Source organism: Erpetoichthys calabaricus, chromosome 3 (genome assembly GCF_900747795.2).
Source record: "Erpetoichthys calabaricus chromosome 3, fErpCal1.3, whole genome shotgun sequence".
Taxonomy (NCBI): Eukaryota; Metazoa; Chordata; class Cladistia; order Polypteriformes; family Polypteridae; genus Erpetoichthys; species Erpetoichthys calabaricus.
Genome location: NC_041396.2, coordinates 255,172,248 through 255,244,336, shown reverse-complemented (window position 1 = coordinate 255,244,336; position 72,089 = coordinate 255,172,248). Strand labels below are relative to the sequence as shown.

Here is a 72,089-nt window from a genome sequence, read left to right as displayed (position 1 = left end):
CTATAGGGATGAGGTCCAAAAACTGACTGCATGGTGCACTGAGAACAACCTTGTCCTGAACTCTGCCAAAACAAAGGAACGTACAATAGAGTTCCAGAGGCAGAATACAAACCACAACCCAATATACGTTAAGGGAGATTGTGTGGAAAGAGTTCCTGCCTTCAAGTTTCTGGGTATACACATTGCAGAAGATCTCTCCTGGTCCATAAACACTACCGTGGCAGCCAAAAAGGCACAGCATAGACTACTTCATGTGGATCCTCAGAAAAAAAACTACCTGAAGGAGAAGCTGTTGGTGTTCGTTTGCTGATGATCCATTGAGAATATGCTTTCATACTACATTTCTTTGTGGTATGCCAGAAGCTCATTGCTAGACAAGAGAGTCCTTCAGAGGACCATAAACTTTGCCCACAAAATTATTAGCTGTACACTACCCTCTTTGGAGGAACTCTTCAGCTACCGCTTCCTCAACAGAGCAGTCACCTTCCCACCATGGATATCACCTGTTGGAGTTGGTGCCCTCTAGTATGCAGTTCAGGTCCATCCAATCGCAGAGAAACAGATTTAAGAACAGCCATACGAGAACTGAATATTACTAAACACTTACAATGAGTGATATATAACAATATCATAACAGTCACTCTTGCACTACAAGTACATGTTTACTTTCTTTCAAAGTTATATTTATCTATTTCTATTATTGCATTCAATTCACATGTGCATTATACATGAGTGCAATATTTAGTTATTCTGTTGTGTGGTATTATATTGTATTGTATTATAATTTAATTATGTCCATTATATGTGAACACACCTTTAGGATTGCTGAAATTTCATTGTACTAATTGCAATGACAATAAAAAGGAATCTGGACTGGAAAGCAGCTGTTTTATGTCCACCATGTTGGAATATGGCTGTCTTTTGTGAAGGATGACCAATCAAAGAATGAGACGTTGTAATGATCAAGATCCAATCAGGGAAAGGTCACATAGTAAGCACAAACAAATCAGAGTCTGCTTTTCCGAAAATGTATATTCTCGCCTGTCCAACACTGATATGCCAAGCTGCCATTTCCAGAATATACACTGCTGCAGAGCATTTTAAAAAGTCTCCATTTTCTGGGGTAGTATGGACGAATGGTCAACATGGAGACTAATGTGTACATTTTAAACAAAAACGTAGTGGTGTGGACATAGCAAAAATAAGTAGTTAATGGTGGAGAATCTTAACAAGCGAGACAACTAACAACAGGCATAAAAATGCTGCTTGAGAAACAAGTGCTTCAATAGTCCGATAGGCTTCTCAATAGGAGATCAGGTTCAAACCAAAACCTGCAGCCATTGTGGCCCTCCAGGACTGAATCTGCAGACCCCAGCTCTAGTCTGTAGCTCGGGGTACTCAATTATGGTCCTGGAGGTCCGCTGACTATCATTCTCACCAGTTTCATGATTTGATGCCAGGCCTAACAAATAATGAAACTTGCAGTTTAATTGTACGGCTTGTTTGCGATTTCATTCTTCCAAGACAAAAATTAAATATTTTTTGTTTTCTGATAACTTTATCCATATGCTTTGTGGTCTTTCCCTTCTCTGTCATTTATTTGAAAACATTTTATTAACACAGACACTTCATGAAGCATACACACAGGTTTAAATAGAAGCACGTTAGCCATAGAGCCGTTGGCTCCTTTTTCATTTGGAACTCATTATTAAAGGATGGCTGGTTAAGAAAACAGGCAACAGTTAAAACCAAAATGCAGCAGTTTAAAACTAAAAAGCGCAATTTAGGATTCTGAATTGTTACTAAAACTAATCCCAAAAAAGTGATTGCATTATTAGTAAATAAACAGGTTCTAATTAAAGTGAAAACCTGTAGCCACAGTGGACCTCCATTACCGTAACTGAGTACCCCTGCTGTAGGCAGTGCAGGTTTTTATGTGCATATGTGGTTATGTATTTGCATTTATATACTGTATTGTTATGTGCACATTCTAATGTGGCTTTTTTTCTTAGACCTTATTTCTTTTTAATATATTCTGTATTTCTATTTCTTTAAATGGTATCACAAATACCCACAACCCAAGAATTTCATCGTAGAGTGGGAGAATGTAACTATTTTCTGTGTCTAGGACTCTAAAGAACTTGTCTTATTTTTAACTGCGTCCAAACTGAAAATTATTTTATTACATTGAAATTATCCCCACAGACAATTTCAACAATTGACAATGAACAAAAAACATGGTCTGCACATACAACTGACTGTTTATATGAGATAGACACATCGGGTGCACTCGTGTGGTGTCCAGACTGTAATCTTTTTGATGTTGTGGAAAAGCACAGGATAAGTCATTTCTACAGAAGAAATTACACATAAAAGGAAAAAAAAAAACACGACAGTGTTAAAGGAAAAGCTTGTGACGACTTCCTGAGCAGCCATCCTTCTAACAGTGGCTTTCCACACCTTTAAATGTGAGATGTAGGCTCTTGGCATGAGTCCTCCAGCCAAGAGGAAGTAACACTTCCTTTGTAGTGGTCTGAACAGCCCACTTTGATCTGTGGCGTCACTTCAGAGAGCCCCGTTCTGTATGGCACAGGGGTCTGACACCCTCATCTCTGATCATGAAGATGACAAAGGTCACACTTCACATTTGTCAAGGGAAGGAGGAAACACTTAACAGACGGGTTGAATCACAGAAAACAACATACTTTTTGTATTATTTGCATCTCAATTAACTAGAAAGTATAACTTATGCCTAGCTCTATGACCCCACGAAAAGGAAAAGCGGTTTTAAATCTCTGAATACTTCACCCTGGTGCACATGGTGGAGAAAGTTCTTAAAGGAACACTCCACCCAAAAATATTTATATATATATATATATATATATATATATATATATATATATATATATATACATACACACAGTCGACCCTTGATATACGACTGTCCTGACATGCGAACAACTTGCTTTACAACCAAAATTTTTGTTTTGAATTATGACCAACATCTTGCGTTACAACCCGAATGCGGTCACATGTATCCGCTTGTGCGATTGTAAACAAACAGCTGAGAGTGTTTGTAAGCGTCAGTCGGAACCCAGATACATGTGTTTGTGGACGTAATTTCGGTCAGTGCAGTGATTTATATAATTTATTTTGATAATTGCTAAGGAAGTGAAAGTAACGAAGGTAAAGAAAGCGATCACAATCGAAACGAAGAAGGAAATTATGTGGAAATATGAGAGTGGCGTTCGTGTGACCGATCTCGCTAATATGTACAGCATGTCGAAATCCACCATCTCGACAATTTTATAAAGAAAAGATTTGTATAAGGAAACTCCTTCCAAACAATAACCACCTTCCATTTCATTCTCCTCCTCCTCCCTTCCTGCAAGCCAAAGATGTCAACTTAAATGGTGAGTACAGTATGAAATGGTTGTTTCTGGTAGGCTAGGCACTTTTTCTAATGTACTAACCAAAAAGTTATAAAAACTATTGGTGTTTTTGGTAAATTATGCACATTATACAACCCTTTTATATTAAAAAAAGTTAAGTAAGTGTTGTTGTGGGAGGTTCGGAACACATTAAGGGCATTTCCATTATTTCTTATGGGAAAAATAGTCTTGACTTACAACCCACTTGAGTTACAACCAGCCCTCGCGAATGAATTAAGTTCGTAAGTCAAGGGTCCACTGTATATATATATTTTCTTTTTGTTTCTCCGACTTCCCAGCCATATGATCCTATCATTATACACATCTTTAGAGACTTCCAATATGCAATTTTATATACATACACACACATATATATATATATATATATATATATATATATATATTATACACACACACACACACACAGTACTGTGCAAAAGGTTTAGGCAGGTGTGAAAAAATGCTGTAAACAAAGAATGCTTTCAAAAATGGAAGTGTTAATCATTTATTTTCATCAATCAACAAAATGCAGTGAATGAACAAAAGAGAAATCTAAATCAAATCAATATTTGGTGTGACCACCCTTTGCCTTCAAAACAGCATCAATTCTTCTAGGTACACTTGCACACAGTTTTTGAAGGAACTAAGCACATATCTTCTGTGGATGTAGGCTTCCCCACATCCTTCTGTCTCTTCATGTAATCCCAGATACACTCGATGATGTTGAGATCAGGGCTCTGTGGGGGCCATACCATCACTTCCAGGACTTCTTGTTGTTCTTTATGCTGAAGATAGTTCTTAATGACTTTGGCTGTATGTTTGGGGTCGTTGTCCTGCTGCAGAATAAATTTGGGGCCAATCATACGCCTCCCTGATGGTATTGCATGATGGATAAGTATCTGCCTGTATTTCTCAGCATTGAGAACACCATTAATCCTGACCAAATCTCCAACTCCATTTGCAGAAATGCAGCCCCAAACGTTCAAGGAACCTCCACCATGTTTCACTGTTGCCTGCAGACACTCATTATTGTACCGCTCTCCAGTTCTTCGATGAACAAACTGCCTTCTGCTACAGCCAAATATTTCAAATTTTGACTCATCAGTCCAGAGCACCTGCTGCCATTTTTCTGCACCCCAGTTCCTATGTTTTCATGCATACTTGAGTCGCTTGGCCTTGTTTCTACATCGGAGGTATGGTTTTTTGGCTGCAACTCTTCCATGAAGACCACTTCTGGCCAGACTTCTCCAGACAGTAGATTGGTGTACCTGGGTCCCACTGGTTTCTGCCAGTTATGAGTTGATGGAACTGCTGGACATCTTCCGATTTCGAAGGGTAATAAGCTTGATGTGTCTTTCATCTGCTGCACTAAGTTTCCTTGGCCAACCACTGCGTCTACGATCCTCAGCGTTGCCTGTTTCTTTGTGCTTCTTCAAAAGAGCTTGAACAGCACATCTTGAAACCCTAGTCTGCTTTGATATCACCCAGTTTTAAGCCTCCTACACAGCTGTTTCTCTTTCAGTTAACGACTGTTTTTCAACCTACGTGTGACATTGATGATCATTAGCACCTGTTTGGTATAATTGGTTGATCAAACCCCTGACTAGAATCCTACAAAATCCCTGACTTTGTGCAAGGGTACCTATAAGAATTGATGCTGGTTTGAAGGCAAAAGGTAGTAACACCAAATATTGATTTGATTTAGATTTTTCTTTTGTTCGCTCACTTTGCATTTTGTAAATTTATAACAATAAACAATCATTATTTATATTTCTGAAAGCATTCTTTGTTTACAGCATTTTTTCACACCTGCCTAAAACTTTTGCACAGTACTGTATATAAATAAATGTATAAATAAAATGTGTGTGTGGGTGTAAGCTTGTATTGATGTTTTTTTGTTACTTATTCATTATTCTTATCTAATTTTAATTTGCTTTTCTTTTTTAATAACTATTTCTATGACATCTTCTGAAGCACTTTAAGTTACATCCTGTGTATAAAAATGTGCTGTAGAAATAAATGTTGTTGTACATCATACTTACCCCATGCAGTCTGTTAACGATGGACAAGAAAACTTCTTAATCTCATGTTTTCATGAGGAATGGAGAGAAGAAGGTTTTATTATATAACTGAAGCCAATAGTAACCAATGCTGGACAGCAGCAAAGATGTGCATAATATCCATGGAAAAAAAAGAAAAAATGTGCAAAGTACATGCATTTTTAGTTAAAATTCTATTAATACCTTCTTCTGGAAAACTCATAAAAGAAAATAGGAAAGGCACCTTCCCATAATACTGTGCATTGTTCAAAAGGATATTTAACCAGTGAATGAGGGAGAGAGGCAAATCTTCAATTAAAACACACAGTACCATGGGAACATGCCTTTCCCATTTATCTTTAACACTGAGTTTTCTAGAAGTGAGTATGTGAGCCAATATTAATTAAGAAATGGAGGTCATTTAATAAAACATCCTCCAGCAAGGGAAGGAATACCTATCCAGTACTTTGTCAAGACCATGCCTCAAGTAACTTGTACTTCTAGCCCAGTCTTCAGGTGTGGCCAGAGAAAAACAAGACGGATAGATAGTAAGTCTGCATATCCTGTTTAGGCAAAAAATTAAATTGTTGCTGTACTGAAAGCTAATGAAATATCAAAATGGATAAGAACAGAGGAGAGAGAAGCAGCTCAAACAGATCTAAGAGAATTTGTGACTGAATGCAGTGCAGTCTCAAATAGAGTGACCCTTGCAGAATGTAAATTGAATTGGATGTAGTAGATTATCATCAGGAATAAAAAAGGAATTGTTTGTGAACTATGCTTTCTAGTGTCTTGGATGGGAATGTCAGGATGAAGACAGCATGGTAATTCTCAATAGTAGATAGGTTGAAAGAAGGTCTGTTGAGAAGAGGGATAACATGAGACTTCTAGAAATCACTAGGGGAGATCCTAGAAGTTAGTGAGGCATTAAAAAAAGATAAGAGATATAGAGGATCTAGGAAGGAGAGATGGACTGAAGAAGATGTGAAGGAATGGGGTCCAGTGTACATGTGGTGCATCTGTGGTTACACAGCAGGTCAGAAAGGTCAGTAATTTACAAGAGAGAGGGAGGAAAGTGAAGAACCACACAAAGGTGAGTCAAGGATGTTTATGAAGGGTTAGAACTGTTTTTGGATGCTGATGACTTTGAAAGTGAAGGTATGATCGTTTGGAAAAGTAAGATGACTTAAGAGAGACTTAAAGGTTGAAAAGAGGTGGCAACCATTTCTTTCAGCACATGCAAACAGCTTTTGAAAGAGGTAATTTTCTTTGAAGATAGCAGAGATGGAAAACAAGACAGAATGGTACTTTATCCAGAATGGATGTTTGTTTCTTCTTATGCCAAGTACTTTCACACAGTTCCCTGTGACTAAAATTGAGACTGGAAGATAACCAGGGCTGGGAAGGATAGATACAAGCGGGGTGAGGCATCAGAGGATTGTGGACATCGAGAGAAGAGAAGGAAGAATAAAAAATGAGTGCTTTGCAAAGACCAGTGAAAGCAAGGCAGAAGGAAGAAGTAGGACATCGAGAAGAAAGATTGCATTAAGATAGCTGAAGGTGAAGGGAAGGATGGGGAGAAGGTAAAAACAGAAAAGGAAATGAAAATATCACTGAGGGAATCATGGATGGGTAGGGAGGAGAAGTTGTACGTAAAAATGTTATCAAGTTGATAAACTACCAAATGAGCAGGATGGAGACAAAATTAAGAAAGAGGGGAAAAGAGAGAGGCAGGGAAACTAGATGAGATAGGAGAGTTGAAATCTCCTAGAAGGATAACAGGATCTGAGGATAGGGATACTGAAGAGAAAAACAAATCAAGTTCATTGAGACAATTCACCTGTGGACCTGAAGAGCTATAGATCACAATGAGAAGCAGGCTGTAAGGGAAGGTTACTTGAACAGCATTTAATTCAAAAGACTAAAATGAGAAAGTGCTAAGATGATTAGAACTGTAATCATCCAGCTAGGAAACAAGAGAAGTCCAGTATCACAGCAAGTCCAAAGGCACATGTAGTATGAGAAAATCTGAAACAGGAGGAAGGCGCAGAAGGAGTTGCATGAAATGGTCCACGGTTCTGTCATAGTTTGGAAGTCCAAGAGAAAGACAGCTATAGGCAATGATGAAATCAGCCTTGATGCAAGCTAAGTGGCAGTTCCAGTTCCTCTTAATGAAAGAGGAAGAGAAACCAGGTTAGAAGGAATGGAAACCCATCAGTGTGGGAGGCAGACACGGTAGCAGAAAGAAATAATGAGTTATGGGAGGAATACATAGCTGGAAAAACAAATGTCAGTGATAAGCAAGATCAGTAGATAAGATGGATGTGAATAAGAATTGCTACTTCACTTGAATAATCAATAGGCAACTGATAGTTACTTATGTCAGAAGGGTATTGATTAGCACTAGAGTACTATGTGACCAATAAAGAAAATTGTTTAATAAACAGATTGTAGTAGTTGTTTTTCAACAGCTCCTTAAATACCTAGTTTACTCTACTCCCTACTAGCCTCACTTAGCAGCTCTTCACCAATACCAAGCAACAACCAGAGAAAACTAAGCACCTTGATTTTCCCTGAATCGGTCATCAAAAGTAACAAGCAGTAATACTGCAATAACAACAAATGCCCAATCTCTAACCAATTCTCTGTCAATGCACTGCATGAACTTCACTTTTGATCATTGTTTCTACATCTGTGGAAAATTCAATTGACTGGACATAAGGAAATGTACACAACTGTCTATAACAAGTGTCACAGTTGACAGTGTGTATCAGAGCTAAAACCAGGCCATAAGGTCAAAGGAACTGCCAGAGACAAATTTATTCAAGGAACAGATCTTGGGCTACAAAAACATTTCTGCAGCATTGAAGGTTCCCAACAGTACAGTAATAATTTTAATAATACAGTAGTCTCCATAATATTTAAATTGAAGAAGTTTGGAACAACCACTAATGCTAGAACTGGGAGAGAAGGGTTTTTGTAAAAAAAAAGTGACCAAGAAAGCAATGGTCTGAGCTCCAGAAAACCTGTGGAAATGGGTGATACTTCCAGGACAACCATAATAATTCTTTGCATTTATATAGTGCTTTTCTCACTACTCAAAGCGCTCAGCAATTGCAGGTTAAGGGCCTTGCTCAAGGGCCCAACAGAGCAGAGTCCCTATTGGCATTTACGGGATTCGAACCGGCAACACTGTAATACTCTAACTGATCTGGGCCAGACATGAGCCTGTTCTAAGTTTAAAAAGATAAAAACGTGAATGCCTTCTTGGATTTTGGAAAATGGCATCCAATGACTCTAAAACTCTGAGAAACAAGATTTTCTAGTCTGATGACATCTCCTGTGCAGTACCATTCCAATGGAGGGGCATGGTGTAGGCTCGTTTTCCAGTACAGTAATCCCTCGCTACTTCGCGGTTCACTTTTCGCGGATTCACGACTTCGCGGATTTTATATGTAAGCATATCTAAATACATAACGCGGATTTTTCGCTGCTTCGCGGGTTTTTGCGGACAATGGGTCTTTTTACTTGCTTCCTCAGTTGGTTTGCCCAGTTGATTTCATACAAGAGATGCTATTGGCGGATGGCTGAGAAGCTACCCAATCAGAGCACGCAGTTAAGTTCCTGTGTGCTGCTGATTGGCTCAGCGACGGAGTGTTGCATTAACCAGGAAGTCTCATCTCACTCATTCATCATTAACGTACTAATGCTTCAGGGGCCGTGTCCAAGCACCAACAGAAGATGCAAATGATTGCAGAAAAGGTAAAAGTTTTGGATATGTTGAAGGAAGGGAACAGCTACACCGCTGCAGGACATTGATTCTCTTTATTTAAAAAGGAGGAAAAGCATATAAGATCTACGGCCGCAGTGTCCTTTAACCAGGGTGCAAAACGAGTTGCAAGTGGACGTGATAAGGCAGTAGTCTGGATGGAATCTGCTTTAGGAATCTTTGCAACAAGGTCGACGACGTCATGACCGCCTACAAGCTGCTACGTGTACTTCACTATACAGTGAGTGTAAACTTATCTACCGATTTCATATTGCTTAGCAGTTGTCCCTGTTTTTAATAGAGTAAATGGTGGGTTGTAAACAATACAGGGAGGGTTTAAAAACGTCCAAATACACGTTAAATAATTAAATAAATATAGTGTCCCTACTTCGCGGAAATTCAGTTATCATGGTCGGCCTTGGAACCTATCTCCCGCGATAAGTGAGGGATTACTGTAGCAGGGACTGAGAGACTAGTCAGGGTCAAGGGATAGCTAAACAGAACAAAGAACAGAGATAACCTTAATGAAAACACCCTGGACCACTGACTGGTCAGGAGGTCCACCTTCCAACAGGACAGTGGCCCTAAGAACTAAGCACAGACAAAACAGGAGTGGCGAAGGGCCAACTCTGTGAATGTTCTTGAGTGGCCCAGACTTGAACTCAACAGAACATCTCTAGACAGACCTGGAAATAGCTGTCCGGCGATGGTCTCCATCCAGCCTGACAGAGCTTGGGAGGATCTGCCGAGAAGAATGGCAGAAAAACAACCCTAAATTCAGGTGTGTGAAGTTTGGTTCGCCATACTCAAACACACAAAGCTGTAATGGCTGCCATATTTATGTCCACAGGATAGTTTTTTTTTTTTTTTTTAGTAAATTTCTAACATACTGTTTTTGCTCTGTCATTCTTGGGTATTGAATGTTGCTTGATGAGGGAAAAAATTAATTTCAATGACTTTAGTAAAAAGCTGAAACAGAATGCGACATCCTAATACTTTCCAAATGTACTGTATACAGTGTATAATACATGCTATTTACAGTATTGCTACTATAATTCCATTTATTTTTACTTGAGCTCCTTTTCTTTTTAAAACTCAAAGACCCATCTGATGTAATAATTAATCTCTCCTTTAAGGCCTTTGCTTTATTTGAAGTTACCTTATCAGCATGTGCATTGCTCTCCAAACCCACCTTAAATATTATTTGTCTAGTCATTAGAACATAAGAAACAAAGGGAGTTTCACAATTGATAGGAGGCCATTGCATCCATGCAGCTCATTTGCTTAGCTAAATGTCCCCAGATCTCCTGCAGATCCTTTGGAAAAGTTGTTGAGGTTACAGCTTCGACTCCAGATTCCGTTATGTGAAGAAGTGCATCACGCTTCCTGTCTTAAATGCACAGAACTGATTTATTTACCAGCTTCTGACTGAAATCCCCAATATTATTATCATTATCTTTTATTACTTGGATTCCACAACTTTACCCTATCAGAATTCCAAAAATCTATTTTTAATGCAGAAATCAACATTTATGCTTGGTGTATATCTCGTGATTCCTCACAAAACAGGGGATGCAATCCCTCCGCGTTACGCACATCCCGCTCACACCAGCGTCTATATCAAAAAGCCATACTTAAATCCAAGCAAGATTTTTGTTCCGGATTTATACAAATTACCTTTCATAAGCCTTATTTAATAAGAAGTGATGCAAAATGACACCTTTTATTAAGTATGATAAAACAATATGCAAGCTTTCAAGGCAGCTTGGCCCCCTTCTTCGGGCCTCGAAAGCTTGCATATTGTAATCTGTTTATTTAACCAATAAAAGGTGTCATTTTGCTTCACTTCTCATTGCATGCATAATATCTAACATGATACATCACCCTACTACTATAAGAAATATTTAGAAATTTCAGATTATTTCAATACACTTTAAACCTGACTTCTTTAAACATGGTGTGCACAAAGCTTTTCTTATGCTCATATATTCACTGTCATCCTTAGCACGAAGCAGCAAATCCAAGGACGTTAAAAAATAAAGCGCTGATAATTGTCAATTTCAAAAATATTAAATGCTTCTCATGTGCCAGGGTTTCTGACCCTGAAGCTAAACTGAATAACTTTAGGAACAATTAGGTTGCGATTTAGGGGGTACTAACAGTTTTAAGTTGTCTAGCAGCAAGTGACCTAACTCCCACCTCAACGAAAAAGCAAAACTATTATAAAACAGCTAAGATGTGTCAGTATCTCATCCAAATTCTTTTAATATGTTGTCAAGATTTCTGCTTCAACTCAATGATTTGGTAGTTTGTTTGAGACTTCCATTAAGAAGAACTGACTTAATTTTTATACCATGGCCTAAACATCCTTGCAATGGCTTGTTTGGGCCTAGGAGGGTAACACGTTAAACATTGCCCCAGCATGCATATATAATTATAATGTTGTTCACATTTCCAAACCATAGAGATATTTCAAAACATCCCTATTGTAACCCTGATCAAAGTAGCAACACATCAACTGCCATATTCTTTTGTAACTCTAGCCTTGGCAACGAAACAAAGCGTCAGCCGTCACAAACGTGGCCATTCCTACAGATCACAGCAACACCCCACACATTGTGCTAGCTGTCAGTGACGTTCACAGACAATAGTACTGCAACAGCAGGCTAAAAGAAAATGTCAATGTAATTGGGTCAGAACTCCTGCCAGTTAAATACAGGACAAGTGACCTATTTTAACCAGAAGTTGGCATAAGAACTGGATTGAATGGCCTGGCATATTTTAAAAACTGGATTTTTTGTTATTTTTGGAAAATTGAGCTGACATTTTAAGAAGGATGGGTTGCATCCAGCTGGGGATATTTAATTGCATTATTAAAATGTTGCAAAATAAGTGCCTACTAGGGGCACCATCCAGCATGCTGCTTAGTGGTGGTAAGTTGCAGGTCATATATGGTCTCAAATTTTCTTTCCTCTGATTGGGGCTTTATGTTTTTGGACAGCTTAATTATTTTTCTAATTAAAATTAAAATAATTTGCAGGCAACTCATAGAAACAATGTTCTCCAGTCTCTTTAATGTTAAACATTATGGCACACAACTGACTTCTGATAATGTATCCCAAAGTTCATACATCTAGGAAATACAGTACTTGTAATTAATGACATCACAAGAAGTAAAATCGGGAGTGGTCTCCCCAGGACTTTCTCGTATACTCAGATATGGGGATGGATATTTGAGGAGTAAATCGCAAGACAGAACCATCAACAACAAATCAAATTAATCATATGTTGAACAATTATTATAAAAGTAAAGTAAACTGGACTCTGCAGCTGCATGAAGAAAAGGTAAAGTACCACTTCCGGCTAGCGGAAATAGGTAAAAAACATAGATTTCTATCAACTTTTGGATTAATACTTGTATGCAAAATTTGGCTGACCCAAGTGAAAGCATACTCAAGTTATCATGTTTGCATACACACACAGACAGACGGACAGACAGATACACAGACATAATTCCAGGAAAGGTATTTTCGGACTCAGGAAGGTGTAAAACATTGAGATTCATCAAAATCTCAAATTTTGAATTTTTGGACGATTAAAATACTTTCCCTATACTTTGTATACGAGAAAGCCAGGGAGGTCTAAAACATCGAGATTCATCAAAATCTCGACATTGAAGTTTTAGACGATTACAATACTTTCCATATACTTCATACAAGTCAAGTCAAGCTGGGGAGCATGCACTGGTACAGTGCTTTGCTGCACCCACTACATGACAAAACAACTCGGGATCCCGGTTGGCAACCCCCCAGGCAGACACGCGGTCCAGTCCCACCCTCCGGAAATGACCCTTTATCTGCCGCAGCCAGATGTTACGTGGGCGACCCCTTGGCCTGGTCCAGCCAGTCAGGACCCCAACAATGAGGATCTTACGTGCCGGATTACCCTCATGGAAACGCGCCACATGGCCGTAGTGCCGTAACTGACACTCCCTCACAATGCAGGTAATGTGCCTCATTCGGGACTCCGCTCATTCGACACAAAGTCAAACCAACGGTACCCAAGGATTTTCCGGAGAGAGACAGTACCAAAGGAGTCCAGTCTTCGTCTCAGGTCACGGGATAGCGTCCATGTCTCGCAACCATATAGTAAGCACCAGGAATCTAAAGGCTTGAACCTTTGTCCTTTTGCATAGATATTGGGAGCGCCACACACCCCTTTCCAATGACCTCATGACCCCCCTCCCCCCCATGCGCTCCCAATCCGTCTACTAACTTCATAGAAAGTCACCAGAGACATGAATGTCACTGCCAAGATAAGTTAACTTCTCAATAAGGTCGACATTCTCTCCACAAACACACACATTGTTGATGGCTGTGCCCAAGAGGTCATTAAAGGCCTGGATCTTGGTTTCTATCCAGGTCACTTGCAAGCCCAGACACTCAAACTCCTTGCTCAGTCTCTCGAGCGTCCTGATCAGAGCCTCCATTGACTCCACGAAGATCACAGCATCGTCAGCAAAGTCAAGATCCGTGAACCTTTCTTCATCAACAGATGCCCCACAGCTACTGGACCCCACAACCTTGCTCAACACCCAGTCCATACAAGCATTGAATAGAGTAGGAGCAAGAACACACCCCTGACAAACCCCAGAATCAACTGGGAAAAACGCAGAGGTTCTGCCTCCACTCTGCACAGCACTCACAGTACCAGTGTACAGGCCGGCCATGATATCCAGCAACCTCGAGGGGATCCCGTAAACCAAACCCTCAGGATGTCCAACAGGGCTGCTCAAGTCAAATGCTCTACAAAAATCGACAAAGGCTGCAAAGAAGCTCTGCCAATATTCGCGTTTGCGCTCCATGAGAACCCTCAGTGCCAGGATGCGGTTGATGGTAGACTTCTTAGGCGTAAAACCAGACTGCTCTGGTCGCTGGTAGGTTAGGAAGTGATCATGGATCCTATTGAGGACGACTCTAGCAAGGACCTTACCCGGCACCGACAGCAGTGTTATCCCCCTGTAGTTGCCCCAATCCAGGCGATCACCCTTCCCTTTCCAGATAGGGACGACAAGTCCCGTTTTCCAGTCAGTTGGGATGATGCCAGTCTCCCAAATGGAAGAAAAGATTGCTTGCAATTCCAAGAGGACAGCCTTACCACCAGCCCAGAGAAGTTCACCCTGTGCAATCTCAGTGAGATTGGGTCGTTCACAGCTAATTGGAGGATCAGCCTCAAGAACCGTGAACTCAGAGATATCCAACGTCCTAGCCAGAGGATCAGCTTTGAACAACTGCTCAAAATAGCAAGCCCAGCGGGTCACAGCTGCAGTGTCATCCGTAAGGACCTTTCCATCAGCCGCCCTGACTGTGACTCTCCGAGGAACAGATTCAGATGTGCGTAATGCTTCGATTCCTCTGTAAGCAGGACGTGGGTTGCTAGACTACAGATGGTGTGTCACTTGCTTACAGATTCTTCTAACAAACGCCTCTTTATCTGCCCTCAGAGCCCTTGCAGCCATCCTTCACAGTTCCCGGTACAGACCAGAATTGCCATTGAGCCGTGCACTGTGACTCCTGTCGATGATATCCAGGGTGCCCTGTGAGATGAAACGCCTCCTTCTGAGAACACCGGTAACAACAACACAACCCTCAGCAACCTTCAGGGTCTTGTGATGTGGGAGACCTTCTGTGACATTAGGATCAGCAGTCATACCCAAATCTGCAAGTTTCTCACACAAACTGCGTGCAAACTCATTAGAAACAGCCTGGTCTTGGAGTCTGACCAAGTCCAGGCTCATTTTCCAAGTAGGTGGTAACCTACTGGACCTAAGCTGGATCCTAAGAGTAGCAACAACAAGTCTGGTCAGAATTCACAAACTGGGCACTTCTGTAGACCCTGCAGTTTTGCAAGAGCCTCCAGCATCTGCCCACGAGGATGTGATTGATTTCCTTCACCGCACCACCAGTACTGGAGTAACAAGTCCAGCGATGCAGTTTTGGGTGCTGGAACCAGGATCCAGTGATTCACAGCCCCTGACCAAGGAACATGGAGCCACTTTCACCATGGTCACCAGACCCATGGGAACCGAGACAATCCTCATAGTTAGCCCTGTAAGTGCCAGTGGCTGCATTGAAGTCACCCATGACCAGAAGAGTGTCACCTCGTGGGCACCCATCAACCACCGAGCAAAGCTGCGAATAAAATGTCTTCCTCACCGAGACATCACTCACTGCGGTGGAAGCATACACTGAGACAACAGACAAGGCACCCAGGGAATGCCGTAATCTGAGTCTCATAATACGCTTGTTGACATCATTCATAAATTTAATGCATCTGATTGTAATTAACCTGTAACAATATAATGGTCCACAGAATGGTCAAACTATTCCAAATACCATAACTGCTTTAGCGTTGTTACTCTCACTGCACCTTCTTCTTCTGTCAGCTGCTCCCGTTAGGGGTTGCCACAGTGGATCATCTTTTTTCATATTACTCTCACTGCACCACTCGGAGTATTTATATCACTGTATCTGAGTATGAATCACAGTTCTACAGCGATTGGAAAGAGAATTATCAGTATACAGCATCAACCACTCGCTTCCTCAGCCATTCGCTATTTGAACTGCTCTCATCCTACCAACGCTTCACAGCCTTTCCTGTTTGGACCTCGCGGTTCACAAACAGTTTCATCCCAACTCTAAACGCACTCAATCAGTCCATCAAGTGCTCCTTGTAGAACTGTTTGTACTTGCCGTGAGGTAATTGCACTTATAATACAGTTATAATATTGCACAACCTGAGCCACTTTATAAAGCCTGTATTTACATATGATGACGATATCATTTTTAAGATGAAATGCAGCAAAATATGTTGATATACAGATACAACTTTAACTTTAACTACACGGTGCTACAGCGCTAGCGAGCTTGAGCTTCGTTCACGGTTTGTTCCTGCCTCGTGCTGTATTCATGCTGTGGCTGGCACGACACTGGAAGGATAGATGGATAGAATAATTAAACATTACGAAGATATTTCGATGTTCCTTAAAAGTTTTGAAGAATCGGCGTTCTAAGCTTACAGATGGCTTAACGTCTATTACAGAGCCGATTGTGTGGCGATTGGGTATTTGGAGAAAGAAAAGTAAGGACAGGAATTGGGGGTTAGTACGTTTGAAAGAGACAGCACTTCTGTAATAAAGCATTTCATTGAAGTTCACACATGGCGCAGCAAGCCTCTTGCTGTAAGACATGAACAATCACTGCGCCACCGTGTTCCCATGTTTAATAACATGCTTTAACTTATATCATCATGAAAATATCACGTATACTTCTCAGTATTTTAATTACTCAGAGAGCTGTAATATTACGAATGTAATGGATTGTGTGTCCTGTCGGAGGAAGAGCACGTAGTGATTCAAGCACATACAGCACATATAAGATCAAATACACAACAAAGCATTTAATGTGCTACTTTAGTTACGATGAGATTTGAGAAACTAGTAAATTAAACGATTTTAAGATGAAGTTTATGATGCTCTACTTTAATAACAAAATAAACTACGTGATTAAAGTGGAAATTTCGAGATTAAAGTTGACATTTCGTGCTTTTTTCACACTGTGTGCCTTTTTTTTTTTCCCACTGTACCCTAACAAGCTTTCATATGACACTCAGACGGTGGGCTACGACTCGCCTTTTCACGCTGATTTTGATATCTGACAACTTCTTTTTTATTTCAGGCACTGTGAGAGTGTGAACTTGAGCTTTTGAGTTTCTTCGACACGCTATGTCACTCGATCAACTTCCTTTTGTTGCTTATATAACTGTTTAAACCAACAAATAATACATTTTTCTTTGCCTCCATTTGGTATTCGCTGAAATTCTTCCATTTTTCCTAGTACTTTTGCCATTACCTTTTCACAGAATGCTGGGCTTAAGGGCTATTTATATTGATTTGCATATTCAAAGAGGCGTAATTCTGGGAGGAGTTGGGGCGGGACAGCAAGCGCGTGCACGTGCGTTTATTTCCACGCTGAGCGGGACTTATGTAGCGGAGGAACGTGGAAGTTGGCGAACGCACAGATTCCTGCATCTGGATTTTTCTGTGCGTAAGCACATTTCGGCTTTTGTGCTTACGTCATGTTATAGTGCGAATTCTATGCACGGCGTTATGCATGAGGCCCCTGGACTGCAAGCAGGCCATTTTGGCCCCCGGCCTCTTTTACTATGGAGCAATGCTGTTGTAATAAGTGTAAAATGTGGTTTGGCATTGTCTTGCAGAAATAAGCAAGGCCTTCCCTGAAAAAGATGGCATCTAGATGGCACTATTTATATATGTTGCTTCAAAACCTGTATATATCATTCAGCATTAATGGTGAATTACCAGATGTGCAAGCTACCTGTGCCATGTGCACTAATGCACCCCCATACCTTTATGCTGGCTTCTGAACTGTGTGCTGATAACAAGCCAAATGGTCCTTCTCTTTAGATTGGAGGACAAGACATCCATGGTATACAAAGGGAATTTGAAACTTTGATTCATCAGACCAAAGGGCATGACCTCTGGCCCAATGTTTCTGGGTCAAGTACAGGTAAAGTAGAAACCATATATAAACACGGTAGAGTTTTAATTTGCATTTGTGGACGCAGCGGCAACCTGTGTTAATCGACAATGGTTTTCCGAAGCATTCCTGAGCTCATACAGTGATTTCCACTACAGAATCAGGTCTGTTTTTACTGGCCATTCAGTACTGGTTTTTGGTCTTGCCCCTTTGTACAGAATTCTCAGTACTCTCTGAATCTTTTACTGATTTTATGTAGTGTAGATGATGAAATCCCCAAATTCTATGCAATTTTATGTTGCACTATTTACGCATGCAGTCTTTCTCAGAGCGGTAAACCTGTTGCCATCTTTAATTCAGAGAGATTCTGCCTCTCTGGGATGCTCTTTTATTACCCAATCATGTTACTGACCTGTTACCAATTAACCTAATTATTTATTGTATGTTCCACCAGGTGTTTTGTTTTTAGCATTACATTACATTTCCAGTCTTCTGTTGCCCCATCATGCTGCTGGCATCAAATTCAAAATGAGCATATATTTTTCAAAAAACAAAATTTTAATTTCAATATTTATATAAACTTTGTACTATTTTCAATTAAAAATAGCTTTTACATAAATTATTCATTATTTCTAATAGGAATGTAACAAAGAATGTCCAGATTTAAGGCATGTTAAAATAATTTTTCCCTCCCTGTTTTTACTTTAATTGCTCTTCTTTGTTTTTCCCTGTAAGATGAACATTTTTATCAATTTATAAAGATGCCTCCCTTTACTTCTAGTATCCCATAATTTTTGCCACATATCCTATAATTTTTGCTACATACCAAAAAAAATCTCACATTTTTGATGTACTCAATATTACAAGTAGACTGTCATCAAGATGTTTATTAGCTTTCTTAGCCAAAGTCCAAATGTCTAATTTCCTTTAACTTTATACTTTTAGAAGTAAAGGTATCTCAACAAATGGCCACTATAACTGGACAAAGTTCCACGATTCATTTTAAACCCCAAACATAATACTGTATATTGTATACCAATAACCTGAAAGGTATTTTCTTTATAAAAAGCATAAGACTCCAGATTAAAAATAGCAACACCTGTGGTTCCTTTAAAATACCTTTAGATTCATCAGAAAACATTTGCACTAAACCATAATACAATTTGGATAATACATTAATTTACAGTCTCATTTTTAGGGATACCAAAATTACTTACCATTATTAAGGTCACAGTGCCTACATTCTACTAACAGCAGAAGAAAAAAATATCCTGAGTTGCAGATACTGCCACAATAGGACTTATCAGAAAAATCCAAGAAACCCATCCACCCAAACCTAACAATACTTCTCCTCTGATGCACCAAACAATCTCTTAATACAATAGGAACTGAATGTTCAGTATCATGACCTTTCTCTCCTCATCTTTTACTGAAACTGTGACAATCCCAGCCTTTAATTTCACCCTCCACTATGATGTACTGAACAAAGATCCTTATGCTGAAGTCTCTAAAACATATCTGTCTACTTCCTAATATCTATTTTAAATGTAAAAATCAAAAGAAGGAGCAGGCAGTAAATACAACAATGCAAAAAAAGCTTAGCTTCAGTCACTGTGAGTTTCTTAGTTCAGTTAAAGACAGTTTAGGGGTTGCACAGTGTATTTTGGGAACCATTATTCTTAAACAGAGAATTGTTCAGGTTTTAAAATCTTAAAATAATTTAAACAGCTTGAAATAGCTTATTATATATATAGATTATTATAGATATAGCTATTATATATAGATCTATACATATTAATAAAAGGCAAAGCCCTCACTGACTGACTGACTGACTGACTGACTCACTCATCACTAATTCTCGAACTTCCCGTGTAGGTGGAAGGCTGAAATTTGGCAGGCTCATTCCTTACAGCTTACTTACAAAAGTTAGGCAGGTTTCATTTCAAAATTCTACGCGTAATGGTCATAAACTGGAACATATTTTTTGTCCATATACTCTAATGGAGGAGGCGGAGTCACGTATCGCGTCATCACGCCTCCTACGTAATCACGTGAACTAAAAACAAGGAAGAGATTTACAGCACGAGTCAAACGCGGGAACGAAGGTAAATGACGTTAATTTTTGACTGTCTTTTAATACTGTGTAAGCATACATATTAACACATGTCCAATTAAACGTGTGCATTTACGGGGTGATTTCTCAGGCTTAAAAGCTCGCCTTTTATCAAACGCGGGAACAAAGGTAACTGACGTTGTTCACTGTCTTTTAATACGGTGTAACCATACATATTAACACATGCGCAATTAAACGTGTGCATTTACGGGGTGATTTCTCAGGCTTAAAAGCTCGCCTTTTACTAAAAAGGTAAATGCAAAACTATTTTCAATCATTCTATGATCTGCTTCTCACAACTGAAGGCACCGTGGCTGATGTTACGTCACTTGCTGTCCAACCATAAGCGTTACCTGGTAGGCAACCGGACACTCTCTTCACTCCCTTTCGGGAATCGAACCTCTGAGGTTTTCTTTTGTTCTTAATTAAAATTTAAAAGCAATACTTCACCGCTGCTAAGCCCCTCTAGCGCTGACGTCCCAGGTTCGATTACCGTAAGCAAGTGCAGTGAGTGTGTAATTACATTCATGGCATTCGTAGTCTGATTCACAATCTGATTGTATGGGTGGTTACCTACCAGGTAACGCTTATACTTGGCCACCAAGTCAGGTCGAAGTGATCACTCGAGTAAAGGCAGCTTCACAAAAAAACAGATCCTTAACAAACTGTTATTAGTATATTTTCCCTCAATTTAAAAACGTTTTATTTTCTTCTTAATAAAAATTTAAAAGCGGTACTTCGCCGGTGCGAAGCGCGTGGATTTGACCGACTGACACATACAGACATATTCATGAGTGCAGGTACTTCGGAAAGAAAGCACCGTGTAAACCTAAAGTTTAAATTAAGTTCATAGACCTACAAAAGGTTGCCATTCGAGGCAAGATTGCTTTTCTTCTGTACAACTATACGTTGCATTCTCAAGAGTGTGCTTGCACGGCTTCGGATATATATATATATGTATGTCTATATATAAATATGTAAGCTTATAAGTACTGCCTTACTTCTCTTTAAGAAAGGAAGATGTAATGATACTTGATTTAAACGATTCCATGTCTTCCTGGGTTTGCGTAGCTTATTGTCAATATCTTTACACCTGTTTTTAACACTTATTTACTGAAACGGGCTTTCACGAAAAAAGTTAGGGCTTTGCTACAGGATACACCCTCCACAAGTTAAGCAAGTAAAAATAAAATATATATTTCTGTTTTATTTAAACCTTTTAAGTTCGTATGCATAGCCCCATTTGGCTGTTTAATTTTTTTTCTTCTTTCTTCAGTAATATTTAATCTCCTTAAAGAAAAACAACATATCCATTTTACTTTTTTTGTATCTCTTTAGTAATATTTTAGTGTAAAAGAATAACCAGTATTTAAACCTTTTATGTTACTTTATACATTTATTTTACACAATGTTGAAAAATTAATAAGAAAGCTACATATTTTGGCAGCTGCTGCTTTCATTTTCAATGAAATGAAAAAAGCTCTCCAAGAGAAAACGTCAATGAAGAAGAAACAGTTTGCACTATCTAAAAATCAGAAACCCTCATTTATAAAAGTTTGCTGCAGATGACTTAACTGAAAATAAATGAATAGTTCCTATGTGTATAATACATATTTATCTATTTTACTTATGCCTTTATTCCACCAACTTACAACATCTGAGGTACAATTTGTTACATTACTTTTGTTTTTTGCAGCACAGGCAGGTGAAGTGACTTCCTCAGGGTCACACAGTGGTGTCAGTACCAGGATTTGAACTGACAAGCTCCGGGTTTACTGAAATATTACTGAAGAAAGAAAAAAAACGAAAACGGGCAAATACGGCTATGCATACAGATGTCCATCCGTCCATTATCCAACCTGCCATATCCTAAATACAGGAGCCAATAAGTACATATGTATATATACTGTATATATATATACTGTATATATATATATATATATATATATATACTGTATATATATATATATATATATATATATATACTGTATATATATATATATATATACTGTATATATATATATATATATATATATACTGTATATATATATATATATATATATATATATATATATATATATATGTGAATGTATGTATGTATATATGTATGTCTACATATATATATATATATGTAGATATGTAAATTTGTATATGTATATATATGTTTATGTGGATGTGTATATGTGTATATACGTATGTATATGTAGACATGTATATATATATATATGTATATGTATATATATGTTTATGTGTGTGTGTGTGTGTGTATATTATATATATATATATATATATATATATATATATATATATATATATATATATATATATATAAAAAGACAGCAACACTCATAACAATGACAACACAATTACATTGACAATCATGTTACGTTATTTTTAAAATGTTTCCTTTTTTTTTTTTCATAACCTCTTTAACACACTACTTTTCCGCTGCGAAGCGCGGGTATTTTGCTAGTAGATAAATAAACTATAAAAATTCTCATTAAATTGAAGAAACAAAACAGTATGGTAAACATTTTCATAACAGACGAGCATGCAGAACATCCCTTTGGAAAAGCCAAGCAGCTACAGATAATCTATACTAATAAAAGGCAAAGCCCTCACTGACTCACTGACTGACTGACTCACTCATCACTAATTCTCCAACTTCCCGTGTAGGTAGAAGGCTGAAATTTGGCAGGCTCATTCCTTACAGCTTACTTACAAAAGTTAGGCAGGTTTCATTTCGAAATTCTACGCGTAATGGTCATAACTGGAACCTGTTTTTTGTCCATATATTCTAATGGAGGAGGCGGAGTCACGTATTGCGTCATCACGTATTACGCCTCCTACGTAATCACGTGAACTGAAAACGAGGAAGAGATTTACAGCACAAGTCAAACGCGGGAACGAAGGTAAATGACGTTAATTGTTGACTGTCTTTTAATACTGTGTACTTGTTGAGTGTCTTTTAATACTGTGTAAGCATACATATTAACACATGTGCAATTAAACGTGTGCATTTACGGGGTGATTTCTCAGGCTTAAAAGCTCGCTTTTTATTAAAAAGGTAAATGCAAACTCTTTTCATTCTGAAGGGCACAAACCACGTTAGATTTCAGCCGTTAAACGCGCAAAAATGTCAGTACACCAGATAAATAAGAGCAACATATTATTAGTTGTATTGTATGCTTACAATACATATAGAAATGTGTTAATCGTTAACTAATATTATGGGATGGTGTTTTTCGACTCGCGCCTTGATTTAAACGATTGCATGTCTTGGTGGGTTTGCGTAGCTTATTGTCAATATCTTTACACCTCTTTTTAAGACTTAATTTAAAAAGGTTTTCTTTTCTTCTTAATTAAAATTTAAAAGCAATACTTCACCGCTGCGAAGCCCCTCTAGCGCTGACGTCCGAGATTCGATTACCGTAAGCGAGTGCAGTGAGTGTGTACGCCTGATGAGCCAAGAATAAGGGGGAAAGACGTGTCGCGTACTCTTTGCATTATTTGACAGTAAACTATTTTCATCCATTCTATGATCTGCTTCTCGCAACTGAAGGCACCGTGGCTGATGTTACCTGACTTGCTGGCCAACCATAAGCGTTACCTGGTAGGTAACCACCCACTCACTTCACTCCCTTATGGGAATCGAACCTCGGACGTCAGCGCTAGAGGCGAAGCCCCTAAAATTGCGCCACGGCGTGTGGTTCGTTTATTTGACAACACGTATATCGGGGTAATTACATTCACGGCATTCGTAGTCTGATTCACAATCTGATTGTATGGGTGGTTACCTACCAGGTAACGCTTATGGTTAGCCAGCAAATCAGCTCGAAGTGATCACTCGAGTGAAGTCAGCTTCACAAAAAAACAGATCCTTAACAAACTGTTATTGGTATATTTTCCCTCAATTTTAAAAGGTTTTCTTTTCTTCTTAATAAAAATTTAAAAGCAGTACTTCGCCGGTGCGAAGCGCGGGGATTTGAGCGACTGACGCATACAGACATATTCATGAGTGCAGGTACTTCAGAAAGAAAGCACCGTGTAAACCTAAACTGTAAATTAAGTTCATAGACCTACAAAAGGTTGCCATTGATTTGAGGCAAGATTGCTTTTCTCACGTACAACTATGCGTTGCATTCTTAAGCGTTGCACAGCTTAGTCATATTACAACCTGAGTGCTGAACTGACAACGTCGTATACAAACAGAACTATAACAATTGTAATAAACAAACAAAAAAAAAAAGCAAAGAACCCTTGGATTTAATAAAAAGGCTCCATCCTTGGCGAAGCAAGGAAAAAGAAAGACCTTATATGGCGTTCGTTTATAAAACAGCGGAAAAGCTGTGTTAAGGCTGCTTCACAAAAAAACAGATCCTTAACAAATTGCTATTGGGATATTTTCCCTCAATTTAAAAAGCTTTTCTTCTTAATAAAAATTTAAAAGCAGTACTTTGCGGGGATATATATATATATATAGATAGATAGATATAGATATATATAGATATATAGATAGATAGATATAGATGTATATAGAGATATAGATATATATATAGATATACATATATAGATATAGATATATGTATGTCTATATATATATATATATGTAAGCTTATAAGTACTGCCTTACTTCTCTTTAAGAAAGGAAGATGTAATGATACTTGATTTAAACGATTCCATGTCTTGGTGGGTTTGCGTAGCTTATTGTCAATATCTTTACACCTGTTTTTAAGACTTATTGACTGAAACGGGCTGTCACGAAAAAAGTTAGGGCTTTGCTACAGGATACACCCTCCACAAGTTAAGCAAGTAAAAATAAAACTGTATATTTCTGTTTTATTTAAACCTTTTAAGTTTGTATGCATAGCCCCATTTGGCTGTTTTAGTTTTTTTTTTCTTTCTTCAGTAATATTAAATCTCCTTACAGAAAAAGAACATATGCATTTTACTTTTTTTGTATCTCTTTAGTAATATTTTAGTGTAAAAGGATAACCAGTATTTAAACCTTTTATGTTACTTTATAAAGTTATTTTACACAATGTTGAAAAATTAATAAGAAAGCTACATATTTTGGCAGCTGCTGCTTTAATTTTCAATGAAATGAAAACAGCTCTCCAAGAGAAAACCTCAATGAAGAAGAAACAGTTTGCACTATCTAAAAAGGAGAAACCCTCATTTATAAAGGTTTGCTGCAGATGACTTGACTGAAAATAAATTAATACTTCCTATGTGTATAATACATATTTATCTATTTTACTTATGCCTTTATTCCAGCAACTAGCAACATCTGAGGTACAATTTGTTACATTACTTTTGTTTTTTGCAGCACAGGCAGGTGAAGTGACTTCCTCAGGGTCACACAGTGGTGTCAGTACCAGGATTTGAACTGACAAGCTCCGGGTTTACTGAAATATTACTGAAGAAAGAAAAAAAAGAAAACGGGCAAATAGGGCTATGCATACAAATGTCCATCCGTCCATTATCCAACCCGCTATATCCTAAATACAGGAGCCAATAAGTAGATATGTATATATACAGTATATATATGTGAATGTATGTATGAATATATGTATGTCTATATTTATATGTATATATATGTAGATATGTAAATTTGTATATGTATATATATGTATATGTGGATGTGTATATGTATATACAGTAATCCCTCCTCCATCGCGGGGGTTGCGTTCCAGAGCCACCCGCGAAATAAGAAAATCCGCGAAGTAGAAACCATATGTTTATATGGTTATTTTTATATTGTCATGCTTGGGTCACAGATTTGCGCAGAAACACAGGAGGTTGTAGAGAGACAGGAACGTTATTCAAACACTGCAAACAAACATTTGTCTCTTTTTCAAAAGTTTAAACTGTGCTCCATGACAAGACAGAGATGACAGTTCTGTCTCACAATTAAAAGAATGCAAACATATCTTCCTCTTCAAAGGAGCGCACGTCAGGAGCAAAGCCTGTCAGAAAGAGATAGGAAACAAAACAAATCAATAGGGCTGTTTGGCTTTTAAGTATGCGAAGCACCACGGCACAAAGCTGTTGAAGGCGGCAGCTCACACCCCCTCCGTCAGGAGCAGAGAAAGAGAGAGAGAGAGAGATAGAGAAAAATAAACAGTCAAAAATCAATACATGCCCTTCAAGCTTTTAAGTATGCGAAGCACCGTGCAGCATGTCGCTTCAGGAAGCAGCTGCACAGAAGGTAGCAACGTGAAGATAATCTTTCAGCATTTTTAGACGAGCGTCCGTATAGTCTAGGTGTGCGAACAGCCCCCCTGCTCACACCCCCTACGTCAGGATCAGAGAAAGTCAGCGCAAGAGAGAGAGAGAGAGAGAAAAGTAAGTTGGGTAGCTTCTCAGCCATCTGCCAATAGCGTCCCTTGTATGAAATCAACTGAGGAAGCATGTACCAGAAATTAAAAGACCCATTGTCCGCAGAAATCCGCGAACCAGCAAAAAATCTGCGATATATATTTAAATATGCTTACATATAAAATCCGCGATGGAGTGAAGCCGCGAAAGGCGAAGCGCGATATAGCGAGGGATTACTGTGTATGTATATGTAGATATGCATATATATGTATATATGTTTATGTATATATATATGTTTACATAACCTCTTTAACACACTACTTCTCCGCTGCGAAGCGCGGGTATTTTGCTAGTCTTTTATATATATTAAAACAGAGACATCGAGAATGAATTAAATTCTAATTTATATTCCATGTTTTCTATTTCATGACCGTTTCCAATAACATTATGATGAACCGAATGTAAAAACCTGCATGATGGTGAATGTTGATTTTGCTCTTTGCCAGTTTGCTTTGTACGGTGCAATCAAAAGATATTAGGCTTTACTTTCTGTGGTGCTCTTTATCAGTCTCCTCACTCATTTTATGCTGAACTGCTAAGATGTATTTTATTTACTGAAGCACTGGATGATTATGTAATCATCTTTTTTTCTTCTTTAATTTTCCTGCTGAGTTTACATTAACTCTATAAAACAAAATACTAACAGCCTTTTCAAAATATCTGCAGAACACACTGTATATTTTTTCATCGTAAATACATAACTTCTAATTTTATTAATCCACACAGACCCTGACCCCTAACCCTAATCCTAACTCTAATGGGAAAGGGGCTGTGTGACAAATTCATACGCTGCATAGTTTTGATTAAACCTTATGTCCCTGAAGAGATGTTTGCACTGCTGAAGCCCACCTTGTCCGTTTCATCTTAAAGATACTAAACTGTGTGACATGGCCCTTCAGTTTTTATGCCCTTTAATTTGAAACCTACTTCTAATCAGTGTTAGATGTCAGAAATAAACTTATTTAAGACCAAGATTTATGGCTGTATGGTGATGGAAATGAGCCATAAATGAAGATGAAAATGTTTTAATAAATGTTCAAAATCACTATACTGAACTATACATTTAAAAATACAATAAAATAAGCACTTTATAGTATCTTGTTAATGAGTCCTTTATATCTTTAAAGACCGTAAATGTACATGCCATATTTGAATTATAAACTCAGGTTTTTCAAACAAACCATACTCAACTGTCTAGATACGTATTCAGAGCTTGTGTCGACTACCTTCCTTTGCATGTTTTAACTGATAATTAGTCCACACTTCTAGCAACTGATTTAAACTCTGAATCTTTACCTTTAATCTATTTTTTTGGAATGTTAAATAAGTTTTTTTTTATTATTATCCTAAGATTAGCAGGGCAGGGGCATCAGCCTGGGAAAAGAACACAATTTTGTAATGTAAACACGACATTGGTTTAAACATTACTGATCATTTATGTAATCATTGCTACCTCCTTGTGGAGAAAGATCTTTAAGTCTGAATGTATGCTTCACAGAAAGACAGAAAAGTTTACCATCATGCAAATAAGACATCTGCACTCCCACTGAAACTGGCAAGATACAAAGCCTCTACAAATTAAAAAAAGTTTGGGGATTTACTTTTTAACATGTATTTTACAAATACATTTCTACGTTTGCTACTGCTGGTTTTACTGTGTGTTATTAACTCATCTTTACGGCAGCAGAGAGTTTATATTTGTTTGGTTGGGCCGAGGTATAGCAAAAACGGCGCCTAGTATAGGTGGCTGCCATATTCTCACAAGGATCAGCGGCTGAGAAGGGATGCCTTCAACAGATAGCAGTGAGGTGAGCAGCCATCTACTTTTAGTAAGTGGCACAGGTCTGAAGAGAGCCATTCAATCTGTTTATAATCAAGCTAGTAAGTTTTTTTTTTGCTTGAGGGAGCTGTCTATATGCAGCAGAAGCTTTATATGGTGGGTGCTACAAAGCATCCATACAGTAGTCTCAGGTGGCGTAAAGCAGTTGTCCATGTGGGGCACTATAAAACACACACCATAGTTAGCTACACCAAACTTACACAATAATACAACAGCTTCTTCATTTCCACATTTTATTAGATTTATTTATACTATTTTATGCAAACTGCATTCTGTGCTATTATGTAATTTTTGTAAAACTGATTTGGTTTTTTGTTGGGATATTGCTTTTTCCCTTTTTTTGTAAATACTTCAGACTTTTTGTGACTAAAATAAAATCCATGTATTACCCTCACAAAGTGTAAACTAATGGTTCATAAGTTCAGTTCTGAGGGGAACCTGTGGGCTGCATATTTTTGCTTGTTGCCCTAAATTTATCTCATTGTTTAAGCAGCCACTTTTTGTATGTCTTCTCTTATTTTGCAATCAGAAATTACATTAGTGTTAGCTGTGCATTTATAAGAAATGTGAATTTTTGCCATATTTGGATGCTTAAGTCAATTTCTGTTTACTTCACTTTTTCTGTCATGTTTGCTCTCTTAATTGTATCTGAATACTGACAATTATTCATAAGCGTTAAAGACACCAGAGCAAACAACACAAAATGCGAAAAGGCAGCTAACTTTGTTATGATTTTGTCTGTTTATTAGTAAATAACGGCAAATAGAAAGAAAAATAAAAAGAACAGAGTATAGAAAAGCAAAACAATGATTTTTTACGCATCTAACACAGACATTCCAGCTTCATTCAATAAAATGTTAGCATAACCAGTCTGCAACTTCTGGATTTATACAAAAAGTCAAAACAATTGAATAAATTAGTTGGGATGAAAACGTGCAGCCTCAGGGGGCCTTTAGGACTGAACTTGAGAACCACTGACGTAAACAATCATCTTTGTAAGGTGTAATATGGGTTAAGAACACAGAGGCCTGGATAAAATTAAGTAACTTAAAAACTCACTTTTCAACGATATCAATTCCCACATAACAAAGCAAGTAAAAAGGCAAGCTCTTTTCACAGAAAGTACATTAGTTACGCTCAGATTACCTGCTGTGGTTCACTTCACAACATTCTGGCTAGAACTCAACAAACGAGCACTTGTCCCGTTAGGCGTCTCATTAACTGTGAATGTTGCCAACACCTGAATAAAAACATCAATTTTTATTAATTTCTATTCAAAAACTTATTACTCTGTATATTTGAGTTTGTTACAAGGAACATAGCTTTAAAGAAAATTCAATCTACTACAAATAATAGAATCCCTATAAAGTGCTGGAATTACTTAAGGAAATAGGTAATGCTGTCTTCCCATTTCAATAGATTTCAATGTTAAACTGGAAGAATATTAATTGTATACCCGAGTTATACCAGGTTAACACAGTGAGTATTCTATACAGACAGTAAGAAAACAACAAAAGGGTGCTATATACTTAAAAATGTTATTTAATGACTCTCTGACAAGGCAACAACATTTTCAAACCTGATTAATCAGGCTTAGGGTACAAGGGAGGTACCAGCCCTGGAGAGAATGACACATTCCAGTATTTTTGTAGAAATCATTTATAGTCAACTATAAACTGAAAAATGTGCCTCTTAATCATTGCAGATTAAATGTCACTATTTCAAACAGTGTAGTTAACAGCAGCTTTAAAGATAATGTCCCCATTGAAACACAATTATGTAACATAAACAGCATACAAAATACTTGTGTAACTGAAACACTGCCTTCTATCCAGTAAACTGAGATAAACCAGTTTGGTGTTAAAAAAATTGGAGATTTGAAAGGGAAATAATAGACAAAGTATATAGAAAGTAATATTAACTGGGCCTAATCTATCACCAGCTCTTCAGCATTGCAAATGCATCTGGATTTAGGAAGAACACATATTATCAGCTGCTGTAATAAAAATAAAAAAGTGGAGTGCATACATCAGAGCAAACCTAGTCTGCAAGATGCTACCTTCACTAACACTTCGTGCTCACAGACCCCAGCACCAGCTACTTCCAGGTCCTGATTATGGTTTAAATAACAGCAGAGACAAGGCCTCACAGTGTATGTGGGTCTATTGATAAAACTCCCAGAAAGATGAACAAACATTCATCAATGAACTCCAAAATTACAACACCCACCAAGTGATTTGCAGCTAGACATTTTAGCTTAATATATATGTAACATATTCTGGTGTGGAAGTGTTGTGTTTACAGCTGGGGTGACACTCTAAAGAGCTGTGGGTAGAACATTAACTAGGTCTGTTCTTGTCTTATTTTTTTAAATACAATGTATTTTGGCATTTAACATGTGCATAATGTGTGCGCTGTCTTATACTGGAGTAAGTAAAATAAGCTTTGCAGACCATTTGTACTTTAATTTCTATCAGGTCCCAATAGGAGAAACATTACTGGTGCAACAAGCTAAAAAAAAAAAAAAAAATGAAGCCATTCAGGGTACTGACTCCATCACAAGACTAGTTGCTGTTCTCTAGCTCAGGATCAAACTGACAGTGTCTTTGAAACCCAGATTACTTTTCCTTTTTATATACTGACAATTACTCTGATTACATTGGACAATATTTCACTCGGTCATTGTCCAACCCGCTATATCCTAACACAGGGTCACGGATATTTCACTCAGTTTCAAATAACTAAATATTCACTTAAAATAAAACAAATCACACAGATCATCAACTGGAAAAGTGAAAGAGTGGTTAGTGTGTAATTTAAAAACGGTTCGATTGACTGACAAAAGTGAGATACAAAATGTTTGTGAAAATCCTACAGTGGAAGGTAGCAGTTACAATAAAGCATTTATGTCCAGACAAGCAAACACCTAATAAGAAAAAAAGGTTTTGTAAACAAATTTTATGAAATATGAGAGAAAAAAAAACCTCACTTGCTGAATTGCAGTATTTTAGTGCTAATATCCACTGCTAAGGTTTAAGAACAATTATCGGTGTACCACTTCTCAAAGCATTCAGTTTCTAACTCTCATTAAATGAAATGAAAGCAAAATGAAGACCTTCATAAAAAATGGGGCAGAAATCACAGGTATTGAAGCACTTTTTATATTAAAATTCCATACAAAGGTGGACATGACAGAAGCACAATTTTACCATGATATGAAAAACATCTTGTGGATATTTATAAAAATAAAAGTGTCCCTCCATTTAGATGGCAGCCAGTATTATTAAAGTATCTAATGTTGGGAGAGGAAGGAGTTCATATTTCTACATCATTAACACTCTTAACTCGAAGGGCTATTCGCACAGCTTTAGCAGTCATTTCATAGCTTCAACGGTTTCTCTTAGAAATCCCATACTCTCAGAAGCTGTGCCCCATGCATTTAGCAGCCGTCAGCAAACATGTGGTCACTCAGAATTCTTGACGGATGTTCTCTTTGTTCTCATCCCCATGCTGCTGCTTCAACTGATAAATTTCATTCTCCAGCTGGACAATAGCTCGTTCAATCTCATAGTTCTTGCTGACCAGTGATACCCATCTGCTCGGAAAAAAATACAATTTCCAGTTAAAATACAGTCCTCATAAATATTACATAAAAGTGAGGTAGATACTTTTTAATGCCCCATAGAGAATATTTCTATTTTTATGGCACTCAAAAGTACTTTTATGTAGTTAAAACCACTTACAGTCAGACAGTTTACTAATTAGCATTTCCTGGAAATGTGCTGTCAGAATCATTTTTAGTAGTGCTAACATTACAACTCAAGCTGAATTATATAAACATTTTTATGACAGATGGACAAAATAACAAAAACATCTAACAACATAATAAGGAGGACTTAATACAAAGCACAACCACCCTTTGCCTTTAAAGCATCCTTCTTGGAATGCAGTCACACAATTCCTGAACTGCAAGTATGGGATACTGCCCCATTTTTCAAAACAAAGGCATTGAATTCTTTGAGGGATGAAGAAGGTAGAAATCTACTTAATAATCTGTGCTCTAGAACTTCCCAAAGTTACAATGATGTTTAAATTTGGTGACTACAGAACAATGGTGGACATCTGAGTTCAGCCAGGTATCCACAAAACCATGTCTTGAATCAGTTTAGCGGTGTGAATGGAGGTGTTTTTACTCTGGACCAGGGAACATCATAAAAGAACACTGTCCCATGGGTGTACATGATCCTATAGATTGGTTTCAAATTTGTTGGTCTTTATACAACTATGCAAATACAAAAGCTGGACCTAATGACTCTAACAGGAAAACAGCCTGTTAATAAGCAGCCACTGTACGAGTTATCAGGAACACATGCAATAACTATGGTAGCCTGTCTAGGACAGCTGGCTGGGACAGTGGTTAGCATTTCTGCCTCAAAGCTCCAGGTGGCCAGGTTAGAACAAAAGCTCAGTCAGTATATGCCTGGAATTTGTATATTCTTGGCATGTCTATTTGAGATTAACTCAGTCAACTCCAGTTTATCGTCCACCTTCCAAAGACTTGCAGGTTTGTTAACTGTTGACTTTAAAATGGCCACTGCAGCATCCTTCAGATGTGTGGAGTTAGTGGGTAACTTTGGCAAATCCCACATAGAGACATCTACCCAACAGACATGAAGTAACCACTTTGAGTTTGGAAGTCCCCTTAAAATGGCCTGAATTAATAGAATGGGACACAGCTATGGATTGTTATTGCAAGATGCACGGTTCCTACTGGGGATGCAAATTTTCATTTTGATGATCAGACTTTTTGATCAATTAATAATCATTAACCATTAAAAGCAGAAGCAACATTTTAATATAGCAGAAATTAAGACAAAGCTAAACCTCCTAAAAAGGAAATTTATGCATTAAGCGTGAAAGTATGTGTTTGAATGTTAAGTGAAAGCCGGTTACAAAACAATACTGGAAAGAATGGGCTTGTATGTGTAATTTGGGCACCGTTTCTGTATATTGTGATTTGTTAACATGGCAAACGTACAGCTACAAATTCATATTAAAATACTTAGGTTTTAACAATAGGTTTTAACAACATGCTTCTAATACTCATTGTTTACTGGATTTCTCTCTTTTTACTTGATTGTCTTGTGCATTTACTGCTATATGAACATACTTCTTTTCAACTTTATAATTAAACTGCAATATAATCTGAAGTGTTCATGTTGGAATTTGTATAAGTAGTTTCCAGTCCTAATACCCATAGAAACACTACAGAGCTATTCACATTAGCGCTGCTTGATGTTCAAATTATGACATAATTTAGATTGAAGATTAAAGTTAAACTTTATCACTTTGCTGTATTTATTACTATTACACCTTTGAAAATTGACAGTGTAAGATTTCATTCTTTCTTTCCTCAACAAAGTCAAAATCATTGTTCTTTCTTGTCTCTTACCACCCTCTACTGTGACCACTGCTTTCAGAACAACTGACCTACGCATACACTAATCCTCTCATAACAGTAGCACACACTTACGTGGACTCGAGCTCCCGAAGCTTTGCTCCTCCTGAAAGTTGATCATTCTTCCTCTGCCAGTTTAAATCCTGGATCTGCTTTCTGCAAACAAGAAAACAGAGATAGAGAACCACTCCGTTGTTAAGCTACCTTGTAATAATATTCTTATTTTTCACTGTGCTGATTGGCTGTATCTATTAGCCATTTATCAAATACATACACATTTCTATACTCTAAACTGAAGCAGTGGTAATTACAAATAATAAAAAGCAGCAGAGCAGAAAAGCACACAGTGAGTTACTAACATCTAATACATGAAGAAAAAAAAAAAAAGTACAATTCTGCCACTTCTCAATTTGTCTGAAGCTCATTGAATCTTGGATATGAAATATTTAAATTGAAATTAAGAGAAAAACAGTGTTTTCTGACCATAAGACTTTAAGGCCAAAGTACAATTAAAGACACATAAACACATGAATGTTAAATAGATTATACATTCTATTCACAATAACCAAAATACCTAAACATTACAGATCCCGTCTTTCCAAGGAGGACAGTCTACACGCACTCTATAGACAACAGGGAAAGGCAGCTCAAATGGGTGACAGCTAAATCACACCTGCCTCAGTAACTACTGCAATATCAGATCAGATACTAAAATGTCCAGAGCATGGTGGCACTTATCTACAGTTATATTCCTCCACACTCCGACATTCTATACATAAACACAAACAACAAAGAAATATTTGGTAAGCAAAAGCCAGCCACCTTAGATGGCCCAACAATAGGCCAAATGCAATGGAGACCTGGAAGTCCTTTATCTGTGACGAATTCCTTACCTGAACCGTTGTAACTCCTTCTGTGTTTGCTCAATCAAATGTACCAGGTTGCTGTCACAAAGAAGAGGACACAGTTTGTTAATTTGTAGTCGACTTAAACTCATTAGCTGAACATGCAGAAGTGTGCCTCTATATTAAAGAAGACACAGGGAACCAGAAAGTTACAGACTCAATCCCACAACGGATTTATAGTGTTATTTAACTCACTTAATATACCTGTGAGAAAAATGTGTATAAAAAATACTTTGTCAGGGCGTTTTGTCACATAGGCACTACATAAGATGAAGGCATACTGAATGAGCAAATAATATACTGCTGTGCACAACCAGCTTCTAATAAATCAGCCAAATGAATGAATCAAGTAGGGTGGGTACAATTGTGCATTAAGGAGAGAATGAGAATTGTTTATATTTTTTAGAGACTTATTTGAACACCTACTCATTATAAAGCTTCCATGCATTGCTACCATATTGCAGCATGAGTTCTAAATTCTCAATACGAACAGCCTGGTGTTCCAGCTGTGCCATGGAGTTGTTTACACACTCCTGCCAAGCAGTAATGTCATTCTTCTGGCCAGATGAAGGAGCTGGCAGCTCATACCTGAGGAAGAGAAACAGTTGCATTTTACATATATTGCTAGACAAAACCTTTTACAAATGTCAAGTGAACAATTCAACTTTCAACATCCCCTTGCTCATTGCTTAAATGTAGGCCTTTAAGACTCCAATGAATTCATAGACTACACTGCTTGAGCTCTGTAATGTATTTAATTAAAAAAAAACAAAAAACTCTGCAATGGTATCCATTAAAGGTAACAAGATTTCCAAAGATCAGATGAGGATGCACATGTCACGTGGAAGTGGAGCTATAGACCATAGTATCGTTCATTCACCCTAAATGCTATTTTGAAATTTTAAAAAAACTTAAAGCAAGCATAGGGAATTATTATTACTCTGAGGTGTTACGGGCTAATTAGACAGACATGTACATATATACATATACAGTACTGTGCAAAAGTTTTAGGCAGGTGTGAAAAAATGCTGTAAACAAAGAATGCTTTCAGAAATATAAATGATTGTTTATTGTTATCAATTTACAAAATGCAAAATGAGCGAACAAAAGAAAAATGTAAAATCAGATCAATATTTGTGTTACTACCTTTTGCCTTCAAACCAGCATCAATTCTTATAGGTACACTTGCACATAGTCAGGGATTTTGTAGGATTCTAGTCAGGTGTGTGATCAACCAATTACACCAAACAGGTGCTAATGATCATCAATGTCACACGTAGGTTGAAACACAGTCATTAACTGAAACAGAAACAGCTGTGTAGGAGACTTAAAACTGGGTGAGGAACAGCCAAACGCTGCTACCAAGGTGAGGTTGTGGAAGACAGTTCCATGTCATGTCAAGATTGAGCACAGCAACAAGACACAAGGTAGTTATACTGCATCAGCAAGGTCTCTCCCAGACAAAGATTTCAAAGCAGACTGGGGTTTCAAGATGTGCTGTTCAAGCTCCTTTGAAGAAGCACAAAGAAACGGGCAACGCTGAGGATCATAGACACAGTGGTCGGTCAAGGAAACTTAGTGCAGCAGATGAAAGACACATCAAGCTTATTACCCTTCGAAATCAGAAGATGTCCAGCAGTGCCATCAGCTCAGAACTGGCAGAAACCAGAGGGACCCAGGTACACCAATCTACTGTCTGGAGAAGTCTGGCCAGAAGTGGTCTTCATGGAAGAGTTGCAGCCAATTAGCCATACCTCCGATGTGGAAACAAGGCCAAGCGACTCAAGTATGCACGAAAACATAGGAACTGGGGTGCAGAAAAATGGCAGCAGGTGCTCTGGACTGATGAGTCAAAATTTGAAATATTTGGCTGTAGCAGAAGGCAGTTTGTTCGTCGAAGGGCAGGGAGAGCGGTACAATAATGAGCGTCTGCAGGCAACAGTGAAGCATGGTGGAGGTTCCTTGATCGTTTGGGGCTGCATTTCTGCAAATGGAGTTGGAGATTTGGTCAGGATTAATGGTGTTCTCAATGCTGAGAAATACAGGCAGATACTTATCCATCATGCAACACCATCAGGGAGGCGTATGATTGGCCCCAAATTTATTTTGCAGCAGGACAACGACCCCAAACATACAGCCAAAGTCATTAAGAACTATCTTCAGCGTAAAGAAGAACAAGAAGTCCTGGAAGTGATGGTATGGCCCCCACAGAGCCCTGATCTCAACATCATCGAGTGTGTCTGGGATTACATGAAGAGACAGAAGGATGTGAGGAAGCCAACATCCACAGAAGATCTGTGGTTAGTTCTCCAAGATGTTTGGAACAACCTACCAGCCGAGTTCCTTCAAAAACTGTGTGCAAGTGTACCTAGAAGAATTGATGCTGTATTGAAGGCAAAGGGTAGTCACACCAAATATTGATTTGATTTAGATTTCTCTTTTGTTCATGCACTGCATTTTGTTGATTGATGAAAATAAATGATTAACACTTCCATTTTTGAAAGCACTCTTTGTTTACATCATTTTTTCACACCTGCCTAAAAATTTTGCACAGTACAGTATAAATAAATACATGTCAGTGTGTGTGTATGTTCCAATATCACTTCCGAATGGCTGGAGCGATTTTCCTGAAACTTGGTACACATACAGGTGCTGGTCATAAAATTAGAATATCATGACAAAGTTGATTTATTTCAGTAATTCCATTCAAAAAGTGAAACTTGTGTATTAGATTCATTCATTACACACAGACTGATGTATTTCAAATGTTTATTTCTTTTAATGTTGATCATTATAACTGACAACTAATGAAAGTCCCAAATTCAGTATCTCGGAAAATTAGAATATCAATTAAGACCAGTGCAAAAAAAGGATTTTTAGAAATGTTGGCCAACTGAAAGGTATCAACATGAAAAGTATGAGCATGTACAGCACTCAATATTTAGTTGGGGCTCCTTTGGCCTGGATTACTGCAGCAATGCGGCGTGGCATGGAGTCGATCAGTCTGTGGCACTGCTCAGGTGTTATGAGAGCCCATGTTGCTCTGATAGTGGCCTTCTGAATTGTTGGGTCTGGCGTATTGCATCTTCCTCTTCACAATACCCCATAGATTTTCTATGGGTTTAAGGTCAGGCGAGTTTGCAGGCCAATCAAGAACAGGGATGCCATGGTCCTTAAACCACGTACTGGTAGCTTTGGCACTGTGTGCAGGTGCCAGGTCCTGTTGGAAAATGAAATCTGCATCTCCATAAAGTTCGTCAGCAGCAAGAAGCATGAAGTGCTCTAAAACTTCCTGGTAGACGGCTGCGTTGACCTTGGACCTCAGAAAACACAATGGACCAACACCAGCAGATGACATGGCACCCCAAACCATCACTGACTGTGGAAACTTTACACTGGACCTCAAGCAACGTGGATTCTGTGCCTCTCCTCTCTTCCTCCAGACTCTGGGACCTTAATTTCCAAAGGAAATGCAAAATTTACTTTCATCAGAGAACATAACTTTGGACCACTCAGCAGCAGTCCAAAGGCGAGACGCTTCTGACGCTGTCTCTTATTCAAGAGTGGCTTGACACAAGGAATGTGACAGCTGAAACCCATGTCTTGCATACGTCTGTGCGTGGTGGTTCTTGAAGCACTGACTCCAGCTGCAGTCCACTCTTTGTGAATCTCCCCCACATTTTTGAATGGGTTTTGTTTCACAATCCTCTCCAGGGTGCCGTTATCCCTCTTGCTTGTACACTTTTTTCTACCACATCTTGTCCTTCCCTTCGCCTCTCTATTAATGTGCTTGGACATAGAGCTCTGTGAACAGCCAGCCTCTTTAGCAATGACCTTTTGTGTCTTGCCTTCCTTGTGCAAGGTGTCTATGGTCGTCTTTTGGACAACTGTCAAGTCAGCAGTCTTCCCCATGATTGTATAGCCTACAGAACTAGACTGAGAGACCATTTAAAGGCTTTTGCAGGTGTTTTGAGTTAATTAGCTGATTAGAGTGTGGCACCAGGTGTCTTCAATATTGAACCTTTTCACAATATTCTAATTTTCCGAGATACTGAATTTGGGACTTTCATTAGTTGTCAGTTATAATCATCAACATTAAAAGAAATAAACATTTGAAATACATCAGTCTGTGTGTAATGAATGAATCTAATATACAAGTTTCACTTTTTGAATGGAATTACTGAAATAAATCAACTTTGTCATGATATTCTAATTTTATGACCAGCACCTGTATTTCTCATTGGTTGACTAAAAATACTGTAGGGTGAAATCAACCCTAACCCACCCCCTTCTGGGTAGGGTGGGGGTGATCTTGCAGTCTTGTATGCATGTTATCATCCACTTGACACTCGGAATGACCACCAGATGGCGAATTGGAGGTGACTGCCAGCATTCTTATATTTGAGCACCACCGCGCCCCTGTTGCTTTTGAAATTAAACAGGGTTGGCCGGTTCCGAGCATCAACTGGATGATAACATATGTGCAAGACAAGCACATTAGTGAGTCTTCATTTTTTATGGGTATTTCAGCTTGTTGGACTATAAGTTGCCAGTTCGGTCTCTCTCTGCATGTCCCTAAGCAAGACATCGTAAAAGTTGTAACCGAGACTGAAAATATGAACTTTGTAATTCTGACCTACAGGTTACTTTGGATAGAATATTAAATCTAAAAAATATTAGACTTAATATTTTACATACCTTTTCATACTGAGAAGCTCCATAGGCTGCCTAGATGCCAACCTTTCAAATTCATTGCGCATTATTTCGGTCTAAACAGAAGAAAGAAAAACCCAAGGGCTGACGTCAAGAACACTCAAGCTTTACACACAATGCACAGTGGTCTTACATTCTTTTCTGCATTACTGTATGGGTCTTTTGTTTGACCCATATCGCCAAAGTATAGCTGGACAAATCTGATGACAACTGTAATTATAACAGTTTATTTTGACATTGTTGATGTCAATCATATCTTAAGACACCATTACAAAACACTTTTTAATCAACACATAGTATGATGAAATTAAACAAGTACAATTTTATAAACAAAAGAATTTGAATGATGTTGGATTTATTGCGTGCTGCACATGCAGACTAATTATGTAGCTGTACTTGATAAAAGGTAAACAACTTGCATCCACACTGGTCTAATGAACAAATAATTGCTAACTCCCAAAAATATAGTATAATAATGTAATTAGTTATTTTGCATTGAAGTAAAATTAAAAATATTTTGGGACTGCTGGTAAAGGTTAATGTGCACATATGAAATTTGTTTAAAGTCTTAAGATGCACCTTCTGTGAATATATTAAGTATCGTGATTTAATAAAATAAGAACATTTTAGTAAAACTAGGGGGCTCCGCCCCCTGCTCACTTTGATCGCCCACCCCCGGGTTTGGTTTACCGAATATACAATTTAAAGAGATTACTTTCATGGGAATTGTTACATATGCATTTATTTACACTTTTACTTTAAAACTTTTGTAAAAACAATATTTTACTTGTCCTTTATTTCTGGTCCCAGGCGTGGTTAAATCTCTTTCTCGCAGGACGTATAATGCTGCTCGCGTTGTGAAGGGGGGGTGGGCAGCTGAACATACACTAAGGAGAAGCGGTTGGATCATCTGCTGGCTTGTTGCTGCTGCTGCTGGCGAGCTGCGTTTTCTGCTTGTCGCGCTGTGTGTCGATCATTTAAAAGTCTTTACAGCAGCTGTCCTTTTGCCACTTCGTGTCTCTGCTGCTGGCGTTGTGAAGGGGGTTGGGCTCAACTCAAGCTAAGGAGAAGCGGTCAGATCATCTGCTGGTTTGCTGCTGCGTATTCTGCTTGTCGCGCTGCGCATCGATCATTTAAAACCCTGTACAGCAGCTGTCCTTTTGTCACTTTGCATCTCTGCTGCTCGCGTTGTGAAGGGGGGGTTGGGGTTTGGCTGAACGCATGCTAAGGAGTAGCAGTTGGATCATCTGCTGGCTTGCTGCTGCTGGCGAGCTACATGTTCTGCTTGTCGTTGTTTTAAGAGCTGGGAGCACATGAAGTGTGTCTGCCAAAAGCATTCCAACAACTGCTAAGCTAGATGTCCATGAACTTGTTTTAAATGTTGTCTCAGTGCCTTGTCTCGCATGAAGTTAAAGTGTCTCTCGCGGGATGTCAAATTGTCTTCCAAGGAGATCATGTCTCATCTCCCTTCCAAGATTTTTTTTTTTTTATAATAGATCACTTTGTGTTATCTCTCTAATTAAGTATTAAATCTGTTGCAAAATTTAAGTAAAATGCATCTTTTGATTTGTTTGGTCCTGTAATTATTGTGTCTGCTGTGTCCAAGACTATGGTTTAGAGTAGATTTAAGCACACCATACTTTACTCTGATAAAACAGTATTTAGTAGCAGCAGCAGCATATATATTATCAACTGTGCTAGTAATGTTTCACACCATGGTTACTCTGACCTTCCAGTAAACACCAGCATAAAGCTTTCTTTTTCCGAACAAGGTCACAGCTAGTACTGTAGCAGTTTATGTAAAAGCTCTGCCAAGAATAATGGAATAAACTGCTTGAATCCAGCTGTGCAAAGCTTATAGAGACGTAAGAAAATCTGAAGCTGAAATTGCTGCTAAAAGGACTTCTACAAAGTACTGAATTAAGGGCCTGAAAACTTAATATAAATTAGAAATTGCAGTTTTGATTTTTAATAAAAGTGGAAACCTCTCTAAAAATTATATTTTTAATTTGTCACTATGGGTAACTGAGTGTAGACTGATGGTAAATTAAATCTACAACACAATAAACTGCAGTAAATCAAGGGTCTGAATACTTTCTGAATCCACTGTAGCATCTTTTTCCATACTGTAGTCAAAAAAAGGACATTTAAAAAAGTTTTTTAAAATATATAAGCAACAAAATGTACATTCAGATTTTAGTTTGGTCTATCCAATAATTCTGACATACAGTATATGTTTGTGAAACATTACTACTTAAACCAATTATCTTTAAGGACCCCCAGTACATCTATAACTTTCACATATCATACAGTATTTTACAATGTAGACTTTCCCTTGGAATTGTTATACATAAACAAAATATATATAATAATAATAATAATAATATACCTCAAAAGCAGAAAAGTCTGGTGTAGGAAGGTAACTCAAATAATTCTTGGTGGGTCTGTATCTTCTAGTTTCTTCTTCAACCAAAGCAGCAGCCTGAAATAAACAAACATTTGTATGTTACAGTGTTCAACAGCTGACCAGAGAAATGAGAAGGATAGTCTTCTACTTTTTGTGTCAGTGACCTGTGCATAAACCTCTAGATGCTTTACAGTGCCCACTGTTTCAGACTATAGGTAGTAGAATGTAAATTGCTTTAAAAGATGGAATTGTGAACAGCAGAGAATGTTCACTCGCTTTTATCAGTAAATATAAGCCTTCATTTTCTAGTTTGCTGAGCTGCTGGCTCAGAATAAAAAAAAGCAGTGGACACTTTCTGAAGAACGTGTTTAGCCAGCAGCACTAGAAAGTCGACAATGTGTCCAGCAGCAGAATTCCTTAAGATCTACTAAGTTGTGATTTTTTGCTAATGGACAGCAGAGTCACATCCACCACTAAAAATTGAATTCTAGGGACATTTTTCTATTTTCAAAAATAAATGGAAAGACATTGTGGCAATTTCACTACATACGTTTTGATGTTATTCTTAGCTATGTAACTGTTAGAATGGGGCCTCAAGACATCATTGCTTTGACAACACTTATTCTGTGGCTGCACCACTTTAAACTTTATAGAGGTACAGATATACAATCTAAACGCTACTAAACAGTTTCAGATTAATGAGATCAATCAAAACCACATGCACAGATTTTTAATTTTGCTTTCATATCCTGGGTATTCATGTTTGCATACATTTATACATTTTAAATATTTTTTTAATTGAGAAAATACATATTAATACATAATTGATTGTTGTTCATAACTTCCTACCACAGGCCATTTCCAAGGAGGTCTGTAGCATCCCTTATATGTGCCGCTGTTCAAATGAAAACTCCACCCACAGTAGCCATGATCAAGAATGAAGACGTAAGGCATCTTTCCATACGGAGTCTAACTTTTTCCTGGAAGTGGATATTCAGCTATGTTTAACAGTTCTCTTTGTGCTACAAACGCCTGAGGCCTATGGTGGTCATTGGGCAACTTTACTTTATATATAAAAAAAAAACGTCTGGGGCAAAAAAAAAACATTTTTTCATACTCATGGCGTGCAGTCACTTCAAAAATACCACACACCATATTCACTTTTTTGAAATAAAAACAACACACCATGGAATAACTTCAGTACTAAGGCTGTTCATTATTAAACATCAACTAAGTGCAGTATCTTGGCAGTTATATCTTAATTTATTTTATAGAAACCCTGGTGCAATATGGCCAAGTGCCAGGACAGACCAAAACAGTACACCCCATTCAAATGATATACAAATCGTAGGAACACTATGAATCTACTTATCACTTAAGGGGTCAGAACACAAGGTTCATCAGCGGACTACATATGCACAAATATTTATAAAGACATCAGTAAAGAATAGTTTGTTTATTCAAATAAAAAACAGAACAAATACAATTAAGGCCAGATAAATATTTTTTTTTTACAAAGTGACTACATCATACTGTAAAGCAGAAAGTGAGCAAGCACCTTACTTTCTTTTTGAAGATTATAGTTTGGCCAAACGAATGGTAAATATTTTTAATACTGCTGTGTGTGAAAACTAAAGCAGAAAATGAGGATCTACTAAATAATTTAAAGAATAAAACAAAAAATGAAGACCAAAAGGCAATGCTTGCTGTACAGTGTAATGCCAAAAACTGAAAAACATAATATAGTATTCAGTGAATTTAAAATATGGAGAGCCTATTAACTTTAGTTTAAAATCATAAGTGATAAAATGAAGTTACAATGGGGTGCAGTTCCGTTTCATGAATTATTCACCCCTAATTTCAATAATGGTTCAGAGCTTCCATTTAGCTAGTGAGGAAGACAAAGAAGAGATGAAGAAGAGGGACAGAAGAGGATATGAAATGATTTTGACATATGGTGAGCTTTTGTGTTTTTGAGTTTCCTAAGTTTTTTAATTTAACATGTACCAGTATGGCTTGGAACAGAACTAAAAAAAATAATCAGAACAGAATGCAAATGTCATTGAAAATGTGCTTAGTATATTACAGAAGATAGACTGGAACCACAAGATTGTAGAAAATGATGATGAGTAATATAATTCTCAGTCAATCATCCCTTAATCAACACTTTTTTCCTCCCAAACCACTTTTTTACCCAATTCCAAAATCAATTATTGTCCCTCTTGTGGGCCATGCTTGGAAAACGAAAATACAAAATAAAATATAATGAACCAAACAAAATTCTAGAATGCCATCTCCAAGACAGACACCTTATTATGGTCCATACAATGAGCCATCTGTAACAAGACTGAAAATGTGATGAATGCTAAGTTAAAACTGTGATGAGTGATATTTAACGTTGGGGAACAAACCCTGCCAAAGAAAACAAAACACCTCCAATGGTAGTAACTGAACGAGGAATTTAGCAATTGAATGCAGAATTTTTTCCTACCTGGCGAAACTGGCAAAGTCCTATTTAAGCACTCGTGCAACATCCTTACCCTCAAAAGGACTACTCTCCCTAATGGGAATATGGAGACTACAAAACAAATTACTGTCCCCAAGCAGTGTCTTGATAGCTTGCATATCTGAGCTTTAATGACTGCTACAAACTGACAACCACAAGCACAGAAATTATATGAACCAAATCAGGTATGGTAAATTTCAAAATATGATACAGTACATTGTGATGAGATAATTGTCCAGGGACTACTGTGGTCCTTCCACATTTGTGGTTTCCATCACAAAAATGTCAGTCCAGATGATGGTATGAAGAGTGTTTCATCAAAAATTCCCAAATTTGATGGTTTAGCTGCAATAGCACTTTCATGTGGAAAAGAAAAGTATTTAGGTGGTTTCCAAGCATAGAACAAATACAATTAAATGTATTAACACAAAACCATTGAACTAAAATGGCTGTGCACACAGACACAGCAGACTCTTCGGCTCCCACGTACGGTGCTATGCTTATATTAATGTCCATCCTGGTGTTTCCAGGAATGCAAGTTCTTTTCATTTTAGTTATAGTCATAATATTCTTATGGCTTTAGATTTAAAGAACACACATGGAGGCACGTACACTGCAACAATTTCTACATCGGTAACAGAGAGACTAAATGACCTAGGACTGCTACAAGGAAAAAGTTCCACCACAGCGACACGTAATTCAGATGCTGGGGATAGGAGGCACCACAAGTTGTGTGAAAGGAACATGTGATAAGCAATCATGAGTCTGCTGTTGGCCAAGCCCAGCCGTCCAGCTCTCCCATTAGTACTACTGGCCAACATGCGCTCTCTGGAAAATATGATGGACTATCTGAGACTCCAATTCAACACCCAGTTCAGGACAAGGAATTGTCACATGTTCATTTTCTCGGAAACACGGTTACATAACAATGTCCCTAACGTAGCTATTCAGGTACAAGGATTAACACCATTTCATGCGTATAGGATTGTCACTGCCTCCTGCAAGACCTGTGGTGGGGGACTCTGTGTTTATGTAAACAACGATTGGCGTGTCAATGCTATGGCAGTCGTGACTTATTGCCCACCACAGCTTCAGTTTTTAGTGGTGAAATGTCAGCTGTTTTATCTACTGTGAGAATTCACCTCCATTATAGTTGCTGCAGTGTACAACACCCCCCCCCCCAGCGTGAATGCAAATGAGGAGCTGCAAGATGTCATCAGTGAGCTGGAAACGGCCTATCCCAACTGCTATTTTTTTTATCATTGCTGGTAATTTCAACCATGCCAACTTAAAAACTGCAACACCAAAGTTTTACCAGCATGTGAACTTTGCCACAAGGGGTGAGAATATGCTGGACCTTTTTTAAACAAATATTTAAAGATTCTTACAAGGCTGTACCCTGCCCCCATTTGGGATTCTTAGACCACTTCTGTGTTATGCTGCTCCCAGCATACAGGTCACTGCGGAAACAATCCAATCCAATACAAAAAACCATCAGTCTGGCCTGAAGGAGCCAATTCAGCATTGTAGGATTGCTTTGAATGTACAGACTGGAATATGTTCAGGGAGACAGCCACTTATGACCAGCATATATTAACTTAGAAGAATACACTGACACTGTAACTGGGTACATAGGAAAGTACATTGAGTATGTCATTATTGAAAAAAACTATCATTATACGCACTTGCCCAGAGAGTTTGGACACATCATTGTTGTCATCGTGTATATTCCTCCTCGGGCGGACGTGGAGATAGCGAGTGACATCATCCATTCTGCTGTTGCTAAGTTACAAACGCAGCACCCCGAGGCACTTGTGCTAATCGCTGGAGACTTTAACCATGTGACGCTGGACAAAACATTACCTGCATTCTCCCAGTATGTGGACTGCAACACCCGGGGAAATAAGACTATTGATTTACTGTATGCAAACATTAAAGACGCATACAGCGCCACCCCGCTGCCTGCGCTTGGGAAAGCAGATCATAACCTGGTTCTGCTTCAGCCTCACTGCAAACCAAAAGTGAGAATCCTACCTGTCATCATTCAGGAAGTGGACCCCGGAGGCTGAGAATGCTCTGAGACAATGTTTTGGAACTACAGACTGGGACATCCTGCAGGGATCACATAGTGAGAACATTGAGGAGGTTGTTGACTGCACTACTGACTACATCAACTTCTGTATGGACACTGTAGTTCCAGTAAGAACTGTACGCTGCTATGCTAACAACAAGCCATGGATTACAAGTGACATCAAGGGCCTTTTGAACCAGAAGAAAAGGGCCTTTAAAGACGGTGATCAGCATGAGCTCAAGCGCGTGCAGAAGGAACTCCGAGTCCAGCTCAGGGCGGCAAAAGAGCAGTACAGGAGAAAGCTGGAGCAGAAGTTGCAGAACAACAGCGTGAAGGAAGTGTGGGATGGGATGAAGATCATCACTGGCTGCAGCTCAAAGCGGGGTACCACCATCGAGAGAGACGTGAAGAGAGCAAACCAAATGAACATCTTCTTTAACAAGTTTGACCACCCTAACCCACTCTCACCTCGGAGTACTGCACTCTCTACACATCCTTCTGCTGATACCAACATAGGAGAGACATCCCCACCCACAATTACAGCAGCGCAAGTGAGCAGAGAGCTGAGGAAACTTCGTGCCAGCAAAGCAGCAGGTCCAGATGGAGTATCGCCACGACTGCTGAAGGTCTGTGCATCAGAGCTGGGGGGTCCTCTACAGCGCATCTTCAACCTGAGCCTGGAACAGGGGAAAGTCCCGAGGCTTTGGAAAACATCTTGCATCACCCCAGTCCCAAAGGTATCACGTCCTGGTGAGCTGAATGACTTCCGGCCTGTCGCTCTAACATCACATGTGATGAAGACCATGGAGCGGCTGCTGCTTCACCACCTGAGGCCACAGGTCCAACACGCCCTCGACCCTCTGCAGTTCGCATACCAGGAGAAGGTGGGAGCGGAAGATGCCATCATCTATATGCTACATCGATCCCTCTCCCACTTGGACAGAGGCAGTGGCGCTGTAAGAATTATGTTTCTAGACTTCTCTAGCGCCTTCAACACCATCCAACCTCTGCTCCTTAGGGACAAGCTGACAGAGATGGGAGTAGATTCATACCTGGTGGCATGGATCGTGGACTATCTTACAAACAGACCTCAGTATGTGCGTCTTGGGAATTGCAGATCTGACATTGTGGTCAGCAACACAGGAGCGCCGCAGGGGACTGTACTTTCTCCGGTCCTGTTCAGCCTATATACATCGGACTTCCAATATAACTCGGAGTCCTGCCACGTGCAAAAGTTTGCTGATGACACTGCTATCGTGGGCTGCATCAGGAGTGGGCAGGAGGAGGAGTATAGAAACCTCATCAAGGACTTTGTTAAATGGTGCGACTTAAACCACCTACAACTGAACACCAGCAAAACCAAGGAACTGGTGGTGGATTTTAGGAGACTCAGGCCCCTCATGGACCCCGTGATCATCAGAGGTGACTGTGTGCAGAGGGTGCAGACCTATAAATACCTGGGAGTGCAGCTGGATGATAAATTGGACTGGACTGCCAATACTGATTCTCTGTGCAAGAAAGGACAGAGCCGCCTGTACTTCCTTAGAAGACTGGCATCCTTCAACATCTGCAGTAAGATGCTGCAGATGTTCTATCAGATGGTTGTGGCAAGTGCCCTCTTCTACGCAGTGGTGTGCTGGGGAGGCAGCATTAAGAAGAAGGATGCCTCACGCCTGGACAAACTGGTGAGGAAGGCAGGCTCTATTGTTGGCATGGAGCTGGACGGTTTGACATCCGTAGCAGAGCAACGGGCACTCAAGAGGCTCCTATCAATTATGGAGAATCCACTACATCCATTAAACAATGTCATCTCCAGACAGAGGAGCAGTTTCAGCGACAGACTGCTGTCACTGTCCTGCTCCACTGACAGACTGAGAAGATCATTCCTCCCCCAAACTATGCGACTCTTCAATTCCACCAGAGGGGGTAAACGTTGAACATTATTCAAGTTATTGTCTGTTTTTTACCTGCATTTTTTATTACTCATTAATTTAATATTTTTTGCTGCTGGAGTATGTGAATTTCTATCTATCTACCAACCAGAAGCCATAGCTGACAGCTGAAGTCCGTGCTGTGCCGAGAGCAAGAGATGCTGCCTTCAGATCAGGAGATGAAGGGGATCTCAGATCAGCATGGGCGGAGCTTTCCAAGTCCATCAAGAAAGCAAAGAGTCAGTAGGCACAGAAGATAAACAACAACTACTGTGACTTGAAAGATCCTAGGTGCATGTGGCAGGGCATCCGGGCCTTAATGGATTATACAATGTCACCACAGACCAGTAGCGCTGATATTTCCCTCTCTGTCATGCTCAACAACTTTTACACACATTTTGAGGCTCAAAACAGCACACCGACATACAAGTCCAAGCCCTCTCCTGAGGAACAGGCACTCCATCTGGACACTGTCGATGCAAGGTGGACACTTTCCAGAGTCATGAAAAGCTGCAGGACCAGACAACATTCCTGGGCGTGTGCTTAGAGACTGTGCTGGCCAATTGGCTGATGTCCTCACAAACATCTTTAGCATCTATTTGAGCCAGGCATTGGTGCCCAAAAAAGCTTCAAAAAGACCACTATCATTCCAGTGCCAAAGAAGTCAACGGTGATGTGTCTTAATGACAACCACCCTGTAGCACTGATTCCCATTGTGATGAAGTGCTTCAAGCAATAAGTCAAAACACACATCAACTCCATCCTCCCTAACTCTCTGGACCCAGTCTAGTTTGTTTACTGTCCAAATCACTACACTGATGATGCCATCTCCTGTACCTTGCACACTCTCATCTGAACACCAGGGATACATATGTCAGAATGCTGTTTGTTGATTTCAGCTCAGCATTCAACAGGATCATTCCCCAGCAGTTGGGGAGAAAATTCTCTCTGCTGGGCCTTGACGCTCCTCATTGCAATTGGATTCTGGACTTTTTGATATAGAGGCCACAGTCAGTGTGCATTGGCAGCAGAACCTCTAATACCATCAGGCTGAGCATAGGTGCCCCCCAAGGCTGCGTGCGGAGCCCAGTATTGTTCACACTGCTTATCCATGACTGCACCGCCAAGTCAGAGTCCAACATCATTGTCAAGTTTGATACACCCATAGTGGGTCTCATCAGCAACGATGATGACACATCCTACAGAGAGGAAGTTGAACATCTGGTGAGGAGGTGTGATGAAAATATTCTCTCTCTTAATGTCGATATGACGAAAGAGATGCTTGTCGATCTCAAAAGAACATCCGGTGACTATTCACCATTGCTCATCAATGCCTCTGCTGTGGAGAGACTCAGCAGCAACAAGTTTCTTGGGGGTGTATATTTCTAATGACTTCTCCTGGACAAACAACACCAACTCTATTGTCAAGAAGGCAGCAAAAGTGGAGACTAAAGCAAATTGGCTTATCACAACCCATTCTTACCACCTTTTACAAAGGAACTGACAAACTGTACCAATGTGTGGTTTGGGAACAGCAAAGCACAAGACTCTGCAGCGTGTAGTAAATGACCACTGAGAGGATCATAAGGGTCTCCTTCCCATCAATCCAGGACATCTTTTAGACATGCTGTCTGCGTGACGCTGAGCCTATGCCATTGTGAAAGATGTCTCTCACGCATCAAGACTCATTGTTTGATCTCCTACCATCAGGCAGAAGAAAACGCAGTATTAGGATCAGCACAGCTAGGTCCTATAACAGCTTCTTTTCCCATCTATCAGACTTTTGAACATATAACATTCTACCAATTATGCACTGTCACTTTGCACTCTACACTTTAATATGGATACCAAGCATTGTTCAAGCTTTATAGTCTTATATCTTTTTCTCTTATTGTATTGTAGTTGTTGCTCTGGTTTTTGGTAATGTTATGGTGTATGTTAAATGTATGTTGTTTTGTCTAAGCACCTGGGACTGTAAAGAACAAAAGTTTGTTCAATCATATACTATGTATGTGAATGAATGACGATAAAAATTGAGTTGAGTTGAAAACAACAAAAAAATATACACAGAGAAATAAATTTAAAGAGAAAAAAATTCAAATAGCAATTAAGACTCAATTTAATTGGTTGAACTCTCTCTGTCTAGGCTGCCTATTCTGATGACACACATGTTAAACAGTATTACCTCCTCCCATCTTTGGGTATCTACCATTATATTTTAATTACATTAATTATAAGACTGGTGTGTGTCCTTCCTAACCATGTCCAGTCAACTGAATTCACCACACTGTAGGTGAACACAAAAGAAGGTGCAGAAACATCTCAATGATGATGGATGAACAGAATAGGATGCACCTGAGCCAAATGTCAATGGTTGTAACAAAAGGTTTGAATATTTGTGTCAGTGTGATATTTCAGTTTTCCATAAAAAAATTTGCAAATATTTCTAAACTCCTGGTTTTACTTTGTTATTCTGGGATGTTAATTGTTGCTTGTTGAGGGAAAAAATAATTTAAACAATTTTAACATAAGGCTGCAACATAACAAATTTGAAAAATCTAAAAGGGTCTGAATAAATTCTGAATTTGTTCTGTCACTAGTAATGGATAAAATGGAGCCCAGTAAGGATTGTATATGATATGGTTATGGGAAGTAAATACACACCATGAAAGGTTTTTTCTTATTAACACATGTGGACATATTCAAGATTTGATCTTTATTTTAACAGTATCTATAAAAAAATGTGATATACTAAAACATCACAAACATCATGCCACATTTTCATTTAGTAGTCCACTGCATAATTTAAACAAATAAATGCGAATTATCCATGTGGAAAAATGTACATACACCTTACATTTATCATTACCTCAAATATCTAAAATTAGAATCAGGTACACAAGACCAGGCACAAATTATTAAAACATTATTAGAGAGCATTTTTGGTTTGCTCTTTGTCGTTGAACTTTGTGTTATCACCATACCTAGATTAAAAGAGCTCTGTCTAAGGTCTTTATAAAAAAAAAAAAAAAAAAAAAAAAAAAAAGATCATGGAATGCATACGAGTCTGGTGAGGGATTTAAAAAGATTTCCAAACATTCAGGAATTAACCATTTTACTGTTCAGAAGATCATCTATAAGTGGAGAAGAAATGGATTAGGCACACATGACACACCTTAAACACTGTACAGCTGAAAGAGGTCTGCATGGAGGAGTGGGAAAAACTCTCTCCTGGTCAGAGACTGGTATACAGTCACAGGAAATGCCCACAAGACCATTCCTTTTCTGGCCATTGCCACATTCCGTCACTTAAACTGTAGCAAGTAGCATTCCATATCTTTTGCCTGCTGATCCGATAACATTTTTGGCTCTTTTCTATATTTGACTTTTCCTAAGGCTGATGGCTACTCTCCAAAGAACACCTTTTACTGTCGGCCATCCATCATTTCTCAAGAATCTGGTGAGGCTCTCTGTGTAGGAGTGGTGAGCTCAAGATCAAATACCCTCAGTAGCAGCTGTACTTGCCTGAGGTACAGTAGGGCCTTGAGGAGATGCATCAATATAAATAATACTATCTGAATTCCTTGTAATTCTGTCATGAATCATTCTTCTGTCTTCAGCAGTATACACACAACATAAATTGTAATGTGGTTGCCATTCCTCAGCTGTGTTTCTACTGTGGAAACCTTACCAGGATTTGCTGAGTGTTTCTACAATGAGCTCACCATTCTCCACATTAATTAGCACAAGGTTCTTTTGATCAGCCCACTGTTTTTCTCTTGATTCATATCCCTTAACATATGCCATAGCCTTTGCCTGAACACAGACCTATCCGTTTTCAAACAGGACGCACCGTCTTACAACTGGCCATCTCACCCCTGCCACCAAATGGGTTGACCTAGTTAGTGTCCAGCGACTACCATTGTCCTTCCACATGTGTGGTCTCTGCTGCATGAATGCAATTCCAGATGATTTTATGAGGCATGACTTACCAAAAATTCCCAAAATAATTGGCTCAGTTGCAATGACAATTTTATATGCAAAAATAAAAATATTTACTTTGATACTGCTAAATTTCCCCCTTAGGGCAAATAATGTGCTATCACATTAATATAAAATTCAAAAAAAAAAAATAGAAAATTATAAAATTATTAGTTTAGATGGGATTCATACTCTGATACATAACTGGCAGTAGTAAGAAACAATTTTTCTTAGGGGTAAATCTGCTTCTACACATTTTTTTAAGAATCCACACAAGTATATGAACAGCAATGAACAAAGAGAAATCTGACCAAGATGAAGTCTGTCGAGTACAGTATAACTGATGATGCCACCTTTTTTTTTAAAATTTTCCTTTTAAGATCTAATAGTTTCAACACTTACATTAACCCTGTTTTCACTTTCTTTACTTCGTCTGTAACATACAAGTGTTTATAAATGGGTCTCAAAGTCAGTTCCACTTCCTAAATCAGTAATCAGCTACTGCTACAGAAAACACTTTATTGCTGTTATTTTAAAAGGACTCTCATTTTAAAATGTGAATACTTAAATGAAATAATGTTTATTTCACTTAACCATAAGTAATAAGCTGCTTCAGGTAAAAAAAAAAAGTTTTGGATCAGGGATATCAATCTCAGTTTCTGGACGTTCTCAATGGCTACAACTTTTCACCACAATGGATTTGTGATATTAATAGTTGTATAAGGTCACTAGCTGTGAAATTTCCTAAGAGAATTGACCTCAGTTATGGTGGCATCGGTTAATTTGATGTATTAAAAGTATTATTAACTAATGTAGTACTTTTTTTATATACAATATTTGTTTTGTTTTTTCTTTTCTTTCATAAAAGCTCACACAACACAATTATCATACCATTGTAAACTGAATTAGTGCTTCTACTTTACAGTTGCAAGAGTCTGGGATTGAATGAGAGGCTTTTCACTGTCTATCTATCTGGAGTCACAAAGTTCTCTCATTGTCCCCAGGGATCTTTCCCCTGCATATTCCCAAGACATGCACGTTAGCTTTAATAGCATCTCTAAACTGACTAGGCCTGGCAAGACGCAGGTCTCATGGAGGGTAAAATGTCTTTTTTTACACCAAATGTCTACGGAATCACTGATCTCTGTGCTATAAACTACAAATCACAATTCAAGAATTTTTTCTTATCTGGAAAGGCTAAGTACCTTGCTCTTTGCCTGTGGACCATGGAAATTTAGCATTTGATTTCATATAATATCAGTTACAGTGTAGGATACCTAACTGGTAAGCTCTTGTCTGTTTTAATTAGACGTGATGAGATTAAACACAGTGCACCAAGGTACAACAAGAAAAGCAAAACAATGCCAGCAAAACATTGCACAGTACAATAGGTGCATAATTTTCTGAAATGACAAATTATCGATATCTAAACCACAGAACAAACAATGACTTTTGAAGAAATGAGTTACTAAACTGAATCTAGCACATAGGATAGTCCTCTGAAATACGTGCCATCTGTTCACCTTAAGTACACTGTCAATGTGGGTTCAATGCAGTACTAAAAGTGACCAGAGGGTAAGCATGTCCCAACCATACTATTAACTTGTCTATGTACAATACTAAACAGGCACAGAACTTCAAGATTAATCATACATAGGGTGACCATTGCAAAAATGCATCTGTTCTAGATAGATAGATAGATAGATAGATAGATAGATAGATAGATAGATAGATAGATACTTTATTAATCCCAAGGGGAAATTCATAAAAAAAAATATGAAATAGCCTAAAATCTGTCAGATCTGATAATGCTTTCATGTTGACATTTTCTTTCTTTAAGTCGATGTACATTCTATGCTATTTGCATTGTTTTAACCCTTCTTTGTAGGCCCAATGATGACCTACATGCATCCGTTGGTCAAACTGCATGCATCAAATCTACTGAACCACTTAATCTAATTTTAGTTTCTAGTAGGGCGACTAGTTAATATTTGAACTTCCGCAAGTGTAACTTACTGCACTATATAGTAGATGCTGACAGGAAGAGAGGAGGAATTGACATGAATGTCAGTTTGGTTCACTATACAACTATGTTGACAGAGTAGAGCTGCATTACCATTAAACTCCAAATCATTACAACAGATGGCCAAATGAAAAAGTAGTTATGCAGACAAGTTAAAAAATATTTACCCATATTTCTGACCTAGGTGTAATGCTGACACTTACAGCATGTTTTTTTTATTATTATTACAAACAAAGGTGCTAGTGACTTAAAAATGCACATTCACTCTTCAAAGCACAAAACTGCTGTTAAGGGAAAGAGCTCATAAGCTACTTTATGAGACGAGGTAAAAGAGAGGATGCTGTAATTGCAGCTGATGATGTTTTTGTATTTCACAATAATTACAAATTAGTGAAAAGCCTAGTGGATGAAAAGGATTTATGTATGGGGTACAGGGAATAATATTTATTTGTGTCATTAGGTTTCAAAGTGCTTCATTAAACCTGACCATTTCTTGCAATCAGCAGGGACTTCTCCTAAGTTATGATGAATGTAACTGCTTTATTTTTGTTATTTAATTTTTTTGCTATCATGAAAGAGAAACAGCAAACATGGAAGTATTACAAAAGCTTTGTAAGAAGATAGAAGTGTTGTTTAGAAAGAGGTAAAGATTTATTACTTTTGAGGCATGTGTCAACGTTTATGGAGGATTGTTCATACCAAAAATAAATAAAACCCAATTGTTAACTGCAATGCAATACATACAGTATTGCATGTGGTAAAAAAATCCTGTGTATGAAAATGTGCTACCAAAATAAATGTTGTTGTTCTGGTGCATTTCATTTTGCCATTATTTTATTATGTCATAACCCAGCCATGGGCGTGATGCAAGAACCAATAGGTTTGTTCATGCTGGTCCCAAGTCTGGATAATTGGGGAGGGTTACATCAGGAAGGGCATCCAGTGTAAAATTTTGCCAGATATGCGAACAACAATACAGATTTCCATGCTGGATCGGTTGAGGACCGGGATAACAACAGCCGCTACCAGTACTGTTAGCCAAAGGTGTGCAGAGTGAAATTAGGCTACTGTTGGCCGAAGGAGAAGGAGGTGGGAAGGCATGTCTGGAGGCAGGAGGAAGAGTAGGAGAGTGGAAGTGTGGGTAGGAACTTTGAATGTTGGCAGTATGACTGGTAAAGGGAGAGAGTTAGCTGATGTGATGAGAGAAGGAAGGTTGATATAAATGGAAAGGAATACAGCCAGGTGGATCGGAGGTGGATTCAAATTATTCTACCATGATATGAATGGAACGAGAAATGCAGTAGGGGTTATCCTGAAAGAACAGTATGACAAGAGTGTTTTGGAGGTGAAAAAGAGTGTCAGACAGAGTGATGAACATGGAAATTGAAGGTGTGAGGATGACAGCTTTTAGTGTATATGCTCCGCAAGTTGGGTGTGTGATGAATGAGAAAGATGATTTCTGGAGTAAGATGGATGAAGTGGTGGAGTGTGCACCCAACAGTAAGATACTGCTGATTGAAGAGAATTTCAGTGGACTTGCTGATGAAGGGAACAGAGGGAATATGGAGGTGATAGGTAGTTATGGTGTCAAGGAGAGGAATGAAGAAAGTCAGATGGTTGTGGATTTTGTGAAAATTATGGCTACGGTAAATACATATTATAAGAAGAGGGAGGGACACAAGGTAATCTACAAGAATGGAGGAACATGCACACAGGTAGATTATATCCTATGCAGGAGAGTCAGCCTGAAAGAGACTGGAAATTGCAAAGTGGTGGCAGGAGAAGCGTAGTTAGGCAGCATAGGATGGTGGTCTGTAGGATTATGCTGCAGATCAAGAAGAGGAAGAAAGTGAGGGCAGAGCCAAGGATCTAATGGTGGAAGTTGAAAAAGGAAGACTAAGAGTGGAGTTCAGGGAGGAGGTTAGACAGGCATTGGGTGGCAGTGAAGAGTTACCAGACAGCTGGGCAACTACAGCAGAAGTGGTAAGGGAGACAGCAAGAAGGGTACCTGGAGTGACATCTGGGCAGAGGAAGGAGGAAAAGGAAACCTAGTGGTGGAATAGGGAAGTACAGGAGAGTATACAGAGGAAAAGGATGGCGAAGAAGGTGGGATAGTCAGAAAGATGAAGAAAGAGGACAGGAGTACAAGAAGATAAGGTGTAAGGTGAAGGGAGAGGTGGTAAAGGCTAAAGACAAGGCATATGATGAGTTGTAGGAGTGGTTGGACACTATGGGGGGGAAAAAGGACCTGTACCGATTGGCTAGGCAAAGGGGCCGAGCTGGGAAAAATGAGCAGCTGTTTAGGGTGATAAACGATGAAGATGGAAACAAACTCACAAGTAAGAAGAGTGTGTTGAACAGATGAAAAGAATACTTTGAGAGGTTGATTAGTAGAGAGAGAGAAGGTTGGATGATTTGGAAATAGTGAACCAGGAAATGCAACGGATTAGCAAGGAGAAAGTAAGCATAGCTATGAAGATGATGAACAATGGGAAGGCTGTTAGTCCAGGTGACATACCTGTGGAAGCATGGTGGTGTTTAGGAGAGATGGCAGTGGAGTTTTTAACCAGATTGTTTAATGCAATGTTGGAAAGTGAGAGGATGCCTGAGGAGTGGAGAATAAGTGTACTAGTACCAATTTTTAAGAATAATGGAGATGTGCAAAACTGCAGTAACTACAGAGGGTTAAAAATTGAGCAGCCGCAGCATTAAGTTATGGGAAAGAGTAGTGGAAGCTAGGTTAAGAAGGGAGGTGATGATTAGTGAGCAGCAGTATGGTTTCATGCTGGAAAGGAGCACCATAGATGTGATGTTTGCTCTGAGGGGGTTGATGAAGAAGTATAGAGAAAGCCAGAAGGAGTTTCATTGTGTCTTTGTGGACTTGGAGAAAGCATATGACAGGGTGCCTAGAGAGGAGTTATGGAATTGTATGAAGAAGTTGGGAGCGGCGGAGAAGTATGTAGGAGTTGTACAATATATGTACGAGGGAAGTGTGACAGTGGTGAGGTCTGCAGTAGGAGTGACGGATGCATTCAACGTAGAGGTGGGATTACACTCAGCAGGCTCCTATCAATTATGAAGAATTCACTGCATCCACTAAACAGCGTCATCTCCAGACAGAGGAGCAGCTTCAGCGACAGACTGCTGTCACTGTCCTGCTCCACTGACAGACTGAGGAGATCGTTCCTCCCCCAAACTATGCGACTCTTCAATTCCACCTGGGGGGGGGGGCTGGTAAACATTAATATTATTCAAAGTTATTGTCTGTTTTTACCTACATTTTTTTATTCTTTAATTTAATATTGTTTTTTTGTATCAGTATACTGCTGCTGGAGTATGTGAATTTCCCCTTGGGATTAATAAAGTATCTATCTATCTATTAGGGATCGGCTCTGGGCGCTTTCTTTTTTGAATGGTGACGGACAGGTTGACAGGAGATATTAGACAGGAGTTTTTGAATAACACTGATCTGTAACAAGAGTAGGGAGCAGGTTGAGGAGACCCTGGAAAGATGGAGATATGCTCTAGAGAGGAAAGGAATGAAGGTCAGTAGGAACAAGACAGAATACAAATTATTATCAACAGTACAGAGTAACAGGGATTGTGGGAGGTGAAGAAGTGGGTGGAGAACAGTGTCGGGAGTAATTTGTGAGAGACGGTTATCAGCGAGAGTGAAAGGGAAGGTGTATATGTTATATGGTTTGGAGACGGTGGCACTGACCAGAAAGCAGGAGACGGAGTTAGAGATGGCAGAGTTAAAGTTAAATGTTATGATTTGCGCCAGGTGTGACGAGGATGGACAGGATTAGAAATGAGTATATTTACCTGACGAGGTAAGAAGCGGTATCGTGGCAGCAGAGCCGGCGCTAAGCTAAAGGCGAAGCGGCTTGTAAGAAAGTGGCGTTACAAACCTCTGGTGCTTTCTGTGATCCTGGGAAATGTGAACTCACTACCAAATAAGATCGATGAACTGGCCGCGCTGGTGAAAAATGTCAGGACCTACAGAGAATGCAGTTTGTTGTGCTTTTGTGAAACGTAGCTAACAACTAACATCCCAGATGCTAACATGGAGCTACCTGGGTTTAGCACAGTTAGAGCGGACAGAGATGCAAATACCTGCGGAAGGTGGAAAGGAGGAGGACTCGCACTATATGTGAATAAAAGATGGTGCAACTCTGGACATGTAAACGTTAAAATCTCCACTTGCTGCAGGGACATCGAACTGTTGGCCGTAAATCTGCGTCCCTATTACTTGCCCAGAGAACTTGGACACGTCATTGTTGTTATTGGTTACATCTACCTCCTCAGGTGGACGTGGAGATAGTGGGTGACATCATCCATTCTGATGTTGCTAAACTGCAAACGCAGCACCCTGAGGCGCTTGTGCTAATAGCTGGAGACTTTAACCATGTGACGCTGGACAAAACATGGCCTGCCTTCTCCCAGTATGTGGATTGTAACACCCAGGAAAATAGGACTATTGATCTACTGTATGCAAACATTAAAGACGCATACAGCACCACCCCACTGCCTGCGCTTAGGAAAGCGGATCATAACCTAGTTCTGCTTCAGCCTCACTACAAACCAAGACTGAGGGAGCTACCTACAACTACACGCTCATTCAGGAAGTGGTCCCCTGAGGCAGAGCAGGCTCTGAGAGAGTGCTTTGGAACTACGGACTGGGATATCCTGCAGGGATCATATAGTGAGAACACTGAGGTTGTTGACTGCACTACTGATTACATCAACTTCTGTATGGACATTGTAGTTCCAGTAAGAACAGTATGCTGCTATGCTTACAACAAGCCATGGATTACAAGTGACATCAAGGGCCTTTTGAACCAGAAGAAAAGGGCTTTTAAAAGCGGTGATCAGCATGAGCTCAAGTGCGTACAGAAGGAACTCCAAGTCCAGCTCAGGGCGGCGAAGGAGGAGTAACAGGAGAAAGCTGGAGCAGAAGTTACAGAATAACAGCATGAAGGAAGTGTGAGATGGGATGAAGATCATCACTGGCTGCAGCTCGAAATGGGGTGCCACCATCGAGAGAGACGTGGAGAAAGCAAACCAGATGAACAACTTCTTTAACAGGTTTGACCACCCTAACCCACTCTCACCTCAGAGTACTGCACCCTCCACCCATCCTTCTGCTGACACCAGCATAGGAAAGAGTTTCCCCCCACCCATAATTACAGCAGCCCAGGTAAGCAGAGAGCTGAGGAGACTTCGTACCAGCAAAGCAGTGGGTCCAGATGGAGTATCGCCACGACTGCTGAAGGTCTGTGCGTTGGAGCTGGGGAGTCCTCTACAGCGCATCTTCAACCTGAGCCTGGAACAGGGGAGAGTCCAGAGGCTTTGGAAAACATCTTGCATCACCCCAGTCCCAAAGGTATCACATCCTAGTGAGCTGAATGACCTCCGGCCTTTCGCTCTGACGTCACATGTGATGAAGTCCATGGAGCGGCTGCTGCTTCACCACCTGAGGCCACAGGTCTGCCACGCCCTCGACCCTCTACAGTTCGCATACCACCTCTGCTCCTCAGGGACAAGCTGACAGAGATGGGAGTAGATTCATACCTGGTGGCATGGATCATGGACTATCTTACAGACAGACCTCAGTATGTGCGTTTCGGGAACTGCAGGTCTGACATTGTGGTCAGCAACACAGGAGCGCCGCAGGGGACTGTACTTTCTCCAGTCCTGTTCAGCCTATATACATCGGACTTCCAATACAACTCGACTCGGAGTCCTACCACGTGCAAAAGTTCGCTGACGACACTGCTATCGTGGGCTGCATCAGGAGTGGGCAGGAGGAGGAGTATAGGAACCTAATCAAGGACTTTGTTAAATGGTGCGACTCAAACCACCTATAACTGAACACCAGCAAAACCAAGGAGCTGGTGGTGGATTTTAGGAGGACCAGGCCCCTCATGGACCCCGTGATTATCAGAGGTGACTGTGTGCAGAGAGTACAGACCTATAAATACAGTTAGGTCCATAAATATTTGGACAGAGACAACTTTTTTCTAATTTTGGTTCTGTACATTACCACAATGAATTTTAAATTAAACAACTCAGATGCAGTTGAAGTGCAGACTTTCAGCTTTAATTCAGTGGGTTGAACAAAACGATTGCATAAAAATGTGAGGCAACTAAAGCATTTATTGGGAGAAGGATGCTAGGGATGAAGCTGCCAGGTAAGAGGAAAAGAGGAAGGCCTAAGAGGAGGTTTATGGATATGGTGAGAGAGGACATACAGGTGATAAAGAACAAGATGCAGAGGACAGGAAAATATGGAAACAGATGCGGTAACACCTAATGGGAGCAGCCAAAAGATGTAGAAGATGATTATTTTATCACATGGTAGTTAAAAACATATCAACCAACTGATTGATTACTTTCACTTCAGGTCACATTTTTATGACAGTTTAAAATGCAACAGAAGGGCGTACTGCACTTTAATTTATGTCCACAGATCATGTGTCATAGCTAAAAGCAAAGCAAATTGCACTTTGCTTACCGACCTTGCCAAGTGTACTACATTTCGATTCAAGACCATGCATTAATCTTACCCGAACTGAATGTAATCAACTGACCAATCAGCATCAAAAGCTGGGATCAGGGGAGTCAACAGATGAGGTAAAAGAAATTCCACTTCTAAACATTTCTGTGTTTAGGGTGATTAACAGTAAAAAATATTTTTTGGGTTTCAATGAAAAAGATATTTCTTATGTTGTCTGACCCTGTAGTTAGGATATAGCGGGTTGGATGATGGATGGATGTCTGAATAATGTGTTATGTTTGTCTTATATCATAGTGTTCCCTTCTTCTTTGGATAGTCATAACCCATCTGTCAAAAGGTTTAGCAACAGCTGGTACTGTCATTCCTATCTGCAGGTATTTACAAACCATAATGCACTCTAAGGATGTTACTGTAGCAGCTGGAAATTCTTCTCCTGTTGCTACTTCTATTATACTAGGGGGCTTCGCCCCCTGCTCGTTTCGCTCGCCAACCCCTGTGTTTGGTTAATCGGATATACAATTTTACATATTTTTTTTGGAATTGTTTCAATTTCATTATTTTCACTTTTACTTTAAAGGTTCATTAAAAACAATATTGTTTGGAGACACATTGTGACAACGCAACGTATAACTGCCCGTGAGTGAATATTGTTTCTGTTTCTGTAATAAACAATCCGAGTTTTTCTGTTTGTCCCTCTGATTTATTGATTGTCATAGCAAAAGCTATTCTCACGGTAAACTGCAAACATTTTACTACGAATGGCATATCACGATCTCCTTTGGTGTGTAATGTTATTCGTGGAATATATACAGCACCTTTCTCTTTGCCTGTTAATATTTGTATCGCTTCTCCGAGATCATCAATATACACCCGACCGAATTGTGTACTCTTTGAAATTTAACTTGTCGTTCTTTTAACTGTTGTGGGACCACAGAGTCTCATAGCATATGGTCCATCAATGTGTAAATCCACGTTTTGTCCATTGAATGATGCGAATGCAAAAAAAAGACTTTGTTGTCTACTCTTTTTTTTCAGACCTCAATTTGTCCTGGTATTTTTTCAGTTACACCCAGTTCTGATGATTAATCACCTTTTGTTTGCGGTAATGCAGTTGTTTCTATCTTTTCTTTGATACTATAGTGACTGACATGATAAAGTGTCAAAAAAGTTTGACTTGAACAATCGCTGACTTCCTAACCCCAAACACAACTTTCTAGCACCCTCTCCAACGACCCCCCTTACCGCATCAAATCAATACCCCACTATCAGTCCTCCGTGCTGTACTCCGCCTTCCCTCAATCGGACCTAACAGTCACTTAAAACCAAAAAGCCCTCAACCTGGCTGGGACGCTACAATACTTTCAAATTTTACTGCTTTCATATTCTGTACCTTTGTCTGCATGTGTATCGCGCCATCGCTTGTTTGAGCCTTTCGAATTCCACTGCTTTCATAATCTCTTATCTGCCTTTTTGTCTCTCCAATGCCTTTGGGTCTCTATTCTCCGTATTGTCCTTATACGCTTTATATGCACTGAGAGCACATGATTTGTGTGTACTATGTGCTTTTACACGATTGATTTTGTTTTTGATGGGTGTGCTCTTATATATTCCGTACTATCTTTGTTGACCTTTGCGGACCCCGTAGTGTCTTACGTTTGACTCTGGAGTGCAGTGCAGAATCCTCTTTTCTGTGTGGCTGTGTCGTTAGTTGTTAGCTACGGTTGCGTTGTTTATCCAGGCGGGCTCGTGTTTGTATATCCGTCAGTCGAGCTCGTTCGTTTTAAACCCGTGCCTGCTTTGCTTCCGCAGTTTCAGACACACATTGTAGGCGCCTGCGTTCATTGATCTTATCCAGGTGGGCTCGTGTTTGTATCGTTGAGCTGTATTGTGTTTGAATTTGGTGTAAAGTGTTCAGCGGTTTGTACAATCCCAAGCAGCACATTATTCCTAACTTCACTCCGCAGTAGTGCCACTCACAATATGGCGGTGACGCCTGCGGCTTCCATACTATGTCGGGTTTCACTATGCTGTGTAGGCGCCTTTGCCTTTCGTACCTTCCCGTGCCTTCCGTAATATATTTGTGGACCTGTGGGGCCTCCATAGCCTCTTCCGTTTGAATCTGGGCTGCAGCGCAGAATCCTCTTTTTTGTGTGGATGTGTCGTTAGTCGTTAGCTATGGGCACGTTGTTGCTTCATTTCTCATTCACGTCAGTTGAGCTCTTTCGTTTTTGGGCCGTGACTCCTTCGTGCGCGGTGGATACGACTTCGCTTGCGGTTTATGAGACGTGTGCTGTACGCGCCTGCGCAGTACGTCTCATGGTCCCATCGCCGTGTACCTGCGTCCATGCCATCCGGTTTACCATTCTCAGTTAGTAATATGGATCAGCCCTTTCCAGCAATCAGTCGACACAGCAGAGAATGAAATCATCATGTTCATCTCCAGCTTCCACCTGTTCAATAAGAAGGTGGATCCCATGCCTTATCAACTACAATTTTTAGCGCTGAGTGAATACACTTGAGATTGGAATGTCTGCTGACCCCACTGTTGATGCCAATTGGTCATTAGATTACACTCAGGTTTTGTCATAATTAAAACGTGGTCTTGAATCAAAATGCAGTAAGTTTGCTTAGTTTTTAGTTATGACACGCGATCCATGGACATGGATTCTAATGCAATACGTGTTTGTGTTGCATTTGAAACTGGAAAGAAAATTGTCTGATGTTGTGAAAAGCAATTGGTCACTGGGTTAGTAATTTTTTTTTTTTATTATGACGCGATAAAACCATGCCAAAATGTAAGGTGCCACGTGCAAATGCACTGCACCACAATGTAGATGACACGTTGGATTGCATTTTATTTTGACATGAATAATTTTTAATACGTGTTCTCACGATCTCTTTAACGAAAAATAAAATATGATTTCCCTATGATAAATTACATTTAAACACATGTGTTGGCTGCGCACACACGCCGACGAAGCAAACACTTTTAATACCGGCTATTTTCGTTTGCTTTGAAAACCATCCATTTTTTTGGCCTGATCTCATTATTTACAGTTTACTGGCAGTTGTTAAACAAATAAAGCCATTTAGGTTTGGAAAACTTAAAAATTGAGTCAAATAAAATTATGGTGGAAAAATATTTTCATTAGCAACGGTAACTTACTAATTAAGAAAAGTGACTACGGCTCTGCAGAAACTGTTAGAAACCCCAGGATCATATTATGACTGCACACGTGAAAACAAACCTCGCACCACTACATTAGAAATAAATGGTTTTCACTTTTCATAGAAAGCCAGAGTTTAAAGTTAACTTTAGTCTGATTACTTGATCCCAAAGCTGCGAATCATTTAACCCTATAACATTATTATGCTTATTTGTCTCATATCAATCAGGAATACGTACACTTCTCACCTCCCAGTCAAGACGCTTTCTTATATTACTACACGGCAAACATCAGTTTTATGCACTAAAGTGCAGTCGGCAACTTACCGCTTCTCTAACGCCTGGCGCATCGTAACCTTGGTCAAAATACGGCAAAGCATCCACAAAAACTTCACCAGCCACAGAGCTCGTTCCGGCCATCTTGACCAGGGGGCTGCAAGACCGTGACCCAGAGGCGAGCGTAAAAAGCCGGTGACAACAGAGCTACGTCGCGATGTGATGACATCACACACCTGGAAACAAGACGGAGGTGTACCTATAGTGATGCAGTAGAGGGCGCTGTAATCCGCGTTCCATTTTTATGAGGGGCGCGCGTGAGACCGAAGTTTAAAAAAATGTTAAACGTCAACATGTGTAAGAGCAGTACGAGTTAAGATTACAACCGGGCCTTTATATGTAAATATTTGATTTTTAAACAATTCCACCTATCATTATGTATTATTCGTTTTAATTGCCGAAGCTGCAGTCTACCCCAGCAAGAATAAAGAGCAAGGCAAGAACCAAGCAGACAGTAATATTTTTTTAAAAGTTAATTTTACACAATTCATGAATATTTGTATGCCTGTTCCAGAGTCTGTGATGCTTACAATAAAGTAAAACAAAGAGTCTTAATAAGGCTTTGTTATTATGTGTGGCTCCCACCTAAGTCAGGTGTGTTGGAGTCTTTTTACATTCACAGTATTAAAATATTTTTCAGAATTTGACAATGTAAAAGTGGTGTTCCTCATGGGTCAGTGCTGCTGCCGATGCTCTTTTAAATACGCAGTACATGTATGACATAGACAAGAATATAACCACAAAGCTGGTTAAATCGGCAAATGATACTAAACTTGGAAGAAGAGCTGATAATGAAGAATAACTAAATTGTTACAGAGAGACTTGGAGAGCAGACAGGCTTGGACAGATTTGTGGCATATGACATTTAATGTAAGTAAATGTAAAGTGTTACACGTTGGAAGTAGAAATGTTACACAATTTGAGGTCTGAAAAGTGCACCTTTCGAGAAGGACCTAGGAGTTATAGTGGACTATTATTGTTAAGTTTGTTGATGACACAGTGGTCTTAAGCCTTGTTCCCCACAATGACGAATAGGAAGGACAACGACGATGTGGCCTGTCTAGATGAGATAGAGAACTTGGCAGGCTCATGGCAGGCTCATGAATGTCAGCAAGACCAAGGAGCTTGTGGTGGACTTCAGGCGTTATTTTTTTTGTTGTTGTTCTTTATTTCACCTTATACAATTTCTTGTATTAGGAATTTGTTAGTTTTCGCATACCCCTTGGGGTCAGAGCGCATGGTCAGCAATTTTACAGCGCCCCTGGAGCAATTACAGGTTAAGGGTCTTGCTCAAGGGCCCAGCAGAGTAGGATCTCTTTTTTTGCAGTGACGGGGATTTGAACCGGCAACCTTCTGGATACCAGCACAGATCCTTAGCCTCAGAGCCACCACTCCGTTAGCAGCAACAGATCTACAGCCCCATCAGCATAAATGAAGTTCCTGTTGAGAGGAGGAGCAGCTTCAAGTACCTGGGTGTGTATATCACCGAGGACCTGACATGGACCCAGCACACACAAACTCAGGTCAGGAAGGCAAGACAGTGCCTTTATCACCTGAGCAGACTGAGGAAATTCAAGGTCTTCCCAACTATTGTCAAGCAGGTCTTCCAGCTTACAGGGAAAACTTAGGGGTTGGTCTCAGGATCGGCACTCCAGCCACCGTAAAAAAAAAAAAAAAAAACTCACACTGTTCCAGTGTGGTTCTGAGGTGTCACCTTTTGCATGGCTGCACTTGGATCTCAATCCGGGTCATTTGCCGCGTGGTGGGTGCGGCAATGCGCTGTAATCAGCACCTGCTCCCAGCCAACTCTTTTGAATTTTTTTCACAGAAGCGCCATAAAGAGCATCCTAACACAGAGCTGCACATCATGCTGTGAGAATTGCTTGGTCCAGGATCACAAAACCCTGCAGAGAGTGGTGTGTTCAGCACAGCACATCTCAAGGTCAGCACTGTCCTCTCTGCAGGACATCTACACCAAGGGCTGCAGAATCAAAGCTATTAAAATAATTATGGACTCTACCCACCCCAGCAACAGCTTGGTCATCCTGCTCAACTCAGGCAAGTGAATGGGCAGCCTAATGGCAAAGACTGAGAGACTCAAGAGGAGCTTTTACCCTCAGGCCATCAGGATCCTGAACTTTGACATGCCAACAAACATTCAAACCTAAAACTCATTGTACCTTTATTTTAACTTACTGCACAGTGACTGTATACTTTCTGTTGTTTCAGATTTCAGATTATAATTTAACCTTAATCTTGTTTAATTTAATTTATTTTAATATGAGGGCGGCACGGTGGCGCAGTGGTAGCGCTGCTGCCTCGCAGTTAGGAGACCCGGGTTCGCTTCCCGGGTCCACCCTGCGTGGAGTTTGCATGTTCTCCCCGTGTCTGCGTGGGTTTCCTCCGGGCGCTCCGGTTTCCTCCCACAGTCCAAAGACATGCAGGTTAGGTGGATTGGCGATTCTAAATTGGCCCTAGTGTGTGCTTGGTGTGTGGGTGTGTTTGTGTGTGTCCTGCGGTGGGTTGGCACCCTGCCCAGGATTGGTTCCCTGCCTTGTGCCCTGTGTTGGCTGGGATTGGCTCCAGCAGACCCCCGTGACCCTGTGTTCGGATTCAACGGGTTGGATAATGGATGGATTTTAATATGACTTAATTTAGTTAATTTCTTTTATTTCAGTTCATTTTATTATCTTTGTCTTCATTTTATTATTATTCTGTTGAATGTTTGCCTTTACATATAACCTACTGGTGAGGCCTCAACTGGAGTACTGTGTACAGTTTTAATCTCCATATTAGAAAAAAAAATGACATAGCAGTGCTAGAGTAGGAACCTCATCAAGGACTTTGTTAAATGGTGCGACTTAAACCACTTAAACCACCTACAACTGAACACCAGCAAAACCAAGGAACTGGTGGTGGATTTTAGGAGACCCAGGCCCCTCATGGACCCCGTGATCATCAGAGGTGACTGTGTGCAGAGGGTGCAGACCTATAAATACCTGGGAGTGCAGCTGGACGATAAATTGGACTGGGCTGCCAATACTGATTCTCTGTGTAAGAAAGGACAGAGCCGCCTGTACTTCCTTAGAAGACTGGCATCCTTCAACATCTGCAATAAGATGCTGCAGATGTTCTATCAGACGGTTGTGGCGAGTGCCCTCTTCTATGCAGTGGTGTGCTGGGGAGGCAGCATTAAGAAGAAGGATGCCTCACGCCTGGACAAACTGGTGAGGAAGGCAGGCTCTATTGTTGGCATAGAGCTGGACAGTTTGACATCCGTAGCAGAGCAACGGGCACTCAGCAGGCTCCTATCAATTATGGAGAATCCACTACATCCATTAAACAGTGTCATCTCCAGACAGAGGAGCAGCTTCAGCGACAGACTGCTGTCACTGTCCTGCTCCACTGACAGACTGAGAAGATCATTCCTCCCCCAAACTATGCGACTCTTCAATTCCACCAGGGGGGTAAACATTGAACATTATTCAAGTTATTGTCTGTTTTTTTTACCTGCATTTTTATTACTCTTTAATTTAATATTTTTTTGCTGCTGGAGTATGTGAATTTCCCCTTGGGATTAATAAAGTAGGGCGGCGCGGTGGCGCAGTGGGTAGCGCTGCTGCCTTGCAGTTGGGAGACCTGGGGACCCGGGTTCGCTTCCCGGGTCCTCCCTGCGTGGAGTTTGCATGTTCTCCCCGTGTCTGCGTGGGTTTCCTCCGGGCGCTCCGGTTTCCTCCCACAGTCCAAAGACATGCAGGTTAGGTGGTTTGGCGATTCTAAATTGGCCCTAGTGTGTGCTTGGTGTGTGGGTGTGTTTGTGTGTGTCCTGCGGTGGGTTGGCACCCTGCCCGGGATTGGTTCCCTGCCTTGTGCCCTGTGTTGGCTGGGATTGGCTCCAGCAGACCCCCGTGACCCTGTGTTCGGATTCAGCGGGTTGGAAAATGGATGGATGGATTAATAAAGTATCTATCTATCTATCTATCTATCTATCTATCTATCTATCTATCTATCTATCTATCTATCTATCTAGAGAATGTCCAGAGAACAGTCACTTGGCTGATTCCGGGATTGAGAGGTATGAGCTATGAGGAGAGACTGAAGGAGTTGAGCCTTTTCAGTTTAAATAAAAAGTGATTACAAAAGGACATGATTAAAGTGTTTAGAATTATGAAAGGAATTACTACACTAGATCCCAGTTCTTACTTTTACAATAAATTCTGCAACAAGAGCACAGGGACATGGTTGGAAACTTGTTAAAGGCAGATTTCTCACAAATGTTAGAAAGTTATTCTTCATGCAAAGAACCATAGACATGTGGAATCATTACAAAGTAATTTAGTGGAGAGCAGGACTTTAGGGATCTTCAAATCTCAACTTGATGTTAACTTTAGGCAATCTAGTTGAATAGGAAGGATTAGCCCCAGAGAGTGTTTGGAGAGAGAATTACTGGCCTGCATGACTTTGGTAGCTGATTCTGGTTTAATTACTATTCTCATCCTCCTTGATCTGAGTGCAGCCCTTGACACTATTTGTCACACTACTCTTCTCAATAGATTATCTTCGATTGGCATTACCTACACTCCAATAGATTGGTTCAGATCCTACCTCTCAGGCCGCACTCAGTTTGTTCAGCTTAAAACTTTCACATCCCAACCCATCGCTGTTACTTCAGGTGTGCCCCAGGGCTCTGTCCTGGGGCCCCTCCTTTTCATTATTTACCTCCGTCCCCTTGGCAATATCTTTCGTAAATATAACATTAGCTTCCGCTGTTATGCTGATGACACCCAGCTCTATCTCACTAGCAAACCTACTGCTTCTTTTCCACCCTCCTCACTTATTGATTGCATAGCAGAAATCAAATCCTGGTTTTCTTCAAATTTTCTTAAATTACATAGTGACAAAACTGAGGTTCTCCTCATTGGTACAAAATCAACATTATCCAAAACTGATCACTTTTCATTTGTTATTGATAATTCCTCTGTCTCCCCTTCCCCACAGGTTAAGAGTCTGGGTGTCATCCTTGACAGTACTTTATCCTTTCAGTCCCACATCAATAACATCTCCCGGTCTGCATATTTCCATTTGCGTAACATTAACCGTATTCGCCCCTCCCTCACTCCCCACACCACTGCTCTGCTTGTTCATAGCTTTGTCACTTCTCGTCTGGATTATTGCAGTTCCCTTTACTTTGGTATTTCTCACAGATCTTTTTATAAGCTTCAACTGGGCCAGAATTCAGCTGCCCGCATCATTATTAGAACCCCCTCTATTCACCATATCACTCCCGTTTTGCAGCAGCTTCATTGGCTTCCAGTTAAGTTCCGCATTCAATTCAAAATTCTTCTACTAACTTTTAAGGCTCTCCACAACTTTGCCCCTCCATATCTGTCTGACCTCCACCATGTTGCCATTCCCTCCCGTACCCTTAGATCCTCTTCCTCCATCCACTTGACTGTCCCCTTTGTCCGTCTTACCACTATGGGAATGCTCTGCTCCCCAGCTCTGGAACTCACAACCATCTGAGCTTAGAAATGTTGAATCATTCTCACTTTTCAAATCTAAACTTAAAACTCATTTGTTTAAGACTGCTTTTTCTCTTTGATTACAATTGCTCTGTCTGATTTTAACTTTTGTATTTTACTTTAGTTTAAAATCTGTGTTTTTTTCTATTGTTCTGTGTCCTTGAGTGTTTAGAAAGGTGCTTACAAATAAATAAAATGCATAATTATTATTATTTTTAGCACTAAAGGCTTCATAATCTTACAAGAGAAGAATATGATATAATGTAATGGAGTGTGTATGTGATGTTTATGCTGATGGCAACCTTCCTTTCAAATGTAATCTATTTATAAAAATACACAGACACCAGTCCACTTTGGACAGACCATCCTGACCTGAATAGTACTGATAAGTGTCTTCTATGGCATTGCCAGGGTTTCATCCCTAGCTCTAGTGTCTTTTGTATTCATTTATGTTATTGTAATTTGTGCATTTTTTTCTGTATGGTCAAGCAAGACTTCCTCTCCTGACTCATGTTTGAATTGGGTTTTTTTGTCTTCTTTGCACAGTTTTCATTATTATTCATTGTTTTTCATCATCTATATATATAAAATCCCAATGTGCGTCCAGGTGTCCGTGTGTGGGTGTCTTCTGGTGAAGTGCGCATGCGCGGGACACAGTGCTATGCGCGATATTACTGTCAGAGAAAGTTAGAGGCGTTTTACGGAAATACAAACCAGTATTACTGCGAGAGGAAATTAAAGGTACACAATACAGTGACGCATATTACAGCCACATACAAGCCAGTATTACTGTCAGAGGAGATTAAAGGCATAGTGTCTCACCCGCAGTTCCTCTTTCAATTGCATCACCAAAGCTAAACTGACCAATCAGATTGTTCGTAGGGACCACACACACATACAGACCTTAACGTTTTATTATATAGTGGATTGTTTTGTTCAGTTATTATTGGTGTTATGTATTTTCTGTTCATTTTGTTCTTTTTAGTTATTATTTAGTCTGTGTGTGCTTAGATTTGTTCACTGATGTTCCATGTATGTTTTAGGTAGTTCCCTAAGAGATGGGGTCACCAGTCAATCACCGCTGAGGGACTGCTCCATCCCCTATAAAGGCTTAGGGATATGCAGTCCCTTGTCGTTCATTGAGTGAGCTTTTTGGTTTGCTGAGTTCTCCTTTTGATTATCGCTTCTTTGAATTCACTGGTTTTAGTGAATTTCTGCTACTGCTTAAAGGATTATGAGTTTTGCTTGAAAGTATTAGGACTTGTTTGCTGAAGATTGCCTTTAAGACAATTCACTGTTTGTCTCCTTTTTGCTTGTTGAACATTTTGTTATACTTTCTTTTTTTTTGTTTGTTGTAAAACATCTTTGTAACGCTTTCTTGTGGACTTGTCTTTACCACCCACTGCAGTTTTTACGATTCTTCCCTGGAGGGATATACTTAATCTTTTGATAGTCTGAGCTATTCCTTTTGAATTTAAAAGTCTGACATCCACTTTGAGGCCTAGTGAGGCCTATAGCTTCCCATTTTCCTGAGACCAGGCTTGCCTTGGAGTGAGTTCTGTTTTGTGAGCTGTTTGTGAAGGCCTCACCCTTTGCTATTTTATGGAGACAGACTATTCATAACACTTTTGTGATGTATGTATTTGAATATGTTTCAGTTTTCTTTCTTTTTATCTTTTATTATTTCTTAATGAGATTTAACTGGTTTATTTAATCATTTTGTGCTATTATTTTATGCCCTGCGGTGGGCTGGCGCACTGCCCGGTGTTTTTACTCCTGCCTTGCGCCCTGTGCTGGCTGGGATTGGATTCAATAGATCCCCATGACCTTGTGTTAGGATATAGTGGGTTGGAAAATGACTGACTGACTTATATTATTTTATGTTAAATGCAGATTTACTCCTTTGGTTTGTTCTTTATTATGTGTATTGTATGTAATGCTGCCGCTGAGGGACCACGTTTATAAACAATGACTCAAAATGCCCACTGGGGGGATATAATTACCATCAAACCCCAGCAAGTCACATATGTTCTGTGACACAAAAATAAAACTTCAAGGACTACAAGGCAAAAGGCACAGAAGGCAATGCCTTTCAAAGGTAATCCCATAAGCGAACAAAGTTATGTCACAGAAACATCCATCCATCCATCCATTATCCAACCCGCTATATCCTAACAACAGGGTCACGGGAGTCTGCTGGAGCCAATCCCAGCCAACACAGGGCACAAGGCAGGAAACAAACCCCGGGCAGGGTGCCAGCCCACCACAGGGCACACACACACACACCAAGCACACATTAGGGACAATTTAGAATCGCCAATGCACCTAACCTGCATGTCTTTGGACTGTGAGAGGAAACCAGAGCACCCAGAGGAAACCCACGCAGACACGGGGAGAACATGCAAACTCTACGCAGGGA

General features: G+C 39.6%; 1 protein-coding gene across 1 annotated transcript; it reads right to left on the bottom strand.

Moving 5' to 3' along the window:
* Positions 1–31,269: 31,269 nt before the first annotated feature.
* On the bottom strand, positions 31,270–64,303 carry bcas2 (BCAS2 pre-mRNA processing factor). The gene is made up of 7 exons (XM_028798091.2): positions 64,140–64,303; positions 41,597–41,689; positions 39,193–39,263; positions 34,921–35,082; positions 34,483–34,533; positions 33,665–33,745; positions 31,270–31,726 (listed from the first exon to the last, which is right to left on the bottom strand). The coding sequence occupies exons 1-7, from the start codon at positions 64,230–64,232 to the stop codon at positions 31,600–31,602; spliced, it is 678 nt and encodes a 225-aa protein (XP_028653924.1). The 5' UTR covers positions 64,233–64,303; the 3' UTR covers positions 31,270–31,599.
* Positions 64,304–72,089: the final 7,786 nt, after the last annotated feature.

Coding starts and splice junctions, on each gene's coding strand:
- bcas2 (XM_028798091.2), bottom strand. CDS start 64,232: ATGGCCGGAACGAGCTCTGTGGCTGGTGAAGTTTTTGTGGATGCTTTG. Junction 39,264..41,596: donor CAGACTTTTCTGCTTTTGAG/GTATATTATTAT, acceptor TCTTCTGTTTAG/ACCGAAATAATGCGCAATGA. Junction 35,083..39,192: donor GAGCTTCTCAGTATGAAAAG/GTATGTAAAATA, acceptor TCTCTTCCTCAG/GTATGAGCTGCCAGCTCCTT.